This window comes from Clarias gariepinus, chromosome 27 (genome assembly GCF_024256425.1).
Source record: "Clarias gariepinus isolate MV-2021 ecotype Netherlands chromosome 27, CGAR_prim_01v2, whole genome shotgun sequence".
Lineage (NCBI taxonomy): Eukaryota > Metazoa > Chordata > Actinopteri > Siluriformes > Clariidae > Clarias > Clarias gariepinus.
In genome coordinates this window covers 2,497,455-2,569,543 of record NC_071126.1, presented here as the reverse complement: position 1 = coordinate 2,569,543, position 72,089 = coordinate 2,497,455, and the positions used below count along the sequence as shown (strand labels likewise).

Below are 72,089 nucleotides of genomic sequence, written 5' to 3'. Positions count from 1 at the left end.
AAAACCATTTTCAAATAAATTAGAGGTTAACTTTCTACAGTGAGAAACATTATTCACAAGGGGAAATCATTTGGCAACTTCAGGAGTGGACGTCCCAGGACATTCATTCCAAGGTCCGACTAAAAAATTAGAATTCAGATCTGTATTCTCATATTCAAAAATTTCATCTTACAAACAAATTTCAGAGGGGACTGTAGATGTATAATAATGAATAATGAAAGCTAATTTTCTCATCTTCAATAAGTGCTTCTTCTTGGTCTCAGTGGATACAGAGTCTACAGTACAGCGGCAATAAGGAGCATGAGGTGGACATCCTGAATAGGACATCAGTCCTTCACATGGAGTGATGGACACATTAGAAGTAGTTTAGAGTCTCTAGTTTACTGGAGTTTGTAAGTAAGGATCCATGCAGATACACAATGAGCATGAACACAGACACGATCGAACAAAGGACCTTGGAGCTGTTAGGTGCCAGTGCTAGCCCAGACATTACTATGCTGTTCCACTATAGATATAATTATTTAAATTCTGAAACCCTAAAGCTGGGTTAGCGACTGGTTCAGTCTCAGGACGGCTGAAGGCATTGATCACTCCATCATTACAACCCTCCTCCTTCTCCTCCTTGACTGCCACCCTCACCTCTCTTCTCTATAAATACTGTATTTTCTTCTCTCCTTCCTCACTATCATTTCACCCACTCCCCTACATCAATACTGCACCAGTACATACCATTGTGCACTACCACAACCCAAGCCAGGTGTATTTACTGAAAATGTAATACAGTGCCACTACCTGTATCTACTGTATCTACCTACCTGTATCTGAAAATATACCTGTTTATAATATAAAGTATCTGTTTTTCATATTTCAAACAGCGATTCAGCTTGGTTCCTACCAGAAGTGATAAACTGTTGACCATCCATTCAGCCATCTAATAATATTCTAAAAGTTTAAAAGATTTGTTTTAGATGTTTAATTTATTAAACAGATTTATTTAATACAACGAAAAGTGATCAATTAAAATAAAATTTTTGTGAAGAATTGAAAAAAATTATAATTTTCTTGATCTTTTCTGGTCTCTGCATAACAGTCATATATTGCATATCAAAAATATGCACCATTGTTAACTATATCTAATGAAAAATAGTAAGAAAATGAAGCAACTTAACATTCTTACTGATATGTTAAAAATGTGCAAAAGTCTAGAATCCCCCTCAATTATTAAATGAAATTATTTTATTATAAATTAATCAGTATTATGTAGATTAAAGAAATGAGAACAAATGTTTTACTGTGACGGGCTGCAAAGTGCCTAAAGATAGAATTTAAAAACTGGTTTGTTAATCCAGAAACCTCATTTCCCTTCTCCTCTGTTCCTACCACTCAGCATTCAAAATCAGCAGTATCACCAGCCTGATCTTCTGTCATCATTTGCACCTGTTTCTCACTGCTTTCACATCAGACCTTTTTCTGATATTTATATATATATTTATCAGAATTACTTTGGTGAACTTACCTGCTGCTCTAATAAAAGTAGTGTTTGTTTAGGTAAAAATGGGAAGTTTATAACAATAGTTAATGATTTTGAAAAGGAAGTGATTGAAATCTTTCCATGGTCTGTTCAGCACCACAGATTGTAAGCACTATACTGATTAAGATATATAATTTTCTATATAGCTTGGCAATTTGTCTGGCTTTAAGTAACACTAAAAAAAATGTGATTTTACACTGTATATCTTTTAACCACGCTCAGACAGATGTTTGGACAGTGTTTGGTTTTCTGTAAGTGTTTCCTTGAGAAAGTGTCCCATGTGGCACTTTAATTACATGCAGGGGAACACCATTCAGCTATTAATGTAAGTTCCGATGGCAACTATCTGTTCCAGAACTGATTGAATAGATTCACAGAATTATTACTTACTGCACAGATATAGGAAACCCAACACATAATTTTGGTAAATATGTATATCAAATTCCGTGTGCATGAAGTTTGCATGGTCCCCTCCGTGTATTGTAGTTTTCTATGTGTCATCATTATTATTATTATATATACGTTTCATCAATATCTTTATATTTCAAATAGTTTCAATTCAATTTCATTTGTATACCGCTTTTAACAAAGTACATTTTTGCAAAGCAAATTGACGCAAAGCAGAAAATGAACAGATAACAGTTAGATATGGGCACAGTAACCTAATGTATAAGTTAAATATATATTTAGCGCAGAGTGCAAGCCGGGACTTCGTCAGAACTGACTGTGACAGCATAACTAAAATGGACCTCGGAAAGTAAAGCAACCAGTTACTGTATATGCATGTTTTGAACCAAATAAACTATTCTTATATGAACAATGCTTCTAAACGGACATTACAGTAGACTGTGGCTACCACAATCTCTCTGTTCGTGTCTTTGTTCAGCTTGCTGTTTAATTCCCTGCCTAATTCTTTTATGAAAAGAATTTACCTTGTTGTTTTGTCATAGCTGTCATTAGCATTAGCCTTAGCTCCTAGCCATCGTGCCTAGCCCTGGTCCTAGTTTTCATGTTTATATTTGTACATCATATTTGTTTATTTTTATCATGTTTAAAATTATCTTGATTATGTTGTATTATGTCCAAAACGAAACATGCTTTCTATGGCCAAAGTACGTTTATGCCATATTTTCGCATTGCATTTGTGCTACAACACCCATTCCGGATTAAGTTTTTGTTTGCTCTTATAATTAAAAATGACGTTCAGTGTGGGGAAAAGTGCAACTGTGGGGGGTTTATACAATGTGTTTCTGTCAAGTACATAATTGTTACAACTAAATCCACCTATTATGAAAAGGCCAACCGTTCATTAGACAAAATCCAGATAAATAGTGCATGACCATATGGCAGCAACGGGCACTAGAGAGTTATGAGCAGATGGGCTTTAATATAGTCATACTGCCCACTGGGGTAACTTTAATTATTTAATTTAATTATTTTGAGAACCCCAAATCATGTGCAAACTTTACAATTTAATGACCTTTATCCAATAGTTGTCAAGTCACATAGACAACAGGGTACATTTTGCACTTTTCAGTGCTCTGCAATCAAGAAAAGAGCAAGACATTGGATATCTCTCAGTAGAGTGCATTGTGAAATGGATTTGAAGACATTTTCCCCCTAATAATGCACATATTTAGTTATATCTGAACATGTTTAAATCTACACCATTTAATGACACATTTGGTAAAAGTGCTACACAAACAAAATTAAAGTTGAATTAAGTAGCATTAAAACATTTAGCAAAGCTGAAATGTGGTGACGTTATGTGAAGGCAGTGTGTAATGCGAGGTTATAATGATTTCAGGATCGATCAGGAAGTATTCAAGTCAAAACTGGACATGTGATGAAATCTCTGGTGAATGAAGGCGTGAAAGCAATTAACATTTACAGAAGTCTCTTAGCTACAGTAAAATATTAAATGGTGCAAACTTTTAAAAGAAGTCTACAGGTCCGTGGATGATGATGACGACCCACTGCAGTTGTTCCAGTAAACACTGAGCGAGTAGAATGCCTGATTCTTAAAAATCAAAGGATAACTTATCGCCAACTTGAGGAAGAGATCTGTCTGTCTGTGGGACCTGTACACACAATCATTCATCTACACCACTTGCACATTACATGAACTCGGCTGTGAGTTATTGCCACATCCCCTGTACAGTCCTGAATTCTCTCCAAGCCATTTCCATTGGGCTATTAAAGGAGTTCCTGGGAGGCCATTTCAGACATGAAGCAGCCGTGAAAACTTTCTACCTTGATGGTGTCTGAGCATTATTGAAACACTGGGGTGAGTGCATTAGTATAGCAGGGGATTATATAAAAAGAATAAAGGAAGTTTTCTATTCTCATAACTATTTTGCATCAAAAATCATGGTTTGACTTACATATTGCTTGTATAAATTATGAAATGCTTATTAACTTGTCAATAATTCAAATGTTTGCAGATTGTACCGTTTGTAAAATATACAACTTATCCCAGTTATCAATAAAAATCAATGAAATAATATTAATGCTTATAAATCAGCAATACAATCATTACACTTACAACGTCTTAAGATTATGTGACACAGTGCCTTGGGATCGAGCGACACAGTGCCATTACAGTAAATATGTGCAAAAAGTTCTTAACTAAATAAATAGTTAGCTGTTTAAGCATATTGTGTTGATTTGTGGCAACTTTAGTAAAAGTTGTTTCAGTTTCAGCTTAACTGTTATCATTTATCTCATCACATGGAAACAAAGCAGAAAAATATCTACACTAACTATAAGCCATTATCAGCACTTTTACATGCTTTAAATTCTGTTAAGTGGACATTGACCATTGAATTGCCAATAATCTGAAATTAAAGACAACCTAATAATAATGAGATAATTAAAGCCCAGAACAATTACACTTCTGTAAAAGTTGGGATGTTTTTTAAAATCTAAAAACAAAATGCAATGCTTTACAATTTGTTTGACACATATTTAATAGACTACATCAACTAGACAATATATTTAAATGCAACTTAGCATTGTCCTGCTGAATGAACAGGGACGTCCCTGAGAATTAAGTCTCCTTGATACAAGTAGCATATTCTGTATGTACCTCTCAGCATTAATTGTGCTATTACAATATATATGCAGGTTACCCATGCATGGCAGTTAAAATATCTCATACCATCTCTTCACATCCTGCACTTCTCGTCGATAAAAATCAGGGTGGTTCTTTTTGTCTTTCACCCTGAAGGCAGAATGGCCAATACTTCCAAAACAGCCTTGAAATGCGAACTCATCAGACCACAGACACCTTTCCATTTCAGTCCATCTCAGATAAGCTCGGGTCCAGACAGATCCTTTGTATTTCTACAGGTTGTTTATGTATGGAGTGTAAGTTTTAGCTTGCATTTAGTGATATATCGGTTTCCTGTAGTACTCCTGAGGCCAGGTGACCCGGACACTAGAAAGGGGAATTATGTTAAAATGCTATTTGTTGACTATAGTTAGGCTTTCGATACTATAATTCCCTCCACACTTGTAGCCAAGCTGGCGGTCCTGGGACTCAGCCAACTTCAGTATCAGTAGATCTCCAACTTCCTGACTGGCAGACCACAGGCATACAGTTGAGCAAACATGTTTCAGCCTTCCTCACCCTCAACACTTGAACCCTTAGGGTTGTGTCTTGAGCTCCCTGCTGTACTCCCTGTACATGTATGACTCAGTAGCCACTAACAACTCAACAACCATCATCAAGTTTGCTGACAACACCATGGACGTGAGCCTGATCACAACAATTAGAAGATGGAGAACTGGTGCCTCAACAACCTCCTGAATTTCAGCAAGACAAAGGAGTTGATAGTAGATGTTGGTGAAATTAACTACCAGTCCCCTGTGATCTATGAGACCACAGTAAAGGGAGTATAGTTTCTGGTACCCATGTGTTTACATCAAGCAGGACCTGTCATGGTCATGTCACATCAGCACTGAGGTGCAGAAGGTGCAGCAGCATCTCTATCACTTTAGACTGCCTTCCTAGGTGCAAAGAAACTTTTAACTCCCACACCACAGAGAGCATCCTGATGGGAAACATCACAACCTGGTTCAGGAACAGCACCATGCAGGACAGAGAAGATCTACAGAGGTTGGTGCGATCAGCTGAGCGTATCATCTGCACCAATCCCCCTGACCTGCCCTCACTCTACAGCAAGCGGTGGTGGACTAAGGCCAGGAAGATAGCGAAGGCCTCAGCCATCCCAGCAATGGACTGTTCTCTTTGTTGCAATCAGGAAAGTGCTTTTACTCCCTGAAGGCCAACAAAGACATACTGAAGAGGAGCTTCTTCCAAGATACTATAACCAGAACATCACAAAGAACTAAACTCTTTGCACGTTGCAAATTACTTGTATGCGCACAGCTCATTTGCACATAAAATTAGTATCAACTTGTACATTAGGACATGGAAAACCATATATTACATAGCAGTTAACATTTCATTTCAATTCTGCTCCTTAGGAATTTACACATTTTTATTTTTATTCTATTTTATTTATTTTTTTGTACTTATTTTCCAGCTTAATTTGTCATTCTATTGCAAATTCTGTCTTTAGTTTAATTGCAGTTTCTATTGCAATATTTCAATTTCATTGCAGTAAAATCTTTTTATTTTTAGGTCATAAACCATCATAGAAGCATTTCAGTGAATATCATACTGTGTGTGCTTGTGTGCTTGATTTTTAAAAAATGTTGTTATATCTTGTGTTGTCTGATGTTGGTTTTGAATGATTTATTCTCCCTCGTTAAGCACCTTTCTTTACCCATAAACAAAAAGTGGGGTTAGCTTGCAAACATGTTAGAGTAACATAAGCAAGTAATCTTAAATAGTTTTTAAAAGCACTAGATAATACAATACATGCAAAATTTGGCTCGTATTAAATGTTCACTGTTACTTTTACTTTTTTCTTTCTTAAAAGCACTAAGCTGAAATAACATTATGTTAGCAGTGGATGGAGGGAAGAGGTGTGTAAAGGTGTCAAATGTGTGTGTGTATATATATATATATATATATATATATATATATATATATATATATATTAAATGGCCATTAAAAACCCAAACATACAAACAAACTGTGACATAACAGTTTTATTCAGCTAGACCTACCTAATTAATTTCCCTAGCTATTAATTTATTTGTTGCTCTCTTCAAACTGTCACAATCCAGTGAGGTATTTATTCTTGATTATAACTTTAACGTTGTGTTTAAATAAATAAAAAAAACATGGATCACAAAACCTCTGAACCTAAATAATTAAACGCAGGTGATAAACCCTGGACCTCTGACACGACCTGACATTTGATAACTCACTTCATGATTTTCTGTTATTATATAGTATAGAGAATAACATCTAAGTGATTAATTTGATGATTGATAGTTGTTGTGTACAAGAAAGTCCAGACAATTTTTCACAATCATCTGTAAATATCACCCTTATCTCTTGTCATTCCTCAAATTGTAAAAATGCTAGTCGTTATGTTGGACACATGGACTAATATAAAGACACTTCTGCTTCTGTTGAAGTTTCACTCGGCATTTCCAGGTCCTTCAGGTTTAGTTCTAGTGGGTGTGGTTTGTGGTTGTTTTTTCTCGTTACTTGCGCTCTGTTTTCAAGTTCCTTGAACCAACATAGCAGTCTTAAAGTATGTGAAGCAGCACTTCTTAACTTTAAATAAGAATGGATAAAATTGTATGCATTGATATTTGCTTCATGTAGATCAGGAGTCACAAACGTTCTCAAACTGTCGAACCTACAGTATAACGCTGAATATAGACTTCACTGTTTGTACGCAGGGGTCCACCTTCCCACTACTAAGGTACGCAGCATTAAAGCTGAGAATTCACACTGTTTTTGGAAGGTGTGAGAATGCCAGGAAGTCTAAAGGAATTGAGAGAGTGTGTGTTTGTGTTTGTGCGGGTAATGTGAAGCTCCACAGAGGAAGTAACCTGAGCTCAGATTCTCACCAGGACTGTAGCCATGAGGTTAAAAGGCTGTTTGTTGATACTTATTTGTTGATATGTCTTAAACACTTGAATAATAAATCAAAATGATTTACATTCACAGAACAATAACATACAAAATTTCCAATGCATTCCATTTTAACATTGAACTACAGTATGTAAATAATACTATGCTTTGACTTGTAGTGGGTTTTAAAAAAAAATATATTTGTTCATGTTCCTTACCGAATATTTGCCTAAGAAAGTACAGTCACACTTATTTGCGTTACGTCTCACTGAAAAGCAGTTGTAGTGGCTTCACTCTCAAACCGCAACGACCGCCTTTTTTAAACATTTGCACTGTGTTACATATCGGCCTTCAAATGAAAGCTTACAAACTTCAGCTAATTGATCAACTTGTTATTCATTTTTTTTCTCAGGATAGTCAGGATAAGTATCTGAATGCACCACACACCCACACACGCACACACACGCACACCCACCCACCCACACATAGACACATGCTATTTGGACAGCAGGCATATAACAATGGAGTGTCTTCATGTTCTCTGGGTCTGGGAGAAGAGAAGGGACAGTGCTAGCTTTGGGCAATGTTTGGAAAATCACATGCCCTACTTTACAAATAAGCAGTTGCTCAGAAAAGCAATTCCATCCCGTAAAGTTAAAAAAATAGCATTGCAACATAACTAAACTAATTATTTTAGTATATAAATGATGCTGGATATAAGAATTTGAAGGTCTGTGTTTTTTTTATGCTATAAATGTTAAAAATGCTGTACAGTGTGTGTAAAATATCTTGACTTATACAATTTTCAGTGAGAAGTCCAGAATATGTTTTAAACATCACATTTCACATTAATTAGTGTTCACAAATAAGAAAAATGATATATATATATATATATATATATATATATATATATATATATATATATATATATTATTTTTCTTATTGCACATCAAAATAATTCTCACATTAACTGGGTAATATGGAAAAAAATATATAGAGTTGCTGTAAGAACTGTGATCGTTCTTTGATATCTTAAATAGCACATGTTCTACAAAATGCAATGTTAACTAACTAGCTAAAAATATAAGCACTGGTTGAAATCTGCTCTAATCTCCAGCACATTGTTGGCACTGAGCTGTGGGGTCAGTATTGAGACTGTAGGTGTAAATGGTTATAAGATAGTCTGCTACAGTACATATAGCCGAATAACCATGATGTGATATAGAGGACGAAATTAACAAATGGACAATGATACGTGTAACACGGGGGCCAAATCATTTACTAGCTTTCCGCAAAACAGTAACCTTTAAATAAAGCAATAACGTCATCATGCTGCAATTTCCCTCTTATTAATTATACAATCATTTCTCTGTGTTTTGCAGTCTTTCCCCTATATTGATCACCATGCAGTCTGATTTCTTTAATGCCTGAATTTGCTACGTAATGAGTTTAATATCAAAAAGTGCCTTTGTATGTTCGTGAAGCTGTGCTTATATTAGATGGCACCAGACTGATACAGCTGAACCGCTGGCAACAAAGAGAACACACATCCTCACTAGAGTGGTCATAGACGGCGAGGTCATGTGTCATGTGATTAAGATTGGGGATGATAAAACAGAACAAAAATAGTTTTTTTTTCTGTTCTTTGCCTCCAGACATGCATATGGTGGCTTTGCACAGAGTGCACACTGAGGCTTTTGTTTTCCGAGGCTGCTAGTAGACGTGTGTACGCACACATGTACACAAATCATCTATTTTTCTAGGCGCTGAGGAGGCTAGATTTATAATCTGGTCCAATAACTCAACCCTACCAACACGTATGAAGGTGCTACAGAAATATAATTGATCACTGTTTCCCCTGAAGCCCCCCCCCCGCCCCTCACCCACACCCCCTAGGATATGTTGTGCTTAAATGCCATGCTCTTGAGCTAGATTTGAGAATAAGTAACGTGACGCATGAGAATCGATCAGAGGCGTTATAAAAGGATATTTATGTTTCTTGTTAATCATTTCAAACAGGCTGATTAAATTGACATTGGGATCATCTTTCTTTTAAGACTAACCACCTGACATCTTTATTGACCAGATACTTCCAAAAGCATCTGTGAGATATATGAGCTGCTTGTGTTTGTATCTGTGCGTATGTGTGTGTGTGTGTGTGTGTGTGGTGTAAAGTTTAAAGTGTTTTAGGTTGTTGTGATGTGTTAAGGACTTTAAATATACTTGTGAAATTCAAACAAAAGTAAACTAAAGCATACAATGCCAGAATTATTGGAACTAGATCCACTACTTATGGATTTGCTGCATTTTTGCAAACCACACAAACAAAACATACCATAATGCAGGACCAATAGATTATCTATACTATTGTAGCATTACACTTTGCCTTTACTGGAACTAAGCGTCCCAAACCTGTTCCATCATAACAATGCACAAAGAAAGCTCCAGGATGACATGATGGGTTAACGCTGGAGTGGAAGAACTCAAGTGTCCTTCTCAGGGCTCTGACTGAACTCAAACCTCTTCTGAACAGCTTTGGGATGAACGGGAACACCGACTACAACCAAAGACTTTCTCACAGAACATTAGTTCCTGTCCTTACAAAGACTGCAGAGGGCATTGAACCACCTCGGTTGGGATACATAATTCACGGCTGTATGGTCTTCTTTAAAACAATTTCACCATTCAAATAAGAGCAAATGTGTTCCTGTAGCTAAGAGTCTCATCACCGTACTCTCATAATTAAAATTATATATATAGCATCTAAGAAAAAATCAAGTGAATCACAATAAACTATTTGTAAAAGTGTACACATCCTTTAAATATACTTTGTTAAAATACCTTTTGCTTATAATGCAGCTTTAATTGTTTTTGATTAAGAGTCTGTCATCTTAGAACAATTTATTTACACAAATACAGTCATGGGGATAAAGGAAGGATTGTACACTCTTTTTCTGTTCTATGTTGGTATTTGACAGTTTTATGAACGTATTTAGCGCTTAACACACAAGACTGCAGTCCTCACAAATAAAGTTAAAACTCAGGTGACAACAACAACAAAAAAAAACACAACAGACATTAATATTTGACAGTTTTATTTGACATCAATATTTGACCTTCTTACGCCTCTGATGCTGGCTCTGTTAGCATTTTGATTCTGTTGGATCTTTCTTCTGCATTTGATGCTATCTCTCACAGTATTCTCATTTCACGACTCTCTGCTCTTGGTATTTCTGGAACTGCCTTATCCTAGTTCGCTTTTTATCTGTCTGACCATCAACACTATATTACTATCCGCCAGTCTAAATCCTTTACCGCTCCTGTTTCTCATGGTGTTCCGCAGGGTTCTGTTCTTGGCCCACTACTGTTTATCATCTACTTGCTTCCTCTAGGTAAAATCATCCGCCGTCATGGTTTCAATTTCCACTGTTATGCAGACGACACTCAACTTTATATCAGTTTTCCACACTACCATCCCTTTCCCACTAACTCTGTTTCTGCTTGTGTTGATGACATAAATGCCTGGATGATTAGTAACCTTCTCAAGCTCAATACTGATAAAACTGAAAACGTTGTTTCTCTCTGTATTGATACTGTTAACATTTCCGGGACCTTGGTTAGACCTTCCACCACTGTTAAAAATCTGGGTATAATTTTTGACTCCCATTTTTCCTTTCTACCTCACATTTCCTCAATTACTAAATCTGCCTTCTATCACCTTTGTAATATAGCTCGCCTACGGCCCTTCTTAGACATCAAGGATGCTAAGACACTGGTTCACACTTTCATTACTTCTCGACTTGACTACTTTAAATACTCTTTTTTATGGTCGACCAAATACAACATTAAATAAGCTCCTATACATTCAGAACTCTGCTGCTAGGGTCCTCACTTATTCAAAGAATTCCTCAGACATCACTCCCATCCTACACAAACTACATTGGCTACCTGTTCACTCCCGCATTCAGTACAAGATTCTCCTTATCACCTTCAAAGCACTCCATGGTCTTGCCCCCCCTTATATTTCGGATCTTATTCATACTTACTCCCCTGTTCGCACACTCCGATCTGTAGATGATGGTCTACTGTTAATTTCTCGCCATAGACTAGCATCATTTGGAGGGCGAGCATTTAGTATTTCTGCCCCTACACTCTGGAATTCTATTCCCAAACACATCCGTGATCTTTCTTCACTACAGGATTTCAAAACCCACCTTAAAACATATCTTTTCTCTTCCTCTTTTCCCAATCTTCGAATATGTATTTAGATCAATCCTACCGGTTTTCATGTTTATCTGTATTTTGTTTTGTTGTCATTTTTGTTATTGTAAAGCGGCCTTGAGTCTCCTGAAAGGCGCTATATAAAATAAACGTATTATTATTATTATTATTATTATTATTATTAATATCTAATCGTTTTTTCCCTTAAACAGTAAACAAACAAAAAAAACAGTTGGTAAAACATTTAGAACCACCTTTAGTATTAATTTATCATATTTTAAAAATAGCCTAAACCACAAATTAACAAATTACTATTACTCACTATTACTCACTCATCATCTATACCGCTTAATCCTGTATTCAGGGTCACAGGGGGCCTGGAGGCTATCCCAGGAGACTTAGGGCACAAGGCGGGGTACACCCTGGACAGGGTGCCAATCCATCGCAATCCGACGCAAATACGGTCAATTTGGGAACGCCAATTAACATAACCTACATGTCTTTGGACTGTGGGAGGAACCTGGAGTACTCGGAGGAAACCCACCACAGGGACAACATGCAAACTCAATGCACACAGAGACGGGAATCGAACCTGGCCGGAAATCGAACCCATACACAGTGCTAACCACTACACCGCCATGATACAATTTAGTTGATTGTTAAATGATCTAAATAAATTTGCTTGCTTTCCATATAGAAACAAAAAATACTCAGTGAGTGACAGTCTTGTTGATTAATGGCCAAATTGGTTCAAGCTGCCAGGAGAGATGTATCAATTTACATAAGCACTCGTTACAACCATGGTAAGTGAAAAAGCCTCTCATCATGACATGAATGGGGATGAGCTATAACAGCAGAAGGGCACACTGGGTTCCGAGAACAAGTATCTAAAGCTATCATGGGCACAGAATCAGGAAAAAATCCTCCTGCTCTTTTTCAATTCTTCAACTGTCTAGTTGTAGTTATTTCAGCTGCTACAAAAATACTGAGACAAAGGTGGAATTCAATGGTTTATTGGTATTCTTATTTTTTTTTTTTTATCACAACCAAGTTAATAAGAATGATTTATTATTTTGTGCGTTGAAATTGCTATACCTGGTGGAACCAACTGGGAACCAATAGAGTCAAAAAGACATGTGCGTTGGTGTCACTCACACAAACCATAAAAAAAAAAAACAGCTTTTTTCACTTGAAAGTTGCTATATATTCTCAAGTTACAACCAGGGGAACACCAGGGAGGTTCATTTCTATCTGCCATTTCCTAACTTGATGGATTTCAAGGCAATGGTTACTCCTGAGCTTTCTAGCTCTCTACAAACTACCTAATCACTCATTCATTCATTCATTCATTCATTAATCTTTGAATATTTAACAAAAACTTAACAGACATCTATATTTACTATTTATTTCCTAAACTAACCACTGCGCCACCATGCCACCCCTAATCAATAAATGTATGCGTATCTTGTTCTTATATGCATAGGTAGAGCTGGAAAATGTGTTCCATACCTTCTTCTTTGAGAAGAAATCTTTGAGATTTTACTTTAAGATTATTAAATAATAGCCAACCATTGTGCTGCTGGTTTTTTTTTTTTCATTCCCAACTCACAAGAATTGTCATGAGACTGACCAACTATAAAACTGTAACCAGCATTACTGTAATATTAGAATTTGCCTTTTGCTATAGTTTGATTTTTAACCACCTGTGTTCATGTTGTCTGCTAGGTTGCTAGGCAGCCATCAATAGTGATGGAAATTCCAGCTAGTTTCAGTGAACCAGATCAGTCAGCTCAGTTCACCAGTAAGAGCAGCTCTTTCAGCTTTCCTAGCAGATCTTCATTCTTTGTTTTCTTACAGCCAGTTAGAAATGTAATTTGTGTGTTGTTCTAATGATTCCCTGATTCCTTTTGCTTTAACTGTAAAATAGCATCTAACCCTAATTGCGTTGTAATTATAATTGACTTCTTGCATAATGAACAAGCACAAAGAACAGCAACATGATACACAGACACTCACCGTCCACTTTAATAGAAACATCTCATTGTTCATAAGTCAATCATGTGGGAGCCGAAGCACAATGCAAAACATTATACAGAGAGAAAGCTTCAGTTAGTGCAAACATTTAAGATCAGAATGGAAGAAAATGTGAGTCCCCATTTTAACCACATCGTGGTTGCTGGTAAAAGATGGGCTGGTTTGAGTATTTTAGAAATAGCTAATGTCCTGGGATTTTCACACACAAGAGTGTGTTTCTAGAATTTAGGTGAAAAAAAAAAACCTAAGTGAGCAACAGCTATTAGGAGCAAACATTTGGTTGATAAGAGAGGTCAGAGGAAAAAATGGCCAGACTGGAATCAAGCTGCCAGGAAAGATATACAGCAGTGGCCACAAGTATTAAGACAACATGCTGTATGCCGTGTATTTTAATTCTTCCTGTTCACAAAATTAGGTCACTTCACTAATTACTAATTAGTTCTATCCTATCTGTCTAAAAAACTAACTGTGTGATAATGGTCATATCCAGACCTAAACCCAACAGAATATTGTTGGACAATGGTGAAGAAAGCTGTCAATAAACCATCTTCTGTACATGATCTTCAGGAAGCAAGTACTGTAAGCGTGCATGGACTGTCTTTTTAACAGGGCTTTTTAAAATAACATATGGTGCATATGGGGGGTGGGGTGTGATGGCCAGGTGTCTTCAAACCTTTGACCATTTAGTGCAGGCATTAGCTAAAAAAATTTTTTATAATCCCTAAATAATGTTTAGGGAGACCTCTTTGCTGTTTATCCGCTTTAACACTTATTGTAAGTCAATACGTGTGGCTGGACCTTCCAGGTTTACCCCAGGTCTTCTGTAAAGAACATAAAATCTTTCTTTGTATCTTTTTTGAATGTTTTTTTGTTTATTGTATTCATAGGAAAAAAGAACTTTAGAAGCAAACAAGAGCAGCAAAGATAAGGGAAAAACAGGATCCTTGTGACCATGTAACTGTAACATCCAGGCCGTGAGCAATGTAGAAACCTCAGTTTACATAGCACCAGCAAAGGGAGATTTTATTCTAATGACTGTTCTGTTATTCTGCATAATCCACATCACAGTTGATTTGAAGACACATTTTATGTATATATGATTCATAAAACACTTTGCCTGCCAATCATATAATTTTATAATACTTAATTTTTATTAAAGTGAATTATTGTTTGTCAAATGTAATATCAAAATATATACAGTTTCTGTTTTTTACTTTACATTTCAGGGGTGACTTAAATCATAAGATAACATTGCTTCTCTTGGGGACTGTTTATCACCGCTTACATCTTCTGTGTAATAATCATCTTCTGTAGATATGTTATTATATTATACTGTACTGAGTATTACGGAAACTTTGTATGCATTGATGCAATGTTTCTGACATACTTTTAACATATTTACTATTCTATTAATGCCTTTTTCTGGACTGCTTACATTGAAAATGTAACACTGTTATATGAGTCATTTGCCTTTGACTGTTTGATTTGCGACAAGTAAAGTTACTGTATTCAAGTAATATGTACATGCTCATGGTATATTAGCAGTTTTTGATATTCATAGATCTACATTTCTACATTTAAGCTTTTGGCAGACGCTCTTATCCAGAGCGACTTACATTTTTATCTCATTATACATCTGAGCAGTTGAGGGTTAAGGGCCTTGCTCAAAGGCCCAACGGTGGCAACTTGGTGGTTGTGGGGTTTGAACCTGGGATCTTCCGAACCGTAGTCCAATGCCTTAACCACTGAGCTACCCCTGGCCATGGCCATGCAGGCAACCTTTATTTTTCAAAGTGTTTGGTGGTAATAAAACAAAATATATATATTTTTTGTTTGTTTATTTGTTTGAATGTTAAATTTCATAGCTGTAGGTCTATACTGTACAGTGGAACCACGGATTTGCTAATGTTTCGCAGGACGAGCAAACAAAGATTTTTAATAAATTTTGACTTTAAAAATGATCAAGTCTTGGTTTACGAGTACCGAATATCATGTAGCAAGCATAAGCTTCTTATTTTGACGCCGAGCGTCATGTGATCACAACTGAGCCAATGTTTTTTCTCTCTCTTGTGCTGTGGAATTGTGGGTAATTGTCTTTCCTGCTCGGTCTTAGTGCGCAACTCTCACTGGTATAATTAACATCAGTGCACGTGTGTACTGCAGGTTCATTTGTTTGTTCGTTTAACTTTACAGCAGTAATTCCTTTAGTATACGCTCACGCGAGTGTCATTAGAGATGTTCCTTGCTTATTGTTCCAACAAGTCTTTGCGTTAATGTTTGTGTGTGTGTTTGTGTAAAATTTAAATAAGAGAGAAGAATGAATTACTGTGTAAGATGAGAAAGGGGAGACGGGAGGGGCTGATTCCTCCTCTCCACTTACTTTAAATTCACAATCATACACAAACACACACACACATAGACACACAAACACACAGCGCCTGCGCGCATAAACGGAAACACTTACAGTATCTGTCTGGATTTATTTTTACCTTTTTAAAAGGTAAAATGCAGGTTACTTGTGTTATTTTTACTTTATATTTTGTGTTAATTATTTTTATGTATTTATTTTTTGAGGCTGTGGAACAAATAATTTGAGTTTCCATTATTTCTAATGGGAAAATTTGATTTACAAAAAAAAAATAAAAAAATTTGGGGGGAGAGTTTTGGAATACAAGCCACTTCCGGAATGAATTATATATAAAAAATTATATAGTTCAAAATTTTGAGTAATATTAACATATATAGATTTATTTAGCAGTTTTTTATTATAAGCTCACAAAATTAATTATGATTATGATTATTCAGCACATGCCCAGACATAATTTTACTTTTATAATGCTTACGTTTTTGTCACGTCTTTCTAGAAATGAATGCTTAGAATTAAACTAATCTGACAATAGAACAAGAAACGTGATGCTTACACTGCAGAAAATGACATCTTAGCAAAAGAAATTATCTTAAATGTAGTCCACTTTATCTATATTACACTGTAAAACATGAAATCGTGAAAGGTAAAAATATACTAAGTCTAATCAAATTCAAGTTATTTCTTAATTTAATAAAATAAGGTTTGTCTAAAAATAGGCTTAATAATCTTATTTTTTTGTTATATTACAATAGATCATATATAACCGTATCATATATTGTAATCTTATACCAAGAACTTTTAGATAAAGTGACCAGATTCAAGATACTTTCACTCGTTATCACTTTTTACACTGTACCTATTTTTAAAATATATGATCACAATAATCCAAAAGTAAGATTATTATGGCTATTTCTGGACATAATTCCCTTATTTTTTATGATTCATTTCTTGTTTTGTTGGCAGATAATTTTGCTGATTTTAAGCATTAATTTCTAAAAAAAAAAAAAAAAAAAAAGAAGATATAATTATCTACAAATGGAAAAAGAAGATTTAAATAATAAAACTACTAAAAAATGTGTAGAAATAGACTCAATATCTAATATGATCAATAATCTAATATTTGTTTAGTCACTCATTATCTATGCCGCTTTATCTTTTATATGGGGTTGCAGGGGTGGGGGCTGGAGCCTATCCCATAGGCCATGAGGCGAGGTACACCCTGGATGGGGTGCCAATGCATTGCAGGATACACACATACACACGCCAATTAGACTAATCAGCATGTCTTTGGACTGTAGGAGGAAACCCGAGTACCAGGAGGAAACCCACTGATGCACCTTGCCGCCTATTTATTTACTGTAATTGTGTAATGAGAGACTGTAGATAAATATGACTAGATTTAGGATATTTTCACTTGCTAGGATGTGTGTCACAAGCAATTAAAGTTGGTGTTTAAAAATAATAACAGCACATAAATCATGTATTTAAAAATTAAAATAAAATCTCCTGTATAATCCCACTATTATTAGGCTTGAATAAAGACAGTGAGTTGCAGCTCTGTGAGTGATCATTAATGGCGTGGATTTAATGATCAGCCGTCCCACTTCCCGAAGGATGAAAGCAGACGCTCAAGGCTACTTTGACATCTTGTAATTTGTGCGTGTCGGGACTCAGGTATGACAAGACACTTTAAAAAACAACACACACACACGCGCACGCGCGCGCGCTTATTATTATTGCAGGCACATGCGCGCCGCCCACCTCGCGCAGACTCGTAACGTTACGCGCGCCTTTTGTTGCGCAGAAAACAGCGCGGCTCCTTTAAGAGCGCAACACGCCTCGCTCCAGAGCCGACAGACACCAACACTGTGGTATTAGTAAGAGCCCAGGATACCGAGCAGACACACACACACACGCGCGCGCGCATACACGTGCACACGCACTAGACCATCTTTCCATACAGACACGCATCTAAGACAGGTATAGATGGAATGATAAAAAATGGAATACCACTGGATTCTGTTTCCTGTCGTGTTACAGTTCCTCTTACGACCAGGTAAGCTTTTTTTTTTTTTTTTTTTGCTTTTTTTTTTTAAGTTATACCTACCGCTGTTTTACAAAGTCAACACGCTTTCACGCGCACAAAAAAAAGAAAGAAAGTCCAGAAGCGTTACGATATTACGCGCGCGTTTGGTGATTTGTGCGTAAAACCCATCTGGATGCTTAAAATGTGAGATCTGCCTTAGAGATTAAGGGAATGTGGACACGGGAATATATGAGGTTGTTTATTTGTTAATCATTTGAGACATTTAATAATGTGTGCTGGTGTTTAATTGGTTCGGAAACTTCAGGCCTTTCTAAGTCGTCAGTGCACCATGACTTGTTTTGCACCAAAGTGATGAGGAACGCACCGGTGTTGGGTCAAACTTCATCACGGCGACGTGAAATGAACACCTCTAGTGATGCTTTGGCGAGGTGTTTGTGTCAGGGCTGCGCTCTGGATGTTTGGACACTTGTTGCGTTCCAAGTGCTGAACTCCATTTGCCTTTCTCTCTCTCTCTCTCTCTCTCTCTCTCTCCATCTGTGTGTGCGTGCGTTGAGCAGTTACTGGATGAGCTCGGAGAACGGAGAAACCGGATATTGGCGTGCTTAGCCGGAGGGTGATAACGTAACGCGGTGCTTGCTCGCGCGCGCGCGGCTTTCTGTAAATAATTCATGGCGCGCGCTCATGTCCGCTCTGTGCGTCCCAGCGGCAATAAACAACTTCTTATGATAAAAAAAAAATTATAATCTTTTGCATTTACTTGCCCAAACTGAGGCTCATTATAACAAGTTAATAATTATGGTACTAATAGGTTGTGTAGCTTATAAGATGTAAAGAGTCTTAATGAGTTGTTAGCTATAGCTGCATTATGTAGTTTATGTAGAAGGTAAAAAAAACCCGGATGGTGAGGGTAAGGGAAGCAGTCCTGTCCTTATTATTTGTTTTAAAACAGCGGCGTTGTGGTTATCACTGTCGCCTTGCACCTCCAGGGTCCAGGTTAGATTCCTTCAATTCCTAACTGCATACTGGGCATGCAGTCTAGCCATCAAGTTGTATCAGCAAGATCTTGTGAAGACCCTTAAGATGACTTTAGTATGAGGAATGTAGAAAATGACTCCCTTAATATTCGTGGCTGTAGGGCTTTAATGAATCCCAAAGACATCCACAATAGACAGTCCAGCCTGTGCCACCTGGGAAAGAAAGTGTATGTTTGGTAACTGCCGGCATGGTACACAAGGATGGATTACCTGATGGGACTGTCGGGACAGGCCCAGGTACCGAAGGATTCGGGAGACTCCAAAGTCAGTGTGGTTCAAATGTCTCCCTAAAACACAAAAGAAACTGCCTCAGCATTTACTTTAAAGATGCCACATAAACAAAACCATCATTACACCTGTAAAGTGTGCGATTTTTACTTTAGTTTTTCGCCAGACTTTGAAGGCAAAACTTTGGAGGTTGTAATGCAGTTTAATATAGGTGCTTTTTGGTGTGTTTTTTTTTTCCAGGGCCCTTTGTCTCTTAAGGTGTTCCTGAATTTATCCTGTTGAAACTTTTAAATATGGGGAAATTTACAGTCGTTTATGCATCTTTTTAGATTACAAATCTTTTGTGTAGCCACACTGACTAGTCTCATGTATTACCACACTGACTTTAAAATCATTTATTTGTAAATAAATTTTTCATGTGTGTTTTCATGTGAGGTGGTAAATCATTGCAGTACCTCTATGATCCTACAGGTGGAGTGCTCTAAACTATTAACACATTATCAGGCAACATAGACACCTGTGTGGTAGGAGCAAATAACTGTAACAAAACGAAAAGACAAAAACAGTATAAAATCATGATATTTATAAAATCGTGATACTTAAAGAATCACATAACTTATCGAATCAGCACCCAGGTATCATGATAATATTGTATCGGTTTGCCCCTGGTGGTTCCCATCTTTAATATCTACCGTATATCACACTGAACAAAAAGAAAACACATAACAACAACATCAACAAAAAACAACATAAATGCCCTAAATGTGTGTTTGGATTGTTGTATCAACAGCAACCCAAAGAAGTAGATATTCTTCCAACATGTTCTCCTTAAGCACTTCTGGCATATTTATTTTCCAGAATGTAGACAGAAAAGCCACAGGCTGCATTATAATGAACTGCCTACTTGAAGATGAAGGGGATGGGCTTCAATAGTTGGAGGTAGTTCAAGACAGCTGTGTTGTTGTATTGCAAAACACAGAGCACTCACAGACTGCAACAGATTATTTATGCTTGTAACACCTTCTCACTCAAATGACAACATTAGGACTGATCTTTCAGGATGTCAGAAGGCGTGCCAGATCACAGACCGCTTTCAGACCCATCATGTATGGGGAAAAAAGGACCAGATATAAAAAAAACGTGCAGAGACAAACCAGCTTTTTATAAAGTTAATTGAACCAACCAGGCTAAAGCGATTTCGTGGTCCAAGTAACTGTCCCATTGTGACTGTGGCTTAGCTGGTGAGGTCAAATTTTAATTGAAGAAAGTCTTATGTAAAATGTTTAACTATATGTTCAGATCAAAAACCAATGCTAATCGCATGTAGTTGTTTCAAATATGCAAGTTTACAGTTCTAGTGAACGTGCTTTTAAAATTACAATTAGTTTCAGCTTTATTTCATCATTCAATGTGCATAAAGCAAAAGATGTGCCTGAAGTTATGCTGTGTTAAGGTTGGACTGAAAGACACAAAGCCCTATCTGAACTCAGCCCTACTGAACACCTTCGGGATGAACTGGAACACTGACTGTACCCCAGATTTCACAACTGGTCTTATGGTGGAATGATCACAGAATCCCAACACCCACACTTTCTAAAATCTAGTGGAAAGCTTTCCCAGGAGAGTGGAGGCAAATGAGAGACCAACACTGTATTGGTGCCCATATACAAGACTTTGGAATGTATTTTCATAGCGATCAAGTTTTTCAAGGTTTTTTTGCTTGCTTTTGCTGTACTGATATCACAGAAGCCAGCAGTATGCAAATAAATTCTTCGGCTAACTACAACAACACACATAATCGGCTGATTTGTTTTACCACAAGGTAAAATAAACCCAGGTTAAACTGGTTTATTTAACACCTGATTGTTAGTCATACTTTCTTGTCTAAAAATTCAATGTGTTTCTGAATATTTGTGGGTTTTTTATACATAAGTATTTATATGTCAGATCCTCTGCTGCAATAAAAAAAATGTAACAAGATTGTTTGTCAATCCACACCACCACACTCAATCAATCAATCATCAGCATGTTCAAAGACAAAGCAGTTTTGTCACGTCATCTTATTTTCCTCGCAGGCCACAATATATCTTGTTTTTTTTTTCACTGCAAACACTTGTTCAAACATGCGTATTTTACTGGAAAAAAAAGTTAAATAATGAAAACAAATAAAAGACTAACTTTGCTCGAGACCAATAGGAAAGCCCAACAACTATTTTTGACCTTGTTACTTTATACTTTTTTGACTCTTGTACTATAAATATATTTTGTTCCACTTTTATAGTTCATGCAACCATTTTGAACAGTTATATTAATTCAAGATGAATTATCCATGTTACAGTGGTCCATAAAGTCTAAACATTTACATACATTAAATGGCCAAAAGTACACGTTAAACATCTGAGTGGAGGACCACGTCCTGGACAGGGCTCTGACCTCAACACCTTTTGGGAAGAACTGAAATACTCACTGCAACCCAGGCCTCCTCACCCAACATCACCAATAATTAATGAAACTCCCATTGCTACACTCCAAAATTTAGTGGAAAGCCTTCCCAAAAGAGAGGAGCTCATTATAAGAACATAATGAGAGATGGGAGTAAGTCAGGAAATGGATGTTCAAAGCGGACATATGGATGCGATGATCAGATGTCCACCAACTTTGATCCATTGAGTGCACTTATTTAAACATATGATAGCACTAGTTAGATTTCTGGACTGTGGGTAAAAAAAAGAAAAAGGGGGATAGAGATCTAAAGAAGAATGAATAGTAAATCTGAAGTCACAATAAGCTTGTGTTTTTGTGCCCTGCACCCAGGATGTACTTTGCCTTGTCGTCTGAGTTCCCAGAGATAAACTAAAGACCCCCACAGTCCACACAGGACAAGCAGTATGGATAATGCACAGAGATAATGGGATGAAATACATTGCAATAAATATTTGGGAAACAAAAAAGTATAAACTTCCCTTTACAACTCGTATATTTTTTTCCAACATATTATATCGACTTCAGGTTCTGAGACATTTTCCAGATTAAGGCTTTCCGTCAGCATTAACTCCATCAGTGATTTGCATAGTTAGCTGTCCACACTCCATTGTTTTGATGCTATTGTCACCTTTAATCTCTGGTGTTTGCTGAAAGCCGTCACTCAGCTTTGTATTCACCGAAAAGAAAAAGCACCCAACAGGAACCAGTCAAATCTCACAAAATAAACCAGGAACCTCTACAGCAAAGTAAACACACAGGTATCAGATAATCCCAAAGCACACACTCTTACAGTTACTGTGCAAAGGCCTTTAGCCCTAAACCACCTACCCACCCTCCCACTCCAACACACACCTATCCATACACACACCTAAAAAAAAAAAAAATTAATTACTTAATATAGATTCAATTAAAGAATTGGGAACAGATGTTTTACAAACAACTGGTTGCTTATAAAACAAAATCAGCAGCGACCTCATTTCCCCTTTCGTCTGTTACATGGTTTTCATGCTTCCTCTGCAACTGCTCAGGTACAGGGACTCAAAGTAATGAGAGACAAATAGTCTCTCAAAAAGCCAAGAGAACAATTACTCAATATTACACCAAACAATATAAGACAGTCTGTCTTTTTGGAAGGAAAATATGAAGTAATAAGGGCTAGCTCTAGACTTTTGCTTGAACTAATGCTGTACCGTACATACCTCCGCATAGCAGTGAGTGATTTTACATGAGCTTGGCCTTTATCCTGTTTTTTCATCCTCTGTTTGTAAGACAATAACTAATCCGCACTATAAATGTCTTAAGTCGACATGACAATCTTAATGTGCTGAATACAGAAACAAATGACGATGAGGTTTTCAACAGTTGCACTTATGACAGCCGGTGTGTTTCTTGAGCCTCACACTAGCTCCTGTTCTGGACGGACTTTCTGGCTGTCTGGAAGCACATAATCAATCAACCTACTTTAAATGGATGTAAGACCTGTTCAACCGGTTTCCACACTCAATGTCAAAAGGCTGAAGTGTACAGTAACTGTAAGCGTGACTGTTTGCTCTGTACGCATGGTTGCTGTTTACTTTTGTACCATATCATAAAATTAAAAAAAAGTTACGTGCCATACTATCGTCTCCGCAAATCCTTGTTCAAACATTTATATCCGTGTTATGACTATTTTAACTTATTTGTCAGTCACATGCATGGGGGATTCAGGAGAAAAGCTGAACACTCAAGCAGTCCCAGAAGTGACATGTACAAACAAACACAAGCAGGCAAAATAAAAGTGCATAACGTGAACATTATGATGGCATCAGATAAGAAACAAAAGCTTTAAAGACTACAGTTTGATGGGAACCCTGATTAATCGTCAAGGCGGAGCAGGAGATGGCGTTTTTCTATTCTTAGTTTGCCAGACATGTTTGTAAGCTACTTAAATTTGTGCATGTCATGACAAGGTAATTTGTCATAACTTGCTTCAGTCATAGGGAAAATACACACACACAAATGCACACACACACACACACACACACACACAAATGCACATGGTATTGATTATCTAAGTAAGGAAAGTGTCATGACTGATGAAGGCTAGTAACTGCTGGATGAAATACTTCGGGCAAAGTATCAAAAATATATAAACGTGTCTGCTCCCTAACTTGGTGAGTGTAATTAATCGCAGCACTGCAAGAAGTTATTTTCTGAAAACTCTACAACCCCAGAGGGGAGAGCAGATTTTGGGAACTTGGTGTGCTCTAAATGAGCAACTCTTCTTCGTTAATCTCACCAAACACTTTTGTTATTCCGTTTTCAGTGGGTTGCCTTTGATGTGTCTTTAATCCGCTTTTATCCTGTTTATTCACTGTCAGCCTCCTAGTGTTGCACTTTACTGCCCTGCGTATAGGACAATTTTTGGTTCTTTTGACCAGTTTTATTATTATTTGTTTCACCAGGCAGTACCAGGCCCGTAATTACACCAGACGGACCTCAACTCACAGTGCAGCTAAATGGCAAGCTCGTTCTTCATTGCCATGGTGACGCACCAGTGCTTTGGGAACGGGAGGAACGTCCAAATCGACCACTAAAGGAGCAGCAGAGAGAACACCACCTGTCTATTATTACTCTGGACCGGGTGATGTCACATCATCAGGGCAAATACAATTGCTTGGAGGGGCCTTCACGAGAGAAGAGCTCCATTTATGTTTATGTTAAAGGTAGGTGAAACTCACAGGATTTGTGTGTGTTCAGGAGAAATGTGTCTGCAGAGTTTTATAGGAGACATAGTAGTAGTTGTGTGCAGACTGTAAGCTTGCTTTGTCTTTGTTATTAGCGCTATCTTGTTCTCATCCTCACGCCTCACACTCTGCCTGGTTTCCTATCACAATCTGGCACCTTCTCCATCTCTCGCTCTCTCTTTCTCTCTCTTGTACTGCAATACCACGTCTTAATCTAAGACCCTTGGTTGTGTTTCATTGGTTCTTGATTTAGCCTTCCTCTTAGCAGATCCTGACAATGCCTTCAGGAGGTCCCTCATCCGTGACATCATGGCCGGGGCAGGCGAGACTGTCTCAATCCCATGCCTGGCCACAGACCCCAGAATGATCGATCTGCGCCTGAAGACATGCAGCGGAGAGCAACTGCCCAAAGGGATGATATACAGCGCTAGCACCGAGACAGGCATTTCCGTGATGGACGTCGAGCCTACCTACAAGGGCTGCTATGTCTGTGAGGGAAGTCTAGGAGGCACGATGGTCCGATCTATGGAATATAAGCTTAATGTGCGACTGGGTGAGAGACACAGACAGAAAACAGAGACTTTTTCGTCTTGTTTCTTGTATCTTCCCCCATTCTCTTAACATTTAAATTGGGATGTGCTTATAACTACTCTTTATATAGCTTGTGTAAAGTCTACTCAGCAATGTTAAAAATATTTGTTTAGTTAATTCTCTTTCTACTGGCTGAATGTCAGTTCCAGATGCACCGCCCAGTATTTTGCTTCAGGAACATAACCGAGTGCTCCTGACCCAGGGCCAGAAGCTCACGCTCAACTGCTCCACTTCCAATGTCAACAGTGAAATCAAAGTCACCTGGGTCCCACCGCAAGGAGTGGTAAGAATACAGGCAAATTCTTTTGTGCATACCTGTACCATGTTCTGTGAACACACACACACTCAAAGTGTCTGTGCAACACCCAGTTTACACTTTGCATAATAATTACTACATGGCACAAAACTGTTTTTTTTTTTTTTTTTTTACATCTGTTGAGGTGTTTTAGCTCTTAACAAACTTTAACAAATAATTATATTTTCAACATGAGAAATATCGGCCAAGGAATGTAAATCTTTGATGAAAAAAAAACTCTTTCGATAAAAGATGTTGTAACTTAATGTGCTTCAACATTTAATACAGGCTGCAAATAAAGCCTGGTATGAGGAACCTGTATCGCTGTCGGGTTTTAACGATATTTTAGGGGCTACTCCGGCACTCATGGCACGTGATCAAATCCAAAGACTTCAACGTACTGCAAAGTTAGCATCATTTGACTTCCACTTAACATGGCGAACATGTTCCGTCTGTGTTTCTACAGGAAGCATCGGTGCAGCAAAGCTCTCAGCTTCTGACCGAGCCGGTCCTGCACAAGCGCACCGCCACCCTCCAGATAAAAGCAGTGACAAGCCAGGATTCAGGCAGCTACCGCTGCACGGCAGAGAACTCAAGAGGGATTAGTGCTGAGACAGTCTGGGTGGATGTCTACAGTAAGGCCGTCTGTCATAAGACACATAAGATGCACTTCAACCTGTCGGTTTGAGTTGTAGCTTGCAGTGAGGCGTGTGGACGTCAGATGATCTCAGCTTTATTGACATTAAGAATAGTTTTTCACATTTAAACCTCAGTAGTGGTTTACAGTATCTTTACATCTTATGAATATGATAACCTCAAGCCTTTGATTTTTCCAATATGTGGCTTTCAGTTACTATAAAATAAACAAACTAAAATAGTATTTCAAGCTCGATTCGTATGAGACAATAACCGTACAGTATTTCTCGCTTTTTGTCTCTTTCAGGCAAAGGATTTATTAACCTGACACATGTCGATAACACGACCTGGCGAGTTCGTGAAGGAGAAAGTTTGTCCCTGCGTGTGGAAATGGACGCCTACCCTAAACCCCACATCCTTTCCTGGAGCTACGATCAGAAAAATCTCACCAACACCACTGACCATATTATCACCACCCACCAGCACACACACAGCACGCATGTGTATGTACACACTCCCGCATTTCATTGTTGTTTTTTTTTTCTGTTTGTGTGTGTTAGTTTTTTTTTAAACATGTCTTTGTTTTTTTCTTTCCAGTTATCACAGTCAATTGAAGCTTGTGCGTTTGAAAGTATCAGAGAGCGGAGTCTACACTTTTTTGGCCTCCAACGGTGATGCTAGTGTCCTCCTGACATTTGAAGTTCATGTGCTGAGTAAGTAAACTGTGTTACTGTATGTGAGTGGAGCTAGTGACTGGTTCTGCTTCCTGCCATCACGTGGCTCACAGCATTGTGTTACTCAGTTAATAGCAGAACGTCAAATATCACAGAGCAAACAGAAGCACAGACAAACTTTGCATACGTGACATTTCTGGTGTAGTGTTGGATGTGTTGGTTTTGGATATTTCGGTTTCTAATATAATGTATTATTCAGTGCTGGTTTGAATATAATTAATTATAAACAATTGCTTTGATCTCTCTCTTTCTTTAGGTAAACCAGCGATTGTATCTCATGAAGGGCCGGTTGATGGTCAAGTGCGCTGTGTGGCTGAAGGTTATCCCCCACCTCAGATCACATGGTACTACTGCGACCAACCGCATGCCAGGTAGGCGTCTTATTTTAAGTTAAGCGAACTTAAGCAAAAAGGTGCATGGTAATATCCCATTGGTACTGTACGGAGTGTTTGCATGGATACATAGACATTGTACAGACATAACGGTACCACACAGCAGGGTTGTTACACTCAAGAATAAATTAAATAAACTGGAGCAAATGTTTTACTCCAACAGTAAACATCATTTCCCTTCTCGTCTGTTCCAACCATTCAATATTCAGCATCACCAGTATACTAATCACTGGCCTGATCATCTGTCATCATATGCATCATATCTCACATATGTTCGATCATTGTTTAATGCTTGAATGATTCATAGGTCACTATGCAGCAAACAAACCATTACAAACCAAATACTTGCCTCGGAAACTCCTCAGGTACAGGGACTGGACTGCTAACAGGAGGCAAAAGTCAGAGCCAAAAAAGTCTGCAGAACCGTTCCTCAAGATTACATTAAAGAAAATACACGAACGTCTGGCTCCCTGGAAGCAAAATATTGATAAAGGGAAATGGAAAGAGACTCATGAAGGTCACAATACAAGCGATTCTACACCAATACACTTTTTGTTGAACTTATTGCTGTCTAGTAGCTGTCCGTTTTGTGTGAGGGCTGAAAAGATCTAGTGTTAACCACCCCTGGCTGTGAAAACGGGAAACAAATAAAGTGGTGCAGACCGCACCACACAGCACTGTTCCAGTCAGTCAGAAGCAACATGGTGAGGTTTCTGATGGAGCACAGATGGGACGAGGTGTATTTGTTTGGTTGTTGAGTTTCTCTAGTATCGCTGACTCCACCCATGAAGGTATGACATTGAATGTACGAATTTATTGTGACCATAAAATCAATGTTTACACATCATAGTTAGATGAGGAAGAAGTTGTTAAAGTGAGGCTCGACGTTATTGTTTGCTATGCAAAGTATACACGGGATGTACTTTCACCAGTAACGAGAATTCCACTGTCTGTATCGAGATGAGTCTAGTGCACCAGATATTCATTCGTGCCTGGAATGGAATTGAATATAAAACCAAAGTGGTCATGACCACACACCGAGTGTTACACCATACCACTATGAAAACACTGGAAAACACCCTGTAGAAAAAAAAGCAGCTTGTTTCAGCATGTCTTAAATAAACTCTGTAAACATTTCATGCAACTTAGTTTGTGTTGTCCTGCAAGCTTCATATTAGAGCATCTGCTTGTGCCCCACATGACAGATAAAAGAAAATTCCATTCTGTCCCGAAGCACACATTTACCGTTCTTTCTGGCAAAAGAATGAAAAAAAGTAAGAAGAACAATAACCTCATATATGTATCTGTATTTAGAAGACGGCAAGTAAAGGCGAACTTAGCATAACCGAATTATTACAGTATATAAAGGGTTTAGGTATCCTGACGCCGAGTAACGTGATGTTCAACAACTAAGTAGTTCATCAGCTAACGTGATGCTCGTTGATTGGAACAAGCAGATTGATTGAATGACCAGGACCTTATTACAGTGTGAGTCTGGAAAATAATAGGACAGTTATTCTTAGATAATGCACTACTAAGTGAGTACAGAGTGTCCTAAGCACCACCAAACCAAACACCACACTATAGAGTAAAGTGTGTGTTAGTGCATCTCATTTGTTAAACCCTAAAAGTCTGTTAATCTAAACATACACTTATATACACAAGGGAACATAAATATTTTGTACATATACTTAAAATGATAACTGCATATAAAAGGGAGCACTTACTTCTCATATCTCGGCATCATTTGCCACATGAGATATTTTTATCCTACTTTCTCGAACTACTTTTATAACTTTATAAGTTAGTAATCAATCACTGCGAGCTCAGCCTTTCTAAGAGGCTTTCGGATCCCAGAATAATATAAGCATGTGCTACTTTTGCTATCTTCAGAGCTTGCATGTTGTCCTCGTGCTTCCTGGGTTTGCTCTGGGTGCTCCGGTTTCCTCCCACTGTCCAAACACATGCCGATTAGGCTAATTGGTGTTCCCTAATTGCCCATAGTGCGTGAATGAGTGTGTGTATGTATGTGATGCATTGACACCCCATTCCTGCGACCCTATATACAGAATTAAGCAGTATAGACGAGGAGGGAGTGAGTGACGACCAAATACTAATTCTGATGGACTAGAGCTGTGGATCATAGGTAGACTGTTGATTTGCTTAAATTTTGGGGCCTTTGGATTTAATTTGATTTGATTCATTAACTATAATAATTACCACCTGATTTTTTTCTATTCTATTCTGTTCATATATATTTCTTACAGGTTTTAACCCTTAATTTAACCAGTACCTGTATCAGCACCAACAGAGTATCTTGCTCTTTTATTTCCATGTGTTTTTGAGTAAAAACATAATTAAAATCATCTGATCGTAGCAGGTCTCAGTATTAGTCAAATACAACCTCAGATGCACAACAACATCAACAACATATAACTTTCGTAATCATGTAAATCATTATTTATTTAACAAAAATGAAGCCAAACCACAAAAAAAAGACAGGCGATGTTAAGACCATGTCCACATGTAGCCAGGTATTTTAAACAACTGAGATTTCTCTAGTTTTTTTTTTTATTTATTATTATTATCAATAAATTTGTCCACACAACCTATGCTTTAAAAATATCCTTGTCCACATCACAAACACAAAACGCCCTTTTAAGTGCTGTTAGGAGCCTCTCTAATCATCAGGGGGGCTAATCAGAAGCCTAGACAAAACGTCAATACCGGTTACGCTATGTAGAAGTCCGACCAGATCTCGTCCAAAACCGTTGTCGTTGTCTGTGTCGTCAAAGTTTTGTATGTAGCACCAGTGAGCTTCCTATAATTCAGGCACCTCTGTTTGTTAATGCAATGTGTGAGTAGCTGCATGTGTCCAGTAAGCAATGTAAACACAGTCACAAGTTTACTGTATATAATAAGTCCTCCATTGCACAAAATATCCTCATAAACAAAGCTAGCACACAGACTCCATGGCATCAGACATAGCGAGATCAGACATCATTGCCACAGGTGACACTACAACAAGCCACAATCTCCATTTCAATGACCAAAACCGCGTTTGCATGTGGACGAAAGGTCAAAACTGCAGATAAAAATCTAAGTACCCCCTAACTGCTTCCACAGGATTTAAGAGGGTAGGTTTCAGCCATGTGCTGCTTATCATCCGGCCTTAATTAATCGATCATCAACAGGTGTGCAGACCTCTATAGGAGCAGTTTGGGCAGTTTGCTGATCTGGAACATTTAGGTGTGTGTTAACACAATGCCAAGAGGAAAAGGCTGCACATCAATCTGGAAAAGCATTAAACTCCAGACCTCAACCTATAAAAAAAAATGCTGTGGTGGGACCTTAATAGGTCTGTGCATAAGCAAATTCCCCAAAACCTCAATGAAGTGAAGCAATGTTTTAAAGAAGATTGGGCCAAAAGTTCTCCACAGTGATGTGAAAGACTGATAAAGTCATAATGCATTCAAATTGTTACTAAAGGTGGATCCTACGGGACCCTCAGTTGCAAAATACAGCAGATTGGTCAGACTCGGGTTAATAACCGCAAAACATTATTTAGATGATAACTGGATACAACAAGTGACCACTGCTGGAGCATGATTATGAGAGCTTGTGCTCTTCCTGCCCCTGATAGAATCAACGATCATTAATGGTCAACTGATGCAATAAGATCAAGTGACCTAATATTTCACATGCATTTCCCACACTAGTGCTATCAATGTGAAGTCTAACTGTAAAATCAAGCTCAACGCCTACATGTGACCTTAAAATAAAATGGCAAGTTATGTTTATGAAGCAGTGTGGAATTTCTAAGTGATCAAAGAAGGATTGCTAGACCTCCACAGAGCGTGTTGGTACATGTTGGGAGGTGAATGCTGGGCCACCAGAAAGACATTCACTGCCTGGCTTTCTCTTTGACATTGCGTTGGTACTGTATCTGTGTCAGTCTTAGTTATAGTACTCATTAGTGAATAATTTTAAATACAATTAAAGCAAATTGTTTGGGAGTATGAGTATGTCTATGTGTGTGTGTGTGTGTGTGTGTGTGTGTGTGTGTCTGTGTGTGTGTTGGCCTTTGACATCCATTATTACATATCCATAATTATTATTCATTCATTCTGTGACACTCTAGGTGTTCTAATTTGCTAAATGCCACACAAGAGGAGGAGGATGTCGTCACCGTAACCATGACTAACCCACCCTTTGGGAAGGGAGCGGTGGAGAGCCGCTTGAACATTACCAAGAACAATTACCCCACCCTGGAGTGCGTGGCTTCAGCCGAAGGCGAGATTGTCTACACACTGTTTTCGATCAGCGGTGAGAACACAAACAATTACGTACGCCCTCCTCACACAATAAAGCACACGCCCAGTTAAAGCCTTAATTCCAGACCTCAAACCAGTTCCATGCAAAAAAACAAGAAAGAACTGACTATGTTACCCGGATCCAAGGTTATCTGTCCCCAGGTCATTAAATGTTATTAAGTTACACTTTTGTTATTATGTACTAGTACTGTGCTCCTGATAAGCATTAATGGAGTAACATCTGAGCAATGTCAGTGCCGTGAATGCCACATGAAAACTAGGAGTTCTTAACACTGAACTGAAAGATTGAACCGCAAACATTTACAGGCACTTCTGAAATATTTCCAGAACCATTAGACGCATACCTCAAGTCACTTCATCTCATCGTGAAATCACTCCTTGGATTCCTTGTCCAGCCCGTATAAAATGTGCATTCTGTAATGTAACAATAAACTCTAACCACAAACTTTAAAATACAGCATCAGAAATGCCCAAGTATAATTATGTCTGAAGATCAGTTTAGAAGATTTACATGTCAGGTGACTAACGGATCTTGGGATGTTAGGAGCAAAAATTTGCATACCCTTAGGGGAAAAAAGCAAAAAAAAAAAATAAATAAAATCTACGAACGTTATTGTGTTAGCATTCAAATGTACCTTCATTATCATAAGAAACAAAAAAAAAGTAGTGAATTGTATAATACAGTATGTGTTAATAGTCGGGGAAAAATGAAATTATACCAGTTTAAATTTTGCATTTTACTCAATAACTTCAACAATAGTCACTTTTTATTTTAATACATAAAAAGTCAGCTGTTGTGGAATAGTTCTTGCAAGGACAGTATTGTCAAGTGCACTTGCAAAACCCATCAAGCACCATCCCAGAAAAGCAGGAACAAAAACTTACCTCTGCTGCAGCACCTCAAATTTGGGCCTGTTATGAAGGCTTTACAGAGCTTAAGTAGCAGACACATCTCAATATCAACTGTTCAAATAAGGTTACTGCATATTTTGGACACCTTCAGGATTGTTTTACACTGTAGAGAGAAATAAAAATCAGGACGAACCATGGAATTAAAAAATGTACCCAAACTGGTAATGTATGTCCACCAGTTGCTTTTTTGTTTTAACCCCATCTAACCTCTTTTCAATCCTCATGGCAGTTATAATCGAAAGCATTTAAGAGCATTCTTACTCACATCTGCTACAATCTTGACAGATGTCGTAAGCAGTGAATAATTTTTCAAAAACCAAACGCTTTCTATCTTTTGAACATTTTCTTCCATATTCTTTCTATATACTGTAAGATCCAACTCCTGTACTGTATAAACAGTTTGTGAAACACATCCATGCAGTTAAATTTTTAAATGCTTTTGCTGTCCCTTAGTCCAACCTAGGAAATTCTATTACAAAGTGTCCACTGCAGTTGAGTGGCTGGCTTGGATTCATCATAACAACCATTATTCTTTTCTGCACTTGTTTGGGTTTTGGTCCATTCAGGCGTTATAGTTCATTGAATTTTTCTCCATCTCACCATCAGTGTTTCTGTTTGGGGCTTGGCAGGTGCTTTTTGGACATTTCCTAGCTTCATCTGTTCATGCATTTACTGCAGAGAGAAAATGTCCCAGATCTCTTCTGTTCTTTGTACGAGAGGCATTCAAGTCAAACCGGGACTTTTTTATTGTGCAGAATAACAGAACACAGTTATGAGAGCAATCTCTTGATTTATTCTCTATATAATCCACTACTACATAAATACACTTATCCCAGTGTCTCATTAGCAATGTTCTCAGTACACTGCCATGATCAGACTGCCTCATCTGAAACTCTGGCATCCCAGGAACTCCTTAAATAGACCTAGCGTGTAGAAATGGCTTGGAACGAGGTCAGGACTATAAGAGGAATGTGACGATAACTCCCATCCAAGTTCCTGTAATGTGCAAGTGGTGTTTGTGAGAGACTGTATTTCCAGTTCTCATAGGTGTGACGATTTTCCAACAGAGGAAATTTTACTTTCATTTCAGATTGAATAAACTCTCTCCCACATGTCTTTTTCATGCAAGTAGCACTGAGTGGATTACATATACACATTAAGGCATATCAATTTCTAGTAACAAAAGGTTACATTTTTTAGAAAATTTGGGGAATCTAACTTCAAAGAGTTCCTCAAAACCTACCTCAAAGTCCAAAGTGCCAGTGTGTAGAATCCTAGTTGTGATAAAGAATCATCAGTGCAGAGCATTATTTATGGCTGGGCAAAATGTATGATTTATTTTCATGTTATCAAGCACAGATGAAGCATATCCTGTATATACTGCAAAGGGGAATCATGGGTTTATCACAACATTTGACAAAATCTTAATTTTTTCCAGCTTTTGGGCTGCCTGAGTCTCTTTTCCAGTAGTGTCCGGACTCCAAATTTTAAACTTCCATAACAGATGATTAATGAATCAAGAGTATTCTTTGCATGAGGCATGAAAATGTGTGTATGTGTACTCATGAATGATATGTTTTACGGCACAGAAAGACAATGGAGGGAGCGATAGAGAGAGAGAGAGAGAGAGAGAGAGCAGTAAAAGCCAGTGACCGGTTTACAGGGGATTATTTCTTGCAGAGTTGGCGTTCTCTTATTTAAAATGGAGAGAAAGCTTCTTATGGTTAAAGCGCTTATTACTACTCAGAGTACAAAGCAGAGAAAACAATAACCCTCAAACACAGACTGAACACAAAACCTAGCGACGTCGTTAGGTTAACGTGTACAAAGGACTAAAAACAAGCTTAAGTTTGTATATAATTACCACGATAATTATAGATCCATAGATCACTTAGTGGAGATCATGCTGTAGACCATCTGCTGTGATGATCTACAATGGTTGTAAGTTTTAACGTGACAGTGTAACTGCATTATTATTATTATTATTATTATCATTATTATTATTATTGTATTATTATTATAGTATGATTTCTGTCTCTTTTCGCTATATTTAAAATCCAAAAATTTCTAAGGGGAATTGCAAACCTGTTTATAGCTTACTCTTACACTTTTAGACGAACGGCTTCACCTTTTGACGCTGTCATTATTTATATTTTACGTGTCTGACTTTATATGAACCAGAGAACAGTAGTGGCTTAGGCGTTTGAGGCTCGGGTAGGTTGGGAGTCAATCAGTAGGTTGAAACTTTTGGGTCCTTGAACAACTGTTGGATCCTTACCCCTATCCCCCATACAACCCAGGCACTGCACACAGCATGGAGTGCTGATCCCAAGCCCAGTTAGAGAATGGGAGAGTTACAACAGAAAGGGATTTTGAGCAAATCAAATGATCCCATGTGGCAACCCCTATGAAAAGGGACAGAGAAAAGGTATATATGATCCAAAACACCAGCCCAACCAAGCATCACACCCTCCACTTACTGTAATGTCTTTTATTTTTCACTTTCTGATATCATTTTTATTACTTTTTTATTTCAGAACGTAGTGTTCCTCATGAGCTTTTTACTCCATTGCTGGTTGGCTTCATTGCTGCAGCAGCCATCCTATGCCTCATCCTGTTTGTTCTCCTTTACAAGTACATGCAGGTAACACCTCACACCTTACATAATTCAGGGGAGAATGGGCGCTGAAATTACTGGAAATGATACAGAAAGAAACCTAAAACGGTTCTTCAAATGATTTTCTGAAGAACACTATGTATGCTTGTTACAGTAAATCCCGTAATTACTGCAGCAGAACATGTCAAAAGAACTGATTGTTATAACTTATAATTTAACTGATTACTCCTATACTATAGGCTGATGCATTTTTTACATTTTAAGAGCACTGACTGTCTTTAATATACATGAGAATCATCTAGAGGAACATCTACGTAAATGAGAAGTTGTGTTAAACCTTATAAATCCAAGCCAGGCATGTAAATGTAGTCATGTTTTGACAAACCCTGGTTAGATAAGTATAGTTCAAAAACACACATGCCCCATGAGGAAACCCCTGGGGGTAAAGAAATCACTTTATGAGCTGTTATCCCATGATGTGTCATAAACGTCAGTTTTCCTGCTCTACATAGAAATTCAACAACAACAAGAACACCCTCACCACCCAGGCTTGGCATTTACATGGCCACATTTATTGTCTCCATGTGAGAATGGGAGTGCAGTATGATTTGTTGCAGTACAAGGGAAAAAAAAAGCAGAAGTGTACAATTTTATTGATGCAATAATGCACCAAGATAACAAACTATTTGCTATAATCTGGCTCTAACACTGTTCCTTAAAATCCTTTTTTTTAAAAATAAATAAATAAATAATAAATCCATCCTGCGTACTTCTTTCAGAAACCTAAATACCAGATCCAATGGAAAGTCATTGAAGGAATCCATGGCAACAACTATGTCTATATTGACCCTACCCAGCTTCCGTACGACCACCAGTGGGAATTTCCTCGAGACAGGCTGCGCTTCGGTTAGTTGACTTCTTGTTTACCGTCGCCATCACTGGCGCCACCAGTCAATGCCACTCTGCTTGGCTTGGACTTCCTTCTCCTTTTTTGTTCTCTCTGACAAATGTTTGTCAATTTGTTTTATAGCATACACTACTGTATGCGATGGGTGTTTTATGGAAGTATGGCATCATTCCAAACCTTCAAATGACCCACTATCTATGCCAAAATGGACAGTAATAGTTAACAAGTTCCCTATTTGATTCAGAGCAAATGTCAGAATCCAATCCAACGTTCCCATGAGAAGATTTTAAGATAAGTGAAAATGTCTACAAGAGATCAATATTATTAAACTTCTTTCTGCATCCTCAGGTAAAACGCTTGGCTCTGGAGCATTTGGAAAAGTTGTGGAGGCCACAGCATATGGAATGTCCAAGGCTGATACAGTGATGACCGTGGCAGTCAAAATGCTAAAACGTAAGTAGAGTTGTAGAAACTTACGGCAATTAATAAGTTAATTTGTAATTCGTTAATACTGAACGACAGCGGGAAACCACGTATCACTGACATCCAAGAGTCACTCTGGTAAATAAAACTGTGGGAAAACTGACTCTTTACTTCAAAGGACTGAACAGGTTCCAGTTCCAAGAACCCAAGATCAATAGTGCTCACATAGATCAGGTTATATTACTGCTAAGACAAGACTAAGTGTTAGAGGACACAACCTACACACCCTTATCCTAGTAACATGATATGTAAAGTACTTTATGTGTCAGTTTCTGGAAGCATTGTTTAATGAAAGCTATTAAAATGATCCTTTAAAATCTGAGTGATGTATGTAAAGTTTGTCAGGTTGTTACATTATTATTATTATTATTCATTAATAAAGCTTAAATAAATGTCATTTTAGCACGGTTTTCAGCATAACTTTAAGATGCCTTGTGTGTAACTGTTTTCATATTTATTCCTCTGTCATTTGATGTTGTGCCACAGCGAGCGCTCACGCCACTGAGAAAGAGGCTCTGATGTCAGAACTGAAGGTGCTCAGTTACCTTGGCAACCACATAAACATCGTCAACTTACTGGGTGCCTGCACTGTTGGAGGTGAGAAATAGATGGAGTGAGAGAGAGAGAGAGAGAGAGAGAGAGAGAGAAAGATCGGGTCTTTCATTTATGAACAAGCACAAAACATTAAATACATAAAATAAAAATTCAGTATAATTAAAACCATGGTCAGCATGGTCTCATCCTCGGTCAGCATGTTCAGCATGGTCTCATCCTCGGTCAGCATGTTCTCCCGCTGGATGATGGGTGTCCTCTGGGTACTCTGGTTTCCTCCAACAGTCCAAAGACATGCAGATTAGGCTAACTGGCATTCCCAAGTTGCCCGTAGCTTGTGAATGTCGAACGGATGTCCTAGCACAATAAATAAATACACTGGTGATCACTATTAGTCTCTATGGTCCCTAGTTGGACTACAGAGGGTCCGAGATGGATGGATAGACTGTTAGTCATTTTATTGATTGTCTTGTCAGTAAAGTAGTCCAAACTGAATTGAATTAAATGATGAGAAATGGGAGGACAAACGGATTAGGTAATGCAGTTAGCAAACAAACAAAGAAAAAAATAAGTGAGTAAAGAGTTAAAACCTTTAACCCTCTAGTAAAAGTAAATGTAATATATGTGAGATGCTGATTTGATTTCCTCTCACCAGGTCCGACTCTGGTGATAACCGAGTACTGCTGTTTTGGTGACCTACTGAACTTCCTGCGCCGAAAACGTGACTGCTTCTGTTGCTCCAGACCGGGAGATGACTCTTACTATAGAAATGTCTTGTTATATCCAGACTCAGGGTGAGACATATTGATATACTGTACTGTATATACTGCACAAAAGTCTTGAGCCCACCTCATTTTTTTCATACTTTGCTCCTAGACTGTTTTGTTTTATATTTTAACACAGTCTTGATGAATAGTTTTCCAGGCTTCCTGGAGGACTTTTTTGGCTCGCATTTTTTGGAAAGTTTTTGTCTCTCATTTTCAGTCCAGTCCCTGTACCTAAGCAGTTTCAGATGATTTTTTTTGTTTGTTTGTAAAACCACACAGTAACCTATGAATCAGTTAAGCATAAAATAACAATCTAACTAAAGGCATGAACCGGTGATAAACAGGTGTAGATGATGACGGATGATCAGGCCAGTGATTATTATACTGAATGCTGAGTGGTTGAAACAAATGCGAGGGGAAATGAGGGTCCTGCTGATGGTGTTACATGAACAATGAAGAATCTTTAGGCACCTTGCAACCTGTTGCATTAAATCATAATTTCCAATTTTTTAATCCTGTAACCTACATCATTTAATTAAATTTGATCCTAAGAAATTAGTGGAGGCTTAAGACTTTTGCACAGTTCTGCATCCGCTTTTTAGGATTTTCTTTTGTTGCATTTGATTTGTAAGACGAAAACTAATAACATCCTGCGCTTATTGTTTGTAGTGAAGGTAGAAATGGCTATATGACCATGAAGCCTTTGGTACTGGGAGTTCAGTCTGCTGAGAAACGTTCATTACCTAAAGGTATAGTATGGTGCAGTAAAAGAAAAACTGCAAGTGTTCTCTTTTTATCCTCTTCACTTCTTTTCATGTTTTCTCCCACTGACTCACTTATTACTTCTTTATTCTTTTAGGTGCTGGCTCTTACACAGACTGTGATGTGTTCAGTGAAGTTCTGCAAGAAGACGGTTTGGCTCTGGACACTGAAGACCTCCTCAGCTTCTCATATCAAGTTGCTAAGGGCATGGACTTCTTGGCATCTAAAAATGTAAGGACTTAGGACTTTTTGTTTAATTTACTCTATGTTAGTTTCTCCACGTTTCTGTCATGACCCCCAATAGCAAGGCGATATCCTAGGCGATTCAGTCATGGTTCAGATTACCAGAGATAGCGCTCACATGTCTACAGGCACGCCTGCACATCCTTACAAGTGTGTCAAAACACATACACACAGACATCACATTTCTCAACACGGTTATCATCTGACCAAATCGCTGGGTTTCATTGCCAAAATAGACATTGTGAAAACAACTGACCGAGCACTGTTTATTGAAATAAGACATTGCACATTCAAACGTGCTTTGAGAATATTTTTATGGCAAACAAATAGGCGATTTTGGGAGAAATTAGAACTTGTTTGCTGACTATTAAACTATCATAGATCTCCAAGGTCCCAGCATGTTTTGACTTGGGCTCTTCTGAGAATTTGGAAATAATGGCTGCCAAATGAGAAAAGCTCATTGTTTTTTCTGGAAAACCTTTCGAGAGTGCATTCATACTGATTTTCCATTTATCGAGCGTTTCAGTGGTTGAACCATTGACGTTTAAACATGTAGCTTGTGGGAGTTTTGGGGTCCTACATGTGTTTCAAGACATTATATTTAATTCTTTGACTGCCGTCAATTAACTAAATTCAGAGTTGTCAACTTAAATTTATATACAAAGGTAAATATCCAGGGAAGAGCTTTTTCAGATTTGTGCTAAAAGGGTGTTTATTTTCTGCTTGATTAAATATACCTGTCTAACTACCTTTAAGATATCTATGTAGATCTTATGAGACATCTACTGTAGGCAGCCCACATATTCTACTAAAAAAAAAAACTTGCCTTAAACCCAAAAAAGAAAATCCTTGTATAAAATTTGTCAATTACAAATCAGTCCAAAATATATAATGTTATATTGTATATTTTTCTAACAGTTTACAACATATAATCATGTAATCTAGGGGTGCCTCAGTCAGTTAAGCCTGTGGGTTCTGGCCTGTTGGTCAAAAGGTCGGGGGTTCGAGCCCCAGCACAAATCCCTTAACACTATCTACTCCAGGGGCTCTAAATCCTGGCTGCCCCAGCTTCCTAACTGGGCTATGACTTACTTCTTTACTGTGCTGTACATGTGACAAATAATTGAATCTTAATCTTAATACACAACTGTGGATCAGGCTGGATTTAAATGGATGTCTGATACTATGTGAGGTTAGTAATCATGAATAGCCCTAGTTCTGTCCCAGCATGAGCATTATCGTTGTAGGCTGTTCTAATGTAGTTATACTGACAATTTACACACAAAACACAATATCGGACCAACATTCTTTTTCAAAGTTAGAATTACAACATCATTCAACATCATCCCAATAACATTTTTATATAAATGTGGACAACAGCCAAAGGACAATGCCTCTTGTTAAAAACACTATACAAATATAATTTAATAGAATTTAGTTAAATTAAACAAATGAATCCAAAAAAACAACAAAATATTAGCATATACTTATAGCTGATACAGTACTGTGCACAATATTGCAGCATCACTTATTTCTTTATATTTTGCTTCCAAAGAGCCAGACTTTACTGAAGGACTTTTTTGGCTCAAGTGTTAGTTTCTCATTTTCATTCCATTCATTCCAGCGATGTTTTTTGTTTGTTAACGCATCTAACTTAAGGCATGAAACAGTGAGAAACAGATGCAGATGATGACAGATGTTTAGATGATTAGTTTCTGCTGATGCTGAATGCTGAGTGATTGGAACAGACGAGAGGGGAAATGAGGTCGCTGCTAAGGTTGTTACATAAACAACCGATTTTTAAATTGTGTGACTTTTGCACAGGTTTCTTCTTTCACCAAGGTTTATTTAATGAGGCTACATTCATATATTTTATATTGCCCCAAGTAGTTTTGTATGTACTGTATTTACATTGTCCAAAGTGTTAATTTCATGTCAAACATGAGCTTAATGTTGAGGTAATAAGAATGGTATAGAACTTACAGCTCCTTGCTAAAAACATTAACATTCTAGATAGTAATAACGGAGATGTATGAAAGATTGTGAATACTAATGTGTTAAATTTTACTATTAGCTCCTCACCATGACAACGTTGTGTCAGTTCTCTTACTCATTGTTCAACTGTCTGGGTTGCAGTTGTTTTTTGTGGCAATACATGCAAATCTGCTTTGCTTAACCATTTGCTTAAGTCCGTGAAGCGTAACCTGTAGTCTGTAAGAACTCAAAGTAAATACGTGTATGAGTATCTAAGCTTAGGGATCAGATAGATATTTGTGGGAGATCGCACACCAAGTCATTCTTACATTCTTCTAAGTATTTTAGCAGCACCATGTAAACAGACTTCAGCAGTTCAGTGCTAATGAGAACACATTCTGTCACATTATTCCTGATATTTAATATGGAATGTTTCCCAAATCTGTAACTGAGGGTTTTTTTTTTTTTTTTGTGCATGTGTGTGTGTGTGTGTTCAGTGTATTCACAGAGACCTGGCAGCCAGAAACATCCTCCTTACTCAAGGAAGAGTGGCCAAGATCTGCGACTTCGGACTTGCCCGTGACATCACTACTGACTCCAACTATGTAGTTAAGGGAAATGTAAGTTGTGCTCCAGACACCAAATATTATGATTTACATGTCTTGTATTTACATGTCTAGTATTTAAAAAATACAAAAGAAAATCCTCATAAATAGAAAGGATTATGGATGAATTCTTAAAAAGAGAAGAATGTGAAAAAATTATACTCTTTAAACTTATGAATATTAGAATCTTTTTAAGGTAATGGAACCACGAGGGTTGTTCCAGTCAAAGTGGGATTTGTGATGAAATTTCTGGTGAGGTGTAAAAGCAATTGACATGGATATAGACTTCAAGCACAATACGGTGATGAGACAGTTAGCCACAGTAAAACATTTGAATGGTGCAAACATTTTAAAGAAGGCTTTTAAATCCATGCATAATGATTCTGGCGATGCGCACTGCAGTCGTCTCTGTAAACATTTAGCAAGTAAAACATCGGATTTTTGAACTTGTTGCCAACTTACAGTCCATTACATTCCCGGCTTAACTTCAAGCCATTTCCACATGCTTTGGGCCATTAAAGGAGTTCAGGGGAGGCCAGCGTTTCAGACATGAGCAAGAAGCAGGCAGTCTGGCCCCAGCGTCCTGGGAAAACTTGATGTATCCAAGCACTAGTGAAACGCTGGAATAAGTGCATTAGTGTAACAGGGAATTATATAAAAGAATAAAGGAAGATTTTACTCTCATAACTCTCTGTGTTCTGTTATTCTGCACAATCCAGCTCTAACTTGAACACCCCTCGTACTAAACCATAAAGCCATGCAGTCTGATGAATATCTGAACTCGGCTCTGGGTATAAGGGCGATATATCAGCATGGACACTTAAATCCAAAACCAACTTTATAACAGTGACTAAGAATAAAAAGACTAAACGTTCTTTGCAAGTCAAAACTTATGAATCACCTACGAAAACAAAACTGTTGTAATGGACCTATCTTGTGCAGGCCCGTCTGCCGGTGAAGTGGATGTCTCCTGAGAGTATATTCGAGTGTGTATACACGTTTGAAAGTGACGTCTGGTCTTACGGCATCTTGCTGTGGGAGATCTTCTCTCTGGGTACGTTTCATTTATTTCCACACATGAATGCAGATGTGAATTAAACATAATAAATGTGTAGGCATCATTTATCAATGTGAGGGCTATGTTTTAGTGAACATTGGGAAGAGTGAGCAGTGTGGACATGTGATCTACTAAAATTGTGTGTAATGGCTTCCTTGTAATGAGCGCAGCCTGAACATTTAACACGTGTGTGTGTGTGTGTGTGTGTGTGAGTGTCATCTGTTTGGCTGGTGTGATGAACCGAACACAATATGTATTAGCCTGATAGTACTCTTCTACTTTGGATTAGCATTTGGTTATGTTTTTGACAAGGACTAGAAAGAACATATGTCTCTTGAGATAAAGGCATCCTTATAAATGTGAAAAGTTCTGAATTCAACATGAACGTGATCTCACGATCACTGATAGTACAGCAAAGAAGTCTGACTGCAAAAAAATGCGCAATGAATATAATTTTATTTTATTTTTAAAAAAATCCCTACCAAAACTGTCCAAGTAAAAAGTTTTAAAATGAGCATTGTACTTGGGATTTTTATTTGAAAAGTTATTAGAAGTCATAGTGATTTGGAACAGGAGCAAACCTTAACTATTAATTATTGCTTAAAATTTTCAGGAAGCAGTCCTTACCCGGGTGTACCTGTAGATTCAAAATTCTACAAGATGATCAAAGAAGGATACAGAATGGATTCTCCTGAGTTTGCTCCTGGTGAAATGTAAGTGTTCCTCTTTCTTTTAGATAAAACCATAAAATAAAAGTTTCATTCAAGTGCAATATGAGACGATATTCATTAAAATCAGCATCGTAAACCTTTTTGATTATATGAACACAGACTGTCCTTCACTGTAGTTCACAAGAAGATTAAATATAGTACTGATTTATTTTTTTTTTATCAATAGAGTGCAAAAGAAGTTGAAAAAAAAAAGATAAGAAAAGATATAAGAAATAAAACAGTGATGAGTGCAGCATTAAATCTGACTGGCTGTTATCTTTCCAATCTGAATTAACTTGTTCCACACTGGTTATACTGGGCAAAGTTTAGCGTGCAGTGTCCTCGGATTGGTTTTCCTGTAATTGCTCTACTTTTTTGAACGTGCGTTAAAAAGAATGTGTCTAAAATAAAAAAAGCTAATTTTAGTGAAACAAAGTATGTGCATATAAAACTAGGGTAGCTATAGATGTTATCATGTGGGCTTATTGTTATAGGAGACCCTGTGTTTTCAGCACTGTGTAAGTGGGATGTTGTTAGTTTGATCTGGCAGCCCATACGAGCATAGAGTGAGCGCATGAATAGGGGTTTGCGTGAGTAAAAATACAATTTGTGCGTGTGAGAGAAGGTATGCATGGTTTGTCACTCAAGAATGAGGCCCAAACATAGAGTGGAGGTAAAACCATAATTTTGCACAATGATAGTAATACAAATTTACAATTAATCTACAGTATACTGTTGAGAGGGATTTTAACAGATCTCTCAGAACTATTTTCACTAATTACAGTATATGTGCTTTCTTCTTTTTTAGGTATGAAATCATGCGGTCTTGTTGGGAGGCAGACCCATCCAGGAGACCCTCATTTGGCAAGATAGTGGAGAAGGTTGAACAGCAAATCTCAGACAGCACCAAACATGTACGTCCTCATTAAACAGCCATTTTTAGCGCTGCCTTAGTATTGTTAACCTATCTAAAGCAAATGTTTACTTCTGTATATTCTTCCTTCCCATAGATCTATCTGAACTTCAGCTCCAGGTTGCCCGTAGTCGCAAGTCCCCGCGAGGAGCCCTTTCCTCCCTCCTCACGTCGTAATTCAGGAAGCGATCAAAGCACTCCCACTCTGCCCCTACTGTCTGGTGACGAGGTTTTTTCGGAGGAAGCAGCTTCTAGGCAGCCACGAGCTTAAGAAAAAAACTCTGCTGGTTTATCTACTAAGACTGTAAGCCTTTCAGACAAACGTAGGCCGAGTGGAATGTGTGAACCCTGGCTGGAACGATCATAAAGGCAGAAAGAAGTCCCATCTCATCTTTCTACTCTTTTCCCCTTACTAATGTGGGGTAGTATACAGAGTACACTCACTCTTCACTCCCCATTGATTCAGGATAATGGGACATGGAAATTTTAGGGAGCGTTTTAAGTTCTTTTTCATGTTCATTGATGTTCCAGTAGGGTTGATTGGCACCTTCGCTTCTGCACAACAGGCCTGACCTGGTCTTCTTGCGGTACGATTTCTAACTCTGCATAGGTACTCGGGAACAACTTACCCTGTATCAGGCTTTATTTTAATAATCATAGCGCATACAACACATAATAAACATAAAACAAGATTGCAATGGTTAAAGCTTTGACCAGCTAAACGTGTGGTATGGTAAAGCAGAACAGCAAATCTCTCATAAATGCCGAGGCTTGACTGGAAGTATATTTAATGCCAAAAATCCCAAATCCAAAACATACAAAGGGAGAAATGTCTAGCAGGCTCGTTTGGAAATCAACAATGTGTTGGAATGCAGGGAAAAATAGAAAACACCAGGTTGTAGGAACTAAGCTGTATCTTAGCCCTCCATCTGTGCTAAGGGGGGGGGGGCAATAAAGGCAATAATGAATTAATAAATTTTATATCACAGCAGACTGTTAAGTTATGGTCAGGAAATTAGAAACAGAGCACAATCTTAAAAGATTTGCATAGTGTCAAATCCAACATAGCAACCAACAGTTTATTTTTGCGCTGATACAAAAACTAAAGCCTTATGTCTTTGTCCTAAAGTGATAGGTCAATACAGATGTTATTGTACAGAAAAGCACTTTTTAAGACTTGATCAATCACTATATTGGATGTAGATGCGTCTTCTTAGCAGTACACTATATATAGTATATGTCATAAAGACTTTCCTTTTTAAAAGCACACATTACTGGTATAGTGCTATTTGTATTGTGTTTGGTATGGTATGATGGGTTTAGGCAGCTTTTAGTGGTTTAGTACACTGCCTCAGTATTATTCAGTTGCAGATCAAGAACAGTTCTGACACCACGATTTGTTTATATTCAAATGACAGCTTAATAATTTGGTGAAGTGCATGTTATTTCCCTCCAGTCTCTACATTTGTGGTAGCTGCAATGAGTAGTATAAGCTACATGTCGACTCGCGCTTTTTTCCTTAGTGCTTATTAGACATCAGTTTTAATTGTTTTTGTTACAGAGCAAGGACAATGCTTCTTATTCGACTTCTATTCCTGCATTTCTTTTTTTTTTTTCAGGGAACCAATTTAAGTAGCGTCTCAAAGTGTTAAAGTGCAAACGCCGAGCTTTAAGATCAGTATTATGCGAAGGATTTTGTCCAATACTGTGTGAAACTTTTGATAGAGCCCTTCTCGACATGGGCATGGGCGTGGGTGAAAAGTATACAGTACTGTACATTTTATTGAGAGACAGACTTTACATCACATTTCACATGGATATTTGTGGTTTGGGTGCTTTTACCTAGATTTATGGTTTATGTAGGAGCTAAGTAGAAACTTTTTTGGTCATTTGAAACATTTCAGGAACAGAGAAAAGCTTGGAAATACCAGTTTCATCATTTTAAGACATTGACCTAGAGGCAGAGTTTTTTTTGTTGTTGTTGTAGATATGTAAAGTTTTACTGACGCTTGTTCATACAAAGATATTGCACTGTATATTATCCTTTCTATTCACATGTATGTAAAGAAATAACCGTTTTTGTCATTCAATACATTATATGAACAATAATCACTGCGGAAAATTTCATTCAAGCTTAGGATGTTAGAATTAAGCTAAGTAGATGCATCATTTTAAAATGCTCTCAATACAACATAAAGTGTCTTGCCTCACGTTTAATCCCATAGATTAGATTTCTGCTCTTCTGTCAATAAGAAACGTGCTGTTGAGGAAAGTGCCGACAAAAAGCTAGTGCTCATGAGAAACACATGCCGATGGGTGCACACTCTCCATATGAACAGCCAATGACATGTCAGTCATGTCAGTGAATGGAAGAGTAGAACGTGGAAGTGTAGCTGCTCTGATGAAGAGCCAATGAGGGCGTTCGTGACCATCCCACTTGAAAAAAAAAAAAAGCAGCCCTGCATTAGAGATGGAGAGTTGGTATGGATCCTATTTCTATGAACTGAGTGATTCAGACTGAGCCAGATAGAGCAAGTTGTAACATCAGTAGTCAAGCAGCCGTCACTAGCTGATTTCCCAGCTCTCTTTTTGTTCTTTGTGTCCAGCTGCTTCCTCCAGCGGAAGCGTCACTTCCAGAGTTGGGGAGATCCCAGTCGCTCTCTATCCCACCTCCACTGCTTCCCTCTCACTCTCTTCCCACACTGAGACATTGTTCAGAAGAGGCATCTGTCTGCACTTTTGCGTGTGTGTGTGTGTGTGTGTATGCATCTGTGTGCGTATGAGTGTGCGTTTTCATTGTAGCATAATGCAGGTCTTCTTGCTGGTTAGACACCAGAGCACTGATGAGCTATCTTGTATACAGCTTGTCAAATACACTGTACACCACAAACTGGCTTCTGACTGTTGGTTTTGTGGGCACAATACCACTTCTGTGCTTGTTCTTGCTCTATAGTAATATGTGTCACTATTTTAGGGCAAAATGGTACGTTCATTACATCTAATGCTGTAAACATTTAAGTGCAACCCATTTTGTGTGTGTGCATGTGGTTTACAGTACATGCTACTTAAAATTTCCTTTGCATAAATGTTAATCTACAGTACAAGGTCCACCCATCGACTGTACAGTATGTATGCATTAAGGTCTCTACATAACAGGTGGCTTAAATGCCTGTAGCAGATGTGCTTCCTCACATTTGGTACAGCTAGTATCTAATCATTTAATCACAGATCATGTAAACCGAAGTAACTTCATCATGTGGTAAATACTATATGATAATGCATGGATTATCTCAATAGGTCTGTTTTTTTTTTTTGGACAAATTATCGAAGATTTTTTTGTCCCTTGAAAAGAAGGTTTGTTCTGTGCATTTCATCATTGTATATTTATTTTAAAGTTTTTATTTGTGCAAGCGTTTAAAATTGTTTTTTTGTGTAAGTTCTGTATTTCGTGTTTGTCATGTCTTGTTATTATAACACTGTAAATAAAGATATTGAAATATAAATAATTTAGTGTTGGAATGTTATTTACTTTCTTTGTATAAGGTTAATAAACATACAAAATGTTACAAATACTGTAAGTTGTTAAGACAAAGCTGTGTTACACATAAAACAAGATTTTAAAACTTTTTGCAGTTCCATTTTCTATTTTTAATGTTACCAAAATAAATCTTTGTTTGTCACATGTACACTAGATCACACAGTTTTTGTAAAAACCTAATTATCAAACATGTAATTGCTGAGCTTTCTATTTGAGATGTTCATCTTCTATGTCTTCCAGCCATTCAGTACCATCGAGTGTGATATTGCTTTTGTACAAACACCATTTATTATCATGGGATTATGATTTGTTTGCTTATTTAATCAGTTATTTATCATATCATATTCATATATCCTTAAATGACCCTCTGAACTAACTAACTGAGCGTGGCGAAGCTTGTGACGGACCGTTAGGGTAATTATCAGAGGAGAAAGTAGTTTTAAATTCTTACAGGTACATATAGAAAAGGAACAGAGAAATAAGCTATGGAGTTCCTCTTTATATTTCCACTTATTCTTTAGAACATCAGTTAAATTAACTTCTGGAATTGAATCCTAAATAGCATTAAATGGAAAACTAATGTGCTATGTACAGTGGGGTGTACAGTCACATGTCACACACTCCAAGTAGTGTCTTTGATCAGGGGTTCGAGAGCTATTTGGATATCAGCCTTGTATCAGGCGCTAGTTAGCTTTGCAGCCGTAAACAAAATAACACCAACAGTTCAGATTCAATCCAGAACAACTAAGCAGCATTTATTAAGGAGTCAGCGTATTTTTTTTAAGAAAACATTACATTAAAATGAATTCTTACTGAAAGTGCTTTGTGACTGGTTTTGTGTGTTTTTTTGTTTTGTTTTATTGGGTTTGTTTTTTTGCAGAAAGCTGCTCTCTTCTCAGTCCTGCGGACAGTACTGACCTACTTTCATCCATGCTGTGACAGTGTAATTAATGACTGTAGGACGCCTGGGACACCGAGTGATGCATATAGTTAAACTTCCCAGTGCTATCATCCATTATCAGCACTCATGGAAGGCCTCTGGTCCAATTAGAGTTCTTAGCCAGAACTAACTCTTGTATAATGCTGTTTAGAACTCTCATTAGGCTAATTTTTAATACTTTTTTTATATACTTTTAATGGTTTGTTTCTCTTCCAAGAATTTAGGAGAGCACTCAAGTTTCTAAAAAGCTTTCTCGATTGCAAAAACATTTTTTCACTGTGCATTTTATTAGGGCAATGGTTCACCATTTCTGATCTTACTTTAAATAGTTGGATTTCTGAAGCAGTTAACTGCTGAATCCTGATTATCCTAAAAGACAACTATAAACCATATCTCATGACCCAGGGTCTGGCCCAAACTCAGGACCGGACATCTGCTTTCAGCTAGTCACACAAATGACAAAACGTTCTTGTAAAAAGTGTTGACATTGGCAACATGGCAAGTTCAAATATTTATTTAGAATTTGATCCTGTGTTCTGTAAAAGCTTGTTTCTTCCAGATGAAACTTCCAGTTAAGAGGTCCCATCTCTCCTGTACTGCATCCGGTGCTTATGCTTCTCCTTCATAGTTTGAGCTCATTGTTTGCTCATCTATCTGATAAGAGAAGAAGGATTTCCCACTATTGAAACCTGCCAAAAACACACAGTGAGTAAGCAGCACCTGAGACGGCTCAGTGGCCAGCTGAGAGAGGGAGAGTTTACCAGCGTGTCCTAATTCAATAAATGAGAAACACCTGTTGAAAATTTACGAAATCTCTCTCTCTCTCTCTCTCTCTCTGTTTTAATTGATTTCTAGTGTTGTTTACTCACCAAGAATTGAATGAGAAAAGCCCCTTAAGTTTAACGTGGATGTGAATTAAGTCAAAGCATAAAACAAACTGGCATTGTACTGGAACAAAGCAAAAAAGAAACCTCTATGAAAGTTTTCCTGAAATACTTTGTATCTGCCAAGCTGAGCTAAGAAGTTAAATACGACAAGTATTTAGTAGACATTTTATGAAGGCCATTGAGGTGAACACCACATTCCACATGGTAAAGATATAAAGGTTGTTCCAGGATCAGCTATTTATTGTTTACTATTGATTGTTAATTAATGATAACTTATCTTTATACACTGAATCCCCAAAACACATCAGACTTGAAGGTTTCATATTTCCTTAATAAGTTAAAACAGGTCCAGTTAAAATTAGGACTAAAATACCCCCAGATAATGCATTATTTCATATCTGATCCAATCTCCCTCTGTTTCATTCCTCCTGCAACCATGTGGTTCCAATGTATATTCAAATGAGCTCCTGCCGAGCCACGCCCCCCATCAGAGAACAGCAGAGCTGAGCAACAAACCAGGGGAGGGTGTCTTCTTATATGAGGTCACAATAGGGGAAAAATCCACTTTTTGGAAACAGGTCTTGTTTAAGCACTGACCAATATAAAATGGAAATAGGAAAAAAAGCAGAGAATGTGTTTTCTTGTGTTTTTGTTTGTATATGCACTTTGCATTGTTAAAAATGACTAAATGTGAGTTTGCATGTTTTATAGGATACTTTCCCTTTAACACAAGTTTAGCAGTGTTCCAGGTTTTTGTTAAATGTGTTAATACAATACATTATTTTCTGAGTAAGAAAGAATAAAATCATGTATTTGTTTTTGCATGTGTTTTTGGCCACATTCTTAGAGTTGCATTTGAGCACATTTGGGGGACCAATATTGAATATAGCCATCCACCATTAAAATCCCAGTAACTTATGCTTACATTTATACGGCAATAAGAGTTTGTGAAATGTTGAAGTAATTTCAGGTGAAGTTCGGACACTAATTTTTAAAAATGTTATTGCTCAAAATTGGCAGCAGTAAGAAGAAGTCAGTTGATTCTGCGCCACACAATACACTTATTTGTATTGCTCTGAAGGGTGAACAAGGTACCTGGTGTGCTTTCTAGTCAACTCTGCACTTAGAGCAGTATGACTGACTGCATGTGATACGCCTATAGCAAATACCTCTTAAAAACAGCCTTTATATTAGTATATATGTATAGTATATATGTGTGTGTGTGTGTGTGTGTGTGTGTGTGTGTGTGTGTGTGTGTGTGCATAAATTTGACACATGACTACATGTTTGTCTTAGAAATAGAGAGAGAAAGAGAGAGAGAGAGAGAGAGAGAGAGAGAGAGAGATCTCCTTTAATAAGTGTGTTGCTTTCCTGTGGTTTCTGTGGCTTCACTGACAGTTTGACCTGCACGTTGTGTACAGAACAGTAGAGAGATGGTGGAAGTTAGTAGGAAAGGAGAACCAGCAGTGAAGCAAGATGGAGTGAAGAGATTAAGAAATGCAAGGTGAATGAGTGCATACTAAATGGTTTTGCATAATATGTATTAACTGCTCACTTATGTAACAGTTCTTTTCCACTTGTTTACTATTACTAGGGCTCACTATCAGTTTGTCACACAAATCCTACCCCTGCGCTAACAGTATTCTGCCATGCAATATCACAACTTGCGGGCCATGGTTGGGACCTAAATAACCTAAATGAAAATGGTCTTTCTTTAGTCCTTGTGCAAAGATTGACCCTTTAATATTGTCACTAAGGAAAAAAATGCTTTGAGAACGTTTTCACTGAGGCAATAATGACAACAATTGTGTTTTATATTTTGTTTAATTTGTGAAATTGTATATTTTATTTTATTTTATTTTATTTTTAAACAGACCACATTATAGGTTTCTTTTAAACAGTTGAGTTGTTACATCATGGTTCATTTACACTCATTCACTCATCTTCTATACCGCTTTATCCTGTATTCAGGGTTGTGAGCAATTCATTTACAAAGACCAATAAATATGCTACAAAAAAAAAAAAAAACATACTATACAGACACAATCATATCTAGTGGATTGTTTTTAGCATAGGATACATCAACAAGGTGGAAGAGATGGCTCAATTAGGAAGTTTAGAAAAAATGTATCATTTTAAAAAACAGATACAGTGACTCAAATTGTGACTCTATGAAAAGGTTAAGCAGTATTAGAAAGGGTTAAACTTTTATAGCAGCACTCTTATATATGGATTCTACTAAATAGTTTCTATAAACAGAAATATATTTTAAAATGTACTGAAATAAACCATGTTTTTTATTCCAGGTGAACTACGTATATTTTGCCACTTAACTTACACAGCAGGTTAATAAATCAGCAGCTTAGCAAGTAACCAAAATGACAATTACAGTATTGTCTGCAAAACAAAAAAAACTGCTAAGAAATTACAGACACAGACCTCAAAAACCAAGCCTGATACAGTACACCAAGCACACAATCAATATATGTTTTTGTGTATTTTCCCAAAATAATAATAATAAAAAAATTAAAAAAAATAAAAATGCCTGATTAATCATCCAGTACTTTTGTTTCACTACATTTGGGGTCATAACATGCTTTTCATGTGTAATCAGAAAACCATTCAATGTGTGTGTGTGTGTGTACATAAGCAAAAAATAAAGCTTAAAGAAAAATCTTGTCTGGCTTTGATTTTCATGTAGATCACCGTTGATATTTTCCTCAGCCAAGAAGCAGGAGAAAAACCCTAGCATGGCTGATACTAATTAGGAAAAGTTGAGTCAGGAGACTAGATTGATCTTTGGATTCTTGATGTTTTTTTGCACATCTAGAGTATTTTTATATCATATTTTTTAGTGTAAATACGGGATGTATTTGCTTATGCAGAGAGGAGAGAAGAATGGGGGATTAGCCTTGGAGTGCAGCTCTGATATGATGTGCCCCAGCATAGAAACCTCCCTTATAGTAATACAAGGAATAAGCAATACAAATGTTCTTTTAACATAAGTTTAGACAGTCAAACCTAACACGAAATTGGGTATTTACTCACATTAGCTATCTAATGTATTGCGGCTATCTCGGTATTGCTGGCTGAACAGCTTGTAGTTAGAACACGCGCTTTAGAGTCAAGGCAACAAACTCAGCAGTTTGATCAGCGAGATGATCAGGAAGATGACCCTGAGCTATAACAGCATGTTTTCCCCTAATCACCTGGTAGTCTGAATTCTGCATCAGATGACTGGAGTAGGACTAGCATTTGCTGTTGTAAATAAAATGTGACCATGTGTGAAAAACATGATGATACAGCTGGTTTTAAAGCTACACCCAGAAATTGCCAAAAGGAAAAAAATCTAAAAACTAAAATGTATAAATTAATTTCTCCAAAATCCTGAATTGCATGAAAAAATTAATCATGAAAAAAATAAAATCATAAATAAAATATGATGTAAAAAATTTGGTAAAAACTTCATAATAAATAGCTGTAAAAAAAAATAACAATGTGGAGGTGATCTAATTGTAACATGTGAACAATGAAAAAAATTATCATTGTAAAAAGAAATTAATCACATAAAACAACTGAATCATGTAAAATTTACAATTGAAAAAAATTGGCAATTGTTTATGTGTCAGGCGCCGTGGTGGCTTGGTGCATCAGGTCAGTAGTAATGGCTTCGATTCCTGCCTCAGTTCTGTGTGCATTTCTTCTGGGTGCTCCGGTTTCCTCCCACAGTCCAAAGACATGCAAATTAGGTGCATTTGCATTCCCAAATTGCCTGAAATGTGTGAATAGGTGTGTGTGTGTGTGTGTGTGTGTGTGTGTATGTGTGTTCACCCTGCGATGAATTGCAACTTTAGCCAGGGTGTACCCCACCTCATGTCCTAAATCTTTCGAAACCCCCCCCCCATGACCCTGTATACAGTGGCATTTACCGTGCTGCTGTCAGAGTGTTCGTATTAAACTTCATAAACAACATTGCATTCTTTAACAGTTTTACAGAAATTAGGTGGCAGTGGCCAAAAAAAAAAGAACAGATGGCACAAAAACCCGAAAACTCATCTTCTGGGTTGTATAACGGGAAAATTAATAGTACTAATTGTATTCAGAGAATCCCAAGTGTTAAGGATGATCCCATGGGATTAGTTTAGGATCTGCATATAGTGTAGGTGAGAAAAAAGAACAGCAAGATTGTCAGCAAAGTCTTCTTCCTGGGCGAAAAGTGACTGTTAGGTAGCCCCGGGGATTATCTGATATAGCCTTTGAATAGCCAGTCAACAGAAACAACAGAAATGCTAGACATAACAATTCACAGAGCTCACCTGACTCCAGTAGGAAATACCTTAAAAGATTGCCATCAGTAAAGGCACTAAGGTACTCAGTCATGGGCAAAAACCTTTTTTTGTTTCATTTTTAAAGGGAAAGATAATGCATGGACACCAGCTCTATTACACAGTTTTTTTTTCTTTTGTGAAGAAGATTTTAGAAAACCAGATTCTATAGATATTATATTGGCTGAAGTTAGAATAACTTTCTGGACTTTATGTCCATAAATACATTAAATAATCCTTATGACATATCACTAAGCCGTTTGTAGTTTACTTTGCTACTACACTAAATAAACCACTTATTTTCATAAAACGAGATAAGCCCATACAGTGGCTATAAGTCTGTTATTAATCAATTACATCCTATTGTTCAAGTGGACTTTTTACAAATATGAAGTTAATAATTATACAAGGGTATACAATATATTTTATTAGTGTAGTAGAGTGTAGTAAAAGTCTAACTTTTCGGACAAGTCGTTCCAGCCCCACCTGAGTCAATACAGTGTGGCTGTGTATACAGGTGTTCTAGCACTATTAGTTTTTTTGAGATCGAGTGTTAGTGATAAAAAAAAAAAAGATTAAAAAAAAAAAAACAGCATCAGATTTTCAGACATAAAATGGCTATAAAAGTCTTCAACTGCTGGCTTTTGTCAGGTATATGAAACCAAGATAGATCATGCCTCAAGTGACTCAAGTGACAAAGACTCTGGGTTAATGATCAGAAGGTTGAGGATTCAAGCCCCACTACCGACAGACTGCCCTGCTGAGCCCTTGAGTGAGGGCTTAACCCTGTCCTCTCCTAGGGCGCTGTATCCTGGTCGACCCTGTGCGCTGACCCCAGCTTCTCAACTGGAATGCGTGTAAAAAAATAATAGTTTAACTGCATTGTAAGGTGATGAATACCTAAGTCTTAACTTTAATACCTGAGGTGATTAACCCTGAATAAACATTAGCTGTTTTTGTAGGTTAAACCTTCTTGATTTCATTCTTTTAAGTCAAGCATGGACTGCATGGGACCTCATTGTTGAAAGATCTTGATCAGGAGAGGAGTATGAAAGATTTTCTTAAAATGAACCATGGAAAACCTGGTGGAACCTGTTAAAGCCAGCAACAACAAGTGGAGAAAATCTGGCACTAGAGTGATCAATAACAGGGCGAGATAAACAAATTAAGGCTGTAGCAACATTAAGGAGGCTGGAGGAATATCTGACATGTACTGCTCATGCCCTGCACATTTCACCCTTAACCCGTCACATCAATTTCTTATTCTGTCATAAAATCTCATATATTTATAAATAAATAAATAATAAATATTCTAAAAATAGGACTTTTACTTTTTTTTTTTTGAGGCACTCCTACACAAACTCACATTGACCATAAACATAACCATCTAACTAACCATATGGAAATGATTGCAAAATATGTAAAAAAAAAAAAAAAAAAAAATTAAGAACAGTTTTGTTAACAAAATAAAAGCTTAATTAAATCAACTTGGAGGCATCAAACCATGTGCACTTAAACCTCCAGGTGTCAAAACTATCATTTGATCCTTTTCATGGCTTTCATCTGGAGAGGAATTTCAGTGTACAATAAAAATCTACATAAACATTAGTAATGAAATAGTTTAATTTAATAATATTTGTAGTTTTGCATGACTTTGCACCAGTCCCTCTCTCTCTCTCTCTCTCTCTCTCTTTCTCTCTCAGAAAAACACACACACAAATCATCAAATTACTATGATGGCATTTAAAAATCTTCTTTGATCCTGCTGAAAGGATTTGTGTGTATGTATCATACCTTCAGATCTCTTCTTTTTGAAATATGTCGAAAGCTGTGCTTGAACTGTTCTCTTGGCCGCTGCGAATGGCACGAAAAATGGCGCTAACTTGCATAACTTTGATCCCCTCCTTTGTACAGGAGATCCCCCTGCAATTTTGATAGAGCTGCTGGATTTTTAGGGACAGTTGTAATAACATTGCCAAATCAAGATGGCAGATTCTCATCCAACAAGACTAAGTGGTGTTTTACAATCCAAAGGTGTTTTAGGAAAGTATTATTTAAAGGGGTGTGCATACTTATACAACCGGTTTATTGTAAGGTTTTGGTTTTCAACTGGATTCTGCTGGTTGCTGTATTACATTTAATTACACCACAAGAGGCTGTTCTTTTTAAGTATAAAGTATAAGGGTATATCTCAAACAAAATGTTGCCAAGTCTTTTGATGATTATGTAATAAAGAGAAACACAGGGGTAGCATGGTGGCTTGGTGGTTAGCACAGTTACCTCGCACCTCCATGGTCGAGGGTTCAATTCCCCCATGTGCATAGACTTTGCATGTTCTCCCTTGCTTGGTGGGTTTCCTCTGGGTGCTCTAGTTTTTTCCCCACAGTTCAAAGACATGCACATTAGGCTAATTGGGGTCCTCAAATTGCCTGTAGTGTGTGGGTATGTGGGTAAGTGAGTGTGTGCCCTTTGATGGATTGGCGCCCCTTCTAGGATAAGGCGGGGTAGATGATCAGTGAGTGAGTGAGTGAGTGAAAAACACAGGAGAAATGAACCAAAAAGTTGTATTCTCTGTAGTGCCGTCTCATCCGAAGAATTCTTGAGAAGAATGCTGACCATTTGGTATACATAATCCCTACTTAGTCTGGCTTCCATCTGATCAAAGTCATCAAAGGGGAAGGAATGTGTTAAAGAACCATAGTAGTCAACTTTAATCAACTTAAATCACCCTAATTATAACACAGTCCCTCAGTTTATCCAGTAAAGGACAATGTGAAATGGATAGTTGGCTATCACCGAGCACATCCAAAAATAGTTCACCACCAAACCACACATGCAAAATATCTATTCCAATGTATTCTTTTTTTTTTCAGTCAATGTTTTAAGTCTGATGGTGGAAGCTATATGATCTTAACTGACAAAAGTAAGTATACTTTTTGAGTAAAGTATTTGAGTTTTTAGGATTAAAAAAGGTCTTCCAGATTTGTCCAGGACAGACCAGGACAGATATTGCATTAGAGAATGCTTCTGTAAAGCTGCTTTGCGACAAAGAGCTTTGTTAAAAGCTCTATATAAATAAAATTTCATTCAAGTGAATGAAATTGAATGCATATTTAAACTGTATATACAAGTAACACTTTATGCAATCAGGTTTAATGTGTTAAACAGGTTGCTTTTGACATTATCAGAGATCAAATACACACTTACTCCTCAATGCCTGACCGTCCTCATGCTCGAACTATTGTTTAACACATGAACAACAACAACATGGCCTGGATCTCATCTTCCTCTAATACACTTCCTCTTGTCCCTATCCTGTTTTTCCTATCACACTCATCTTTTAACTTCACACACAACATGCATATTCCAACCTTGCCTGCATGAAATGTTCTCAAGTTCAATTTCTAAAGTGACCATGAAAGTAAACGATGAAAGGAATGTGTCTGTGTAAAACTTAGACTTCTCCCAGCATTATGTAGATGTAAGCATGACTAATCATTGAATATTGTGTAAGAATTTTGTAAATGAGGCGGCAGGGTGGTGTAGTGGTTTGTCGCCTTGCACCTCCAGGGTCCGGGTTCGCTTCCCGGCCAGGCTCCCTGTCTCTGTGTGCATGGAGTTTGCATGTTCTCCCTGTGCTTAGGGGGTTTCCTCCCACAGGTTAATTGGTGTTCTCAAATTGTCTATAGTGTGTGTGTGTGTGTATGCATGTCTGTATGCTCTGTGATAGATTAGCACCCTGTCCGGGGTGTACCCCGCCTCGTGCCCTAAGTCTCCTGGGATAGACTCCTGGTCCCCGCGACCCTTAACACAGGTTAAAGCTGCATAGAAGATGAGTGAGTGAATTTTGTAAATAAAAATTCTTTTTAATGTTTTAAAAAACTTGAACTTTATTTTCTACTTGACCCAGGAATGTGGTATAGGTTATTCAGACTTTAGTGATTGTTCCTTTTTTAAAAGGGTGTTTCACTTTTTTTATCATTAAAGCCTTTTTTGATCATCATTGAAGTACCATTGATTTGTCTTTGTATCGGGTAACTGTATGACTGTTTGTGCTGAAAATCTACAACTATTTAGTGCATTTAGTGTTTTACCTAAATATTTTGTCCTAGAAGTTTGTGAGTGGATTTGTGAGTGGAAAATAGTGGAAAAGTAGTGGTGCGATAACACCTTGCACTGCACTGTAAACCCTAATGCTCAAAGTAATTAAACATATTGAGTACTGTTAACTTAAATAATTACAATTAGTTCAAATTAATAGACCTTAATGAGTACTTATAACTTTTTGGTATTTATGAGTTTGTAGAAATTACACTATTCAAGTTAGCTGAACAAATTTGATATTTTAATTATCTGTAAGTACTTAAATAACAGTAACTGTCACCTTAAAGTTGATCAACTTAAAATCTTTCAGACCAGCGATTTTTTGCCTGACGTCATCAGGGCAATAGGGCACTGGTGGCTCAATGGTAGGTGTTTTGCCTGCTATGCAAAAGGCCTGGGTTCGTTTCCCAACAACTGGATGAAGTGCCTGTCCCAAGCCCAGATAAAATGGGAAGGTTGTGTCAAGCTTGTGGAATGTCTGCTGTAGGGACCCGTTCCCAGGAGCAGCCAAAAGACCAGCAAATTTATTTGATTTGCAACAACTAAAAAAAATTATAATTGCTTTTAAATAGTATGAGGTAGGATGCTCGAAAATGCAAGTAAAGAAAGATTAATATGAATAAGTACAACAAACTCAAAAACTCTGTTTACTTAAAACTGGAAACATCATTACTTTTTGTGTAAAACATGAGCTTTCTGAGAAACAGCAAGAAATTCTTAGCTGAGACATATATACAAGGTGTTAGTTTAGCATAATAATTATAGTGCAGTCATGGGAATGTCTGGGACACAATTGGTACTTGCACTAGAGTGTGTATGTGGCCTACGGTCAAATAAATAGGTCACCATGTGATGCTGAGTTATTACAGACTGCCATTGTCCTTTGAAACCTGAGGCTGAAACCACTTAATGGTATTTAGAGTTTTGTGTGACTGTTTGTGTCTGAGTGTGTGTGTGTGTGTGTGTGTGCTTGTATTATCATTGTGGTTAGGTGGTGTTAGAGTTTATTGGTTTTGCTAGTGAAAGGGAAGGAGGAAGAAAAGGAACATTTGTGTGTTTCTGCATTCTGTATACGCTTACAAGGCCTTACGTCTGTATTTACCCTCTATGAGTTTTTAAACCCATAATTAGTTTCCAATTATTGTACCACATAATATCAATAACTATACACTTGTTCCAGAAGGTCTTAAGCCAATAAACTGAACATCATAAAGACCTAAAGTGCTGTAAGAATGTTACTGTAGGTACAGCCAGCTCTCGAGACTTTACACTCGGTCCCTGCCTCAATTTCTTTGCCTCTAATTCTGATCTGCTACTAGAATGTGACAACCATGCCTTCCTCTTATTCCAAACTCTGGATTTGCACCACAGCGGCCTCTATGCTTCAATTCCAGCCTCCCGCCACCACTACCTGTGATAGTCTGCGACAGCTCCTTTGCTTTTAACTTTAGACTCTACTTGGCTTATTTGGCCTTAAAGGTCTCTGTTTCATGCCCAGTTTTTCAGCCGGTTGCTGCCACAGCTCACCAGTCTCATACCATCATGTCTGCTGGATACTATTCCCAACCCAGACTTGCCTCTACACTATCTACACCCTATTTCCTTCCGTCTGTTCCTAATTCCCGGTTTCGCATTTTATTTTTCTTTTAATTTTTCTTTACAATAAAGTTTTTCTTCTCTGAATGACTGTATACTAGAAAGGATCAGACCAGATCCTGAGTGTTAGAATGGCAACCTTAAAGCTCAGAACTTAATCTTAATCCTAGTCCCAAGCCTCTATTGTTCACCATTGGTCTCCAGTTTTGCTACTGCAAATAGGTCAAATATTAAGATCCAAACATGGATTGATACAGGTCTATAGAAAAACTGGCAGCTGTAATGGCAACCAGAAGTGGTTGTACCAAGTATTGGTTAAGGGTGGAACACATCCTTTTTAAAATATACCTTTATGTCAAAATATTATATCCAATTGTTCTATACCTTGTTTAAATCATATAGCCAACAAGGCAAAGCAGGTGTTTACTGTAATTCAGTTCACTGAAATGTCAAGTTGCGGAAAACATACCATTTGTGAGGGAAAAATTGAAGGCCCTAGTTTGGGTACTACGACTTCCTACATTCTGCCAGCTGTTGAGGAAACGTGTGAGAGTGTGTCAATGGTGCATGTGTATGAGTGAGTAAGTGTGAGAGTTTGTGGTATGTGTTGATGGTAAAGGACGAGTGAATGGTATAGGGGCATTACAAGGTCAGATCAGAATAGCAGCTTTTTTTTTCTTTTTTCTCTCTCTCTTTCCTTGCTGAAGGAGGGATGTGTAAACCACAGAACAAAGGTACAGAGGGAGAGAGAGAAAGAGAGGGGAGTGGGGAAACCCGTGCTCCGTTTATCTAGATGCACTCAACTTCCTCTGGCACTACCACAGGGGTTTTGCAAGAACAGTAGAACAACACATGTATATACATGTGTATAAATTTACACACACACACACACACACACACACACACACACACACACACACACACACACACACACACACACACATCATCATCATCATCATCATCATCATGCTGTAACAGTGCAAATTCTGTAAATCCATCTGACATTCAAGAAATAGCTGTTGTAGGCAAGCCAAGACAGTTGAGGTGTAACAGATTAAAAACATAAGACATGAGCAAATAACGTCAAGACCAAGACGTTGTACTAAATAACAGAGTCAGTACCAGTTCCATGTCTTTATTTCCCAGACCATACCAAGATCAGATCAGAATATATATATTGTATTATTTTTATGTGATCTCAGATGGTATTTGGTTGCATGATCCTTATCACTGTTTTTTGTAAATAAGTTTTCAAACTGCATTGAATGATTTTTTCTTTTTTCTCCCACATATCAATATTATAAGCTATTTTGGGTTTGGATTTCTAATCAAAAATCTCTCATCACTCACTGTCTATACTGCTTTATCCTGTATTCAGGATCACTGGGGGCCTGGATCCTATCCCAGGAGACTATAGGGCGCAAGGCAGGGTAAACTTTGGACTGGGTGCCAATCTATTGCAGAGCGCACACATGTACACACACTGGGCAATTTGGAAATACCAATTAGCCTAATCTGCATGTCTTTGGACTGTGGGAGGAAACCCACCAAGCCAAGAGAACATGCAAACTCCATGCACACAGAGATGGGAATCGAGCCTGGCCGGGAATTAAACCCGGACCCTGTAGGTGCAAGGCAACAGAACTAAACATTACGCCCACCAAAAATCTCATTTGAATTACATAACACTGTATAAGGTTGTGCAAACCCTTTTAATATTTTTTGTCCCATACAATAAAACTCCAGTGCATATATAATTTTTTATGTTTTATTTATTATTTACCCCAAAATAGGTTTTTTTTTTCTGCTTAAAGAGTTGATAAGTGCATTTTCATACTTTTCATTATGCTGCTCATTGGCTCTCAGAAAAAAAGGTCTTTCAATTTTAGTCCATTCAGTTTTACTTGTGTTTCCAGGTATTGTTTATCACTAGGATAATCTTCTCCAAGGAGCATTAGCGTCAAACAAACACATGCTGTATTAAACTGACAGATAAGCTAAATATAGTGGAATGTACTCCTGCCTCTGGCAGTAAATGCAATTTTCCATTCAGTGTGCCTCAGCTGTGACTGGTGTGTTGTCTCTATAGATATTTTTTAATATGAGTCACCTCATCAAAATCTCTGGATCATTGATTTGGCAGTGTGATTTTATAGTCATGTACTGCATTCAGTATAGTAAGAGGCCTTGGTTCTTAGTTGCTTTGCTCTGTATGTCTCTCTCTATTCATTAGATAAGACATGTAACAGTGTACTCACAAATCACTTATAATGTACTTTTTGCTCACACCAAACTCCTGACGTATGACCATCACAAACTGTGTATGACACCTTATGATTTGCTACGAATTGTAAAATTCAAAATGTAAAAAAGAAATTAAATAAATAAATAAAATAAATGCCGAAAAAATATGATGACTTCCTTTAAATCCCCCACAATCCATTTAGATGGTTTATTTTTTTGGTCATGGATCATATAACAGGCATTTAATTCATGTCCTATCATCTTAGCTGTTAATACCGACCTGGATCTCCCTGGTTAGGATTCCTTCTCATGAACATCCTTCACGTTAACGTTTAATCCAGATGTCATTTCAGCTGTCTCAGCACAGCTCGCAAAAAATCTAATCGCTTTATCCTCTCTTTCTGAGAACAATACATTCTTACCATTCTCTCATCCTACAAAGCACATTACTGTATATGCTTTGTATACAGTACTATAGCTAGCACTCTAATTTTTTAACACTTTTTAATTAAATACAACTGACATCACCACTGGATGAACTTTGTTGTTACAAATCCACCAAACACATGGTGGGTTTCTAATGAAGTGTTTAATAGAAAATAGTGTAGCGTTTTTACGCCGGAAAGAATGCTGGAGAGACGAGTGAGCTTATTTGCTGCCCAATGCAATAGCTGGGAGTACTTTATTAGGCACACAACATGTATGGCATGAGCAGCGCATTCACTCAGGCGCCTACATCCAATTCAGCGTCAGCCTGAACTGGAGCACATTTCACACGTCACACACACAAACAGGGCCGAAGCCACTACCCAAAACACCTTTCCCCATCATGGTGAACACACCGACATCCCCGAAAGGCATGCTGGTCGTCAGCCGCCGCCCCGCCCACGCCACACTGCCCCCACCCGAGCTGTGACCGTCCCTGGTCACCATGACGAACTTTGTTTCGGAGGCGTGGAGGCGGTCGGCGCTGGCGGTGGGAACGCCGGCGTCCTTTGGCAGGTGAGGGATGAACGCGAACATAGTCCTGAGGCGGTCCGGCCTCCACAGAGTTCGATGATTCCTCGGCGTGCGGCTGGTAAGGTGCAAGACGGTCCCGGTGAAGCACAACTCGTGCCCGCCCCGCCAACCGCACCCGGTAGAAGACATCGGAGAGCCGAGCAATTACCGTGCAGGGGCCCACCCAGTGGGACATAAGCTTGGCCACGAGCCCCCTCTTCCTTCCGGAGGAACACACCCACACCTGCTCTCCAGCAGCAAAATCTCGCCCCCGGCTGTGAGTGTCCACGCCCATACGCCCCATAGGTGCCCCCACCCGAAAGTCTTGCAGCGGTGCCCGCGAGCGCTGGGTGGGGCCCGTCTGCTTGGGGATGGGCGGATCACGGTTCAGCTGTGACACCGGCGAAGCCACTGCGGGTGACGCAGTAACTCGGCTGCACGCTGGCTCAGACGGCTGATCACCGCCGGAGAGCCTGGAGAACTGCACAGGAAGAATGTTCAGCGTCGAGGGTCCCACGTTGCGACGGCGCTCCACGAGCGCCCACAGTAAGACGCCGTCCAGCACACAGTCGACGTAAAGCCCAGCGCGGCTTCCCAAGCGTCCTCCCGGCGCTAGTTTAGCGGCTGCTGGTGTCTGCTGTCCCGTGCCTCGGCCTCGCCGCGAAACGTCGGAGAGTTGCTCGTTGCCTAGCCGCGACGGGTAGCCCTGTCCCCGGCTAGGTTCACGAACCGAGCGCCACTGAGCTGCTGGCGGTCGCTCGAGTCGTTCAAGTCAAACCGGGTCTTTTGTTTATGTAGGGTACAAGAATATAGTTATGAGAGTAAAAACTCCCTTTATCTCTCTATATAATTCCCTGCTACACTAATGCATTTTTCCCAGCGTTTCACTGGTGCTTAGATACTATTAAGGTAGAAAGTTTTCTGAGAATGCCGGAGTCATGAAGATCGGATTGCCTGCTTCGTCTTTAATGTGCAAGTGGTGCTGGTGAATGTCTGTTTGTTTCCACAGACAGATGCATCTCTTCTGCACTTTTCAGGCGTTGCACTCGCTAAATGTTCACGGGAATGACTTTAGTGGGCTCTGAGGCACCTCAGCCAGAATCGTCATTCAAGGATGTACGGCCTACTTTTTTTGCACCATTCTAATGTTTTATTCTGGCTAATGATGAGACTCTTATAGTGGCTAAGTGTTTCATCATTGTATTGTGTTACGTTTTCTGTAAATGTGATTCACACCAAAATTTCATCACAAGTCTTGGTTTGACATGAACAAACATTGAACCTACAAATAACTTATTCTATGATGTTTATTTGGATGTCGACTACATTTCCTCTGAACCCCAGTGGGCCGGATTAAGTCTTGACAAAATGCATGATGTTCTCCCTATTAACTCAAGTTTGTGTTGGTTCTGGCCCAAGATCAAATTTAGGAATGTGTGTAAAGCTCAAAAAGTAAATAAATCCTATGGTTCAGATAAAAGGCTGGCAAAGTTTCATATGACTTCATTAAATCTTTTATAACTACATAGTTTCATAGAACAGAATGCAATACTTTAATGACACATACTGTAAAAAAAAACACATATAAGGTTTTTTTCTGCATACTGTTTAACAAATTATGGTGTTTTGTGAACTGAAATAAAAATTTGATCTTTAATTCTGCAAACAAAACATTTACTATACTATAATATACCATGATTTATAAAAAAAAAAATTTGTGGAATAACTCAGTTTGTGGATAAACATTTATTATAGCCATAAATACATATTAAGTAGGATAATGAGCCGTGTGTAAGCTGATATCAGCCGGAATCTTGCAAGCTGACAGAATATATATCATTGTGTGTCAATATGTCAAGATACAGCGCTGTAATCATCATGTAAACATATAAGCAGGGATCATGCAAACACTGGGCTCTCCAGTGGAGGAAACTAAGAATGGAAGTAAAACTGAACACAAAACGTAGTCCTTTGTGAACCCTTGATGCATCTTTAATGAACCAGACAGACGATCGTCCTAAGGCTGGAATGTTCCATGGCCAAACTCATGTCTATTATGCTGAGCCTTCGATGTTGACCTTATTAGAAGCCATTCATGCTTTTGTTTTGAATGGTGAATAATTCATTATGTGAAGTGTGAAGAGGCAATAAAAAATAAAAGAGGGTCATGAGGGTGTGGGGTGTATGGGGGAGTGGATAAAAATGTGTTGAAAGAGCTTCATTGAGATCTCGGCTTTGTGTGCAGGTGTATCGAAATGAGAAGAGATCAGCAAACAGCATACATCAGGCAAGGCAAGAACCGGAACACTGTAAGAGGAACATGAGCTCAATCAAAATAACAGTGGCTGATAAAAATAACACTGAGCACGTACACAGTGTGGCTATGGATGACGTTTAATACTGTAACTGTCCACAGTGGTCAAGTTTGTAAGATGTGCAGTGTTCTGGGAAATAGAGTCGGTTCCAGCAAAGACATGACAGTATAATATGTGTACTGTATATACTACCTATATGTTATGTGTCTTTCACTTGATATGTCAGAAAGACCTGATAGAGTAAAATGTCAATAAATAATCAAAGCTAATTTTTACCCTACTCTTACCTCTAAGGATAAAAAGGTTACAGAAGCAATTTGTGAAAGCACCAATGCCACTTGTCAGTTCACCGCACGTACTGTACCCTTGAGGAGTGTGAAATATGCTGTATTAATAAAGTGATCAAGTGCTGCTTATAACAGACAATCTAAAGTAAACAGTTGTGTACACTCAGATAATTAAACAAAAGGATATTTTATACAGTAAAACCTCGGACTGCGAGTAATGCAGTTTGTGAGTGTTCCTCAAGTCGAGCAAAGATTTTTTATTTTTATCATGTATGCATTTTTCTTGCTGTGCTGTGGAATTGTGGGTAATCGACTCCCCTGCTGGGTCTTAGTGCACGTCTCCTACTGGTATAATCAACATCCGTGCACGCGTGTACTGTTTACTATAACACTGTGACCATGTGTGTGTGTGTGTAAAACATAGTTTATTTTGTATGCGTGTGTGTGCAGCGCGCATGTAAAGCAAAAGCAAGTCCCATTAGAGAGGTTAAAGATCCATTTTCTCTCTCTGCTCAAGACTCAGCCTGCTGTTTGTGTCTGTGTGCGCGGGCGTCACTACTCCTGAATGTAGGACCAAAATGGCACCATTCTGAGTGATTTCCTGCTCTAAGACGCTTGATAAATAGGGGGCCAAGACTTCCGATTGTGAAAGAGTGGTTCTGGGGGCTTGAGAATTTTTTTACACATGAATGAAACACCAGATTATGGCCTGTAATCAAAGTTAAAGGCAGACAAACAAGATCTTAGGCAGTGTATGTGATTATTTGTATATTAATTTGTCTGTGTGCTGCATTGTGCTTGTTACTGTAGGTACCATCTGTACACCCACATAGATTTTTTTTTTATAACAGCACAGTTTTATCTGCACAAAAAAAATCATTTAAATAAATAGTCAGTTTATCTTATGAGCCAATGCAAATAGAATCAACAGTAGCTGCCTAAGAGAAAAAAAAAGACCAAACTCTCTGAACCTGCATGAATTTTTACACTTAAACCATGGTATTAGGTTCTTATTTACATAACAGGTTCAAGAGTAAATGCACAGGCCTACCATGGAAACAAACCACGATCATAAGGTACTTGTTTACTTCAAGATTCATGTAGACAGTTTAAGTAGAGTACAGTTATTTGCTTCTTCATATATCATGTCCTTACCTTGCTCCACCCTTTCCTGCCTTTTGCCCATCATCCCCCTATCTCAAGACAAAATAACAGAAGTGATATAATCATCAGTCATATCGCAGGAATGCAAGCAGGACTCGGGCATGTCTGAGGTATAGTGCATTGTACCAGAACTGTAGCAACGACTTTGTTATCTCATATGATGGCCAGACGGGTATATATCTATATATAATAGTCTAGGAAATGGTCACATGAACAGCACAGGGTGCCGACACTGACAAACTGAAAAACATTGAATAGGTTTATTCCTCTTATGGACTAGGATTATTTAGACATACTGTAAATAAATGTCAATCTGGGTTATACAGTATACTGTACACAATTAGGTGGTGCCACTTTTTGCATCAGGTCTGTACTTCAGAAACGCATATAAAGTACTTGCTTCCTGTTCAATAAGAGATTTAGAAACATCTACGTTCTTTACCCAAATTCCCCCAAATTATATGAAGTTAAATATAATTCCCTCCCCTAGATGAGATCCATAAAGGCATCTATGGATGAGGAATTTCTGGCATTTTGAATATTTCTTTATCCATGCACTGAATTTAATGTGAGCTAAGAAACTATGTGAGTTGTAAGAAAGAGATTCACAATTCAAAATTCATAAGAAGGGAATCTTTTACAACCTGAGTCCGGAAATATGCCTATGCAATCAGAGAAGAAAAATCCACAGATGTAATAATTACACTCAGGTCATCAAGGCTGACTTCATTTTAATGCCAGATAACAGTGCTGAGCCGAGAGCTGATCAACTAAACCAACCCCACTATGCATGATGGGTAGATCGCTTCCCCTCTTACCCTGATGAGGTCATTTACTCCCTTACATTACTCCCTTTTTTTTTTAACCTGATCCTGTGAGTTCTCATTACATTGTATTTTCATTAAACATACTTTTTGCTAAACATAGTTAATATTTCTACTGCCCATTTTTTACTATGCAACCTCACTAAACGTTAATGTGATTTCCATTTGTGTTTATTTCTGACCGCATAGCTTCCACAAGGTTAATACAGTAGGTCATCACTTTCTTTTTAGGTTTTTACAAATTACAAAAGTTTTACAATTCGAGTAACTTTAGCAATTTCCTGATTTTAATACTGCTTTTGTCGTCAATCATAAGGATGTGATTTCTCACCTGCTCACGTTGTGCTTCTTTAGGTCATTGAAAGCATTTGGCTCAGAAAATGTCAGATTGTTTTCCCAGTATAAACATTAGCCTTCCTTGCCATTAGTGTTTTTTTTTTTAATCAAAGGAGAACACCCTCCGCTTGTTCCACTTCACACATGAATCCGACTGGACTAGCCTGCATTTTAGAGATTTGCAACAGAAACGACAGACACTCCTAAAACTCACACTATCATCCTCTTAACATATTTTGAACTAACATAGATTCTCTTTCGCTTCGTGCCCCTGTGTACGTGTGTGACAACATATACTTATGTTTGCATACCTACTAAATGACATACCTCGCAATTAACATGTCCGTCTCAGTTTCTTTACTTTTATCTCTAACATCTGTAAGAAAGATGTGGAATTTTTTTTCAGCTAATTCCTGTTGTACAGTTGTATAATCCTCATTCGGTGCATAAGATAATTTTCAAGATTATATTTTATAAAAAACAAAACAAAAGCATCTCTCTCTCTCTCTCTCTCTCTCTCTCTCTCTCTCTCTTTGACCTAAAACACATTTCTTTGGCATTCTCTCATTTCCTTGTGATCTTCATCTCAGCCTGAAGGCAGGACCCCTTTATCATTTTCTAATAAATGAGATGTTTTGAGTCACTGTGGGTAAAAAGATGGATCTTATTAATAGAGAATTGCCAGGAATGTTTTTCAAAAGTCAAACACACTCCCCACATTCAGGAGACTCAAATGAAGTACAAAAAAAATAACTTTTTGTCAAGGCATCAATCAATAATTACCCATGTTTTATGTTCTGATAGACTTCAGCCTTCACATACACACGCACACACACACACACACACACACACACAGTGTAGTTATTGTTCGTGATGTACAGACATGTTTTTTGTTTTGTTTTGTTTTACAGTAACATTTTACCTCTTTCAGATGCACCTAAACACACACACAAACATCCTGCGGTGTATCCTGTCCGTGTAAAGTCAGAAACGATGGAGAAGTCTTCTATCACTGCTATCATATCTTCATCCTGTAGAGGGGATGCCAACATCCTGTTCCTGTACAACATCCTCAGAAGGACAGGGAAATCAGGCTTCCTTCCGCCACTGTCTACTCATACATAGAGGAATATATACAGCACAAGTCACATGCATCATACGCAAAGATGCATACACACACAAACACACACACCTATACACACACACACACACACACACACACACACACATACACACACACACACACACACACACACACACACACACATACACACACATACACAGAAACACACAAATACACACACACACACGCACAGAGCTCAGTATCATACAGTAAAAATACAAGACGCAATTTAAAACTAAAAGGTGAATTAAATAACAATTTTATATATATATAAGTAAATCAATCTTTTAAAATATAACAATTATATCTTTAGAAGTTAACAAAAAAATTTCCCCATTCCAGTTTAGTTTCAAGTTCAAGTCTGTTTATTTATTTATTTATTTTTGTTTGTTCAAATGATTGTTTGTTTGTTTGTTTGTTTGTTTGTTTGTTTGCTTGTGAATGTGTGTATGTGCGTGTGCCTGCGATGGAGTACGCACACAGAAACTACCTTAATGCCTATACAAAGTGCCCAAATTTTCCCCAAACACAAATAAACACACAGTACAACATGGTTTATTCCAAAAAAAAAGGTATGTAACTTTTTTAAGCTGACTTTTCGAAGTGGGAAATTTAAACCAGTTTGTCTAATATCTTCTGAAACCGTGGTACTAATTAAACAAGTAATGTGATGAAAGATACAATGTAGCAAAATTGTATTTCTTTGTATTAATACATTAGGCAGAGAGTTCTGCTGAACAGAAAGGCATAAACATGGGCTTCAACCTGAAATAACAATATCACTGATTACATTAAAGATGATAATCTTATTTTTATCTTTTAACTATTTCTACAAACTCTGTAACCGTCAGCGACGCATACTAGCACTTATACTATAAAAAAAAAAACAGTGCTTCTCATCACACTTTTCACTACAGTCATGCATTTACAGTGTTTATTCACACACATGCATCCTAAAATGTGCTTTTTGAATTTCCATGAAACCAGAATAACTAAACATCCCTTTATTAATCTCCAGGAAAAAGACGAAATAAAAAACTTTAACCTACATCGACTAGACTGACTGGACTCTCTTCATTGTGCACGTGTGTGTATGTGTGTGTGTGTGTGTATGTGTGTCTGCGTCTTAGGTCTATTGTCCGGTGCTCTGAATGTTTGTTATTCCTGTCTGTAAGTGTTTTTCTCTTGTCCAGCTGTGTGGGAGAGCAAAGAGTGACGCTAGAGATTACAGGTTCCCATTAAGAGAGCTGATGACCCGAGCACTGAGTTTCCTCTACAGCTGGCCTCTGGCACTCACACACATGCACGCACACACACACACATTATTCTGTATGTGTTGAGCTAATTCTGGGAGAATACTCTCAGGTGTGTGCTGTGAGTGGCATTTCAGCCAAAATGTTACATTTTACATAAGAAGGTTTTTGTAGGTCGAAAAGGGTCAAGGGTCATTTCAAGGGTCATCTACAATGCAACACGTGTCTGAATGGAGTAGCATTAATGAATAGATTAACGCCCAGTAAAACCAGCTAACCTGCAATAACTTAGGAATACAATTTAAGTCCTGCCTTTGTGATCTAGGATTGGCTTACATTTCAAACTCAGGGAAGATCTAACCAATCATAGATGAGATTGAAGTCTTGGAAAAACCCCAATGCAGAAAATGGGTTTGATTATGTGCATACCTTGGGTGTCTTTGTCATGATCGTGGGTGTGTCTGAATTAAACCGTGAGGAACGTTGTGACCTGTCTCTGACGGACAGAGAGCAATTGGTTTGACCGCTTTTTTCTAATCTCTTTAAATTGGAAAATCTGGTATTCTGGCTTGTAAACTAGTGGAGATATCATAAAGCTCTGCCATGCTTTGCTTCACCCAGTAATTTCCAGGAGTAAAAGTTCAAATGGTACAGTATACTCTGTCCAAAGTATCACCAGCTGGTTGTGTGTTTATATCCAAAAGCACTATTGTTGAGCCCTTGATAAAGGCAGTAATTCCAATGCAATAATACTAATCGCTCCAACTCTAGATACTTTTGTAATAAGGGATAATAATCTGTGTTAATAATTTTTCAGTTAAGATATCTCATTTGAACAGCAGGCGAAAACAAAAACAAAAACACCCACACACACTTTATTCTAATAAAATAATTATATATTGAACTGGGGAGATAATACATGCAGTCTCAAAGCTGCTCATCAGGTTCGGAGTATTTCCCCAGAAGGAAAAGAAATTACTGTGAAACCACAGTAAATAATACAGGCACTGAAAAACATCCTGCAACACGCTGCAATATAGATAATCACACATACACACCAAAGATAATGAGGTCATATTTATAAACTGCAGTTAGGCTTTATTACTTAAGGGAGACCACAAACTCCATTGAACTCATAACGGCGTAGTGACGCTGTGCTAATTGTTTTAATTCTCTTTGCAGACCTGGAATTCTTGTGTCTCATGTAATTTATTTCAGAGATTGTAATTTGTTTCATTACTTTACCTAGTAGAAATAATCTATTTCTCTTATATAACACTTACTGTATATGCTGTATAATCACAAAAACTTGACTGTGTCCTTATTTCATGATATATTGAAGCCTTGGAAACGCAAAGGTATAAAGAGTCTCCATACCGTCAAGAGTTTAAAGCAGGAGCAGATTATGGCTATAGATTTCTGGCAGGTCTGGATGACAACATACAGTAACCTTAAGGAAAATGAAGTCAAGGCAAATCATACTAAGGCTACTATATAGTGAATTTTGAGTAGCCACATACAACGAGCAAAGTGATTAAATAATAAAGTAAATGAGGTAATAAGGAAATAATGTACATTTTTTTTATTCTTGCAAAAGATCAAAAAGAAGTAGAGGTTTGGTCTAAAGGTCAGTAATCCATAGGATTAGTGGATAATCTAAAAAAAAAGACACAGAACATTACTGTTTTTAATTGCAGGGCTTTATTTATGTCATAAATTTGTCTAGTCGGTTTTACAAATAGCAAATGTTGAAATTTCTCTCTTTTTCTCTCTCTCACACACACACACACACACACACACACAAATAATAAGTAAGTTATGATGAGTGATGATAAGTACAATACCAAGACACATTAACAATTTACTGATGTATCATTAAAGTCTAGATTAAACATGCTAATCACACTCTCTCATTCTCACTCTTAATTTCACACATTCTCTATACCACTTATACCTGTTCAGGGTCACACTAAGCTTGGAGCCTATCCTAGGGGAC

General features: G+C 37.8%; 1 protein-coding gene across 3 annotated transcripts; it reads left to right on the top strand.

Moving 5' to 3' along the window:
• Nucleotides 1–18,028: 18,028 nt before the first annotated feature.
• Nucleotides 18,029–47,664, top strand: kita (KIT proto-oncogene, receptor tyrosine kinase a). 3 transcript variants are annotated; one of them, XM_053489074.1, is made up of 21 exons: nucleotides 18,029–18,211; nucleotides 24,393–24,653; nucleotides 24,943–25,227; nucleotides 25,409–25,548; nucleotides 26,027–26,195; nucleotides 26,504–26,699; nucleotides 26,794–26,909; nucleotides 27,187–27,301; nucleotides 31,464–31,648; nucleotides 35,106–35,212; nucleotides 35,965–36,091; nucleotides 36,441–36,545; nucleotides 37,062–37,172; nucleotides 37,783–37,921; nucleotides 38,564–38,643; nucleotides 38,754–38,887; nucleotides 41,371–41,493; nucleotides 42,421–42,532; nucleotides 43,149–43,248; nucleotides 44,054–44,159; nucleotides 44,256–47,664. In XM_053489074.1, the coding sequence occupies exons 1-21, from the start codon at nucleotides 18,157–18,159 to the stop codon at nucleotides 44,427–44,429; spliced, it is 2,940 nt and encodes a 979-aa protein (XP_053345049.1). In that variant the 5' UTR covers nucleotides 18,029–18,156; the 3' UTR covers nucleotides 44,430–47,664. The 3 variants fall into 3 exon arrangements, with proteins under 3 accessions (XP_053345049.1, XP_053345048.1, XP_053345047.1); XM_053489073.1 differs by having other exon boundaries at nucleotides 24,940–25,227; XM_053489072.1 differs by having other exon boundaries at nucleotides 24,928–25,227.
• Nucleotides 47,665–72,089: the final 24,425 nt, after the last annotated feature.

What these genes read in the sequence shown, in the direction of transcription:
- kita (XM_053489072.1), top strand. Translation starts at nt 18,157, where the DNA reads ATGGAATACCACTGGATTCTGTTTCCTGTCGTGTTACAGTTCCTCTTA. An exon ending in ACTTCTTGGCATCTAAAAAT is followed by an intron (nt 38,888 to 41,370) that starts GTAAGGACTTAG and finishes GTGTGTGTTCAG; the next exon opens with TGTATTCACAGAGACCTGGC. An exon ending in TCTCAGACAGCACCAAACAT is followed by an intron (nt 44,160 to 44,255) that starts GTACGTCCTCAT and finishes TCCTTCCCATAG; the next exon opens with ATCTATCTGAACTTCAGCTC.